This window comes from Eurytemora carolleeae, unplaced genomic scaffold (genome assembly GCF_000591075.1).
Source record: "Eurytemora carolleeae unplaced genomic scaffold, Eaff_2.0 scaffold1558, whole genome shotgun sequence".
In the NCBI taxonomy this organism is placed as follows: domain Eukaryota; kingdom Metazoa; phylum Arthropoda; class Copepoda; order Calanoida; family Temoridae; genus Eurytemora; species Eurytemora carolleeae.
Genome location: NW_019397531.1, coordinates 1 through 67,407, shown reverse-complemented (window position 1 = coordinate 67,407; position 67,407 = coordinate 1). Strand labels below are relative to the sequence as shown.

At 30.7% G+C, this 67,407-nt stretch overlaps 4 protein-coding genes across 4 annotated transcripts; 1 reads left to right on the top strand and 3 right to left on the bottom strand.

Annotated features, from left to right (window-relative positions):
• Positions 1 to 5,755: 5,755 nt before the first annotated feature.
• On the bottom strand, positions 5,756 to 9,663 carry LOC111714755 (low choriolytic enzyme). The gene is made up of 5 exons (XM_023489940.1): positions 9,587 to 9,663; positions 8,158 to 8,217; positions 7,805 to 7,892; positions 6,621 to 6,715; positions 5,756 to 6,367 (listed from the first exon to the last, which is right to left on the bottom strand). The coding sequence occupies exons 1-5, from the start codon at positions 9,661 to 9,663 to the stop codon at positions 5,902 to 5,904; spliced, it is 786 nt and encodes a 261-aa protein (XP_023345708.1). The 3' UTR covers positions 5,756 to 5,901.
• Positions 9,664 to 16,873: 7,210 nt separating this feature from the next.
• On the top strand, positions 16,874 to 19,097 carry LOC111714754 (zinc metalloproteinase nas-14). The gene is made up of 5 exons (XM_023489939.1): positions 16,874 to 16,978; positions 17,240 to 17,308; positions 17,824 to 17,905; positions 17,979 to 18,076; positions 18,447 to 19,097. The coding sequence occupies exons 1-5, from the start codon at positions 16,902 to 16,904 to the stop codon at positions 18,955 to 18,957; spliced, it is 837 nt and encodes a 278-aa protein (XP_023345707.1). The 5' UTR covers positions 16,874 to 16,901; the 3' UTR covers positions 18,958 to 19,097.
• Positions 19,098 to 21,146: 2,049 nt separating this feature from the next.
• LOC111714753 (tryptase gamma) lies at positions 21,147 to 46,865 on the bottom strand. The gene is made up of 16 exons (XM_023489938.1): positions 46,844 to 46,865; positions 36,508 to 36,550; positions 33,056 to 33,136; positions 32,588 to 32,650; positions 32,086 to 32,126; positions 30,428 to 30,563; positions 29,223 to 29,320; positions 28,893 to 28,946; positions 28,760 to 28,802; positions 26,859 to 26,930; positions 26,388 to 26,449; positions 25,784 to 25,894; positions 23,739 to 23,836; positions 22,474 to 22,571; positions 22,026 to 22,102; positions 21,147 to 21,447 (listed from the first exon to the last, which is right to left on the bottom strand). The coding sequence occupies exons 2-16, from the start codon at positions 36,508 to 36,510 to the stop codon at positions 21,354 to 21,356; spliced, it is 1,131 nt and encodes a 376-aa protein (XP_023345706.1). The 5' UTR covers positions 36,511 to 36,550; positions 46,844 to 46,865; the 3' UTR covers positions 21,147 to 21,353.
• Positions 46,866 to 59,267: 12,402 nt separating this feature from the next.
• LOC111714756 (dedicator of cytokinesis protein 7) lies at positions 59,268 to 66,517 on the bottom strand (the record flags this gene model as incomplete). Its single annotated transcript, XM_023489941.1, has 10 exons — positions 59,268 to 59,534; positions 60,269 to 60,340; positions 61,156 to 61,247; positions 61,904 to 61,964; positions 62,648 to 62,742; positions 63,716 to 63,815; positions 64,061 to 64,122; positions 65,090 to 65,147; positions 65,554 to 65,602; positions 66,413 to 66,517. Coding segments are annotated over 10 exons (734 nt in total), but the record flags the coding sequence as incomplete, so codon positions are not given.
• Positions 66,518 to 67,407: the final 890 nt, after the last annotated feature.

Genomic DNA, 67,407 nt, shown 5'->3' with positions numbered 1-67,407 from the left:
CTTTACAGTCTTGAACATTGATGCAAGTATTCTTTCAGTCTTGAACATTGATACAAGTATTCTTTACAGTCTTGAACATTGATGAAAGTATTCTTTACAGTCTTGAACATTAATGCAAGTATTCTTTACAGTCTTGAACATTGATGCAAGTATTCTTTACAGTCTTGAACATTAATGCAAGTATTCTTTACAGTCTTGAACATTGATGCAAGTATTCTTTACAGTCTTGAACATTGATGCAAGTATACTTTACAGTCTGGATCTTTTATTTGCCAAATTTTGAATTTTGTTCACACAGCGTTTGATATATTTTAAAACCTGGATTTAAGATAAAGAATTAAATAAATTATTCTGATAAGGAGAGCAAATGTATAGTATAAACAATTTTTGGAATTTGTTAAACTTTAAATTTTTTGAAACATTTTCCAAAGTCCAGAAATCCCTCAAACCAAACAAGTTATTTTCCCTTCATACTTATACATCAATTATTGTTGTAATGTCGTCTTGCTATCCATTGTTTTCTGGTTATCACTGTATTTTACAGATTTAAAAATACAGAATCCCTTAAAACCAAAACTAGTAATTTTTCCTTCATACTTGCAAGTTGTGCAATTTACACAACAAACGTCAGTTAATGCATATTGGCGCAGTTAACATGTTTTTAGAAATATCTTCCATTACACCTAGTTTGGATGCTTTCAGTTTCTTTTATTTAAATTCAATCACATGTTTATTTATAATTTAACAATCTTTAAACTTTTAGAGTTGTCCTTTTATTCTTTTTTTGTTTAAAACGTATTTTTCGACTAAAAAGAATACAAAAGAAAAGGCGAGAAAAAATATGCTTAAGAGGTCATAACTGTGATCTAAAGTCATAGTTTCCTGGGATAAGGACCGAATTATTAAATTCGTGTGGTTAAAATTGAGATCGTAAAATAACGGTAACTTTTAAAAATCATGGAAAATATCGTTAAAAAATTATGTTTTTATGAACAGTTGTAACAAACTGTTAACTATTAGCTTTAAAGGCGGGACAGGTGAATCCTAAAAAATGAAAGATAGCCTTTAATTAATGGAACTTCTTCTCAAATACTTTATTGAACAGCAAAACAAACAAAAAATTATAAATTTATAAATTTATAAAGAGGCTTGGTCGCCCTGTTTATTTTCAGATAAGATAACGAGCTAGATGATTAAATTTTCAATGATAGAAAAACGAGAGATAAAACTTTTAAGAAATCAGCAAAAATTATGGATAAATGCATGAAGCTAAAATGCACAAGTGCTTATCTCACTATTCTGGATCAAGTATTAATCTCTTAGTTTTCAGCAAAAACAACAGGGTTTGGCTAGCTTGGATTTAGTAAGTTTGAGTATTTGAATGTTTTAATTAACTTCGGTACAGGATTCATTACGGATGATGATCTTGTAGATGTACATGAAGTACTTGATGCATGGGATTTCCCCATGTCTAACCTCTTTTTATTACTGAGATGTAGAATGTTGGAGGCTTTATCTTCTCTGTAATGAGATTATAAATGGAGGGTCACTTGAAATTATCTCTGTAGTTACTTTATGGGTAATATTGTGAATACATGTTTATAAATGCAGGGTCACTTGTAATTATGTCTGTGCCCTGTAATGTGTTCTATATTTCTGTAATAATGAACGGCAAGTTATTTTTTAATAAAGTAAGATTCTGAAACCATTCTTGCTTAAAAAAACAGAAAAGTAAAACTAACGAATGGATGTGTTATAAAATAACGGTGACTTTCATTACTTTTAAAAATTACTTAAAATTGCAAAAGAATTATAAGAAAAAAATTTTATTTTTTTGTAGAATAATATATTTAAAGTTATAAATAGAAACCTCAGGAATTTAAAGGGTCTGTAAGCGTAATTTCAAGTGACCTTTCATGCAAATAAGGACATGCCAGATTCACAATGGTACACTTTATCTAGGATGCACTTTTCTACATAAAAAAAAACAAGAATATGAAATGATCGTTTTTAAAAATTCTTTGAGCTGGCCATGACAAAATTGGGATATGAACAGTGCATTTCAACCCTATATCTATTCTCTAAGGCCTTTTTCAGGGGGGGCGATACATAGATTCAGACCCACCAGCCTTCATAGGGTTAAATATTGCACAAAATATATTCTCAGAGAAAATGTAAAAATAAATGAACCCTAAACAAGAGAAAATATATTGAAAAAATAAACCAATAAAAATTAATTTGGGTTGTATAAAAAACCTTTAAAAAAACTTCCAACATTTCATTTTTTTATAGTTTGCTTTTATTAAACATTGCAATATATTTATTCTAAAAAAATGTAAAGAAAAAATCAATCAAAACACAATAGTTTTTGGTTCATTTTTTGGCTCGTTCAATCCTCTAAACATTGTGAGTTTCATTCATTAATTCTTGGTTTTTTGACTCCCACCCTCGTCGTCTTGAACGCAGTGAACGTTAATGGATAGATAGATACACAAACTGTGTCACAAAAGCTGCGAAATGACTAAATTTCGACATGTTAAAATTATTGAACTGCATTTAATTAGTCATAAGAACAATTGCCTACATTAACTTGCCTTAAAACAATCATTATTTGTTTTCTAAAAGTTCGTTAACTAAAAAAACTAAAAATGGTCTTTTACTACCTCCAAACTTACGCCTTAGCAACTTGGCATTTAAAAATAATTGTTTTACTTTGATAGCGCCCATCCGATTAGTATGAATGTGCATTCTAAATAGATTTTTCATTCAGACTTCTGTCATGATGGCAATCTTAGTGCACTGAATGAACAGCAAACTATTATTTTTTTTATGTTCTTCACTCTTGAGTTTAAGATTTGAAAAGTGTGAAAGCTCTGAGTTCTTTACATGTGGTGGGTGACTTCCCCCTTGTCCCCCCCCCCTGTATACACCTTGTCATCCATTCAATCAATCAAGAATCAACCCTGTTCAATGTTCATACCATGGTTTGTCGACCTTTCAATGTTTGCAAATCTGTATGCAACAAGTATACGCAATTTCAACTCTATTGGATCTTTGTTTTGATATTGTATATACTTATTGATTTTATATTTCCCATCAATACTTTCTTTTATCTGATTATCTCTACATATAAGAAATAAATCATTAATTAATCATGCTGAAGATGACAATTGTTTTATTTTGATGAGACTTGAAAGATGGAAAAAATGAAATAAAATGAACTATAAAAAAGAGGGTCCAAAAATTTATTAGGTTAGAGAGGGCTTTCAAGCCAGAATATAAGCCTGCAACTTTGACTAGATATAGATAAAAGACGACCTTTGTTAACGACCTTAAACCAGGGCTCAATTTATTCAAACTATATTCTTCCTGGCATTAGTATCCAAACACAAACCTTGAGTACAAAAACTTTATAATGTGTCATACCAAAGTAGTGTTAAAGGTAATATTATGAAATATTTGTGTACTTTATTCTAAAAATATAAATTTTAATTTAAGGTAACCAATTAAAACTTTAAAGCATGATGCTATAATATAAAGCTAATTTAACATTATACCATGATGATTTCACTATAGCACGTTCCTACATTTTACAGCTATTTTGATTTTATAGTCTCCAGTGGAATTATAAACCCCTTGGAAGGATAACTGAACCCCCTCCAGTGGAGTTATAAACCCCTAGGATGGATATCTGAATCCCTCCAGTGGAGTTATAAACCCCTAGGAAGGATAACTGAATCCCTCTAGTGGAATTATAACCTCCCAGGAAGGACATCTGAATCTCTCCAGTGGAATGTAGATCACCCTGCGTAAAGTTTTAAATTGTAAAAAGCATTTTTTCAAACCCCTCCAGTGAAAATAAAATCCCTCCAGTGGTCTCCAGTAGAATCGAAATCTTACTACGAACTTCTTTGAGTCTATAGTTGAGTCGCTTTTATTAAACATTGCAATATATTTATTCTAAAGGAAAAAATAAATCAAAAACAATAGTTGTTTGTTCATTTTTTGGCTCGTCCAACCCCCTAAACCTTGTGAGTTTCATTCATTAATTCTTGGCTTTTTGACTCCCACCCTCGTCGTCTTGAACGCAGTGAACGTTAGTAGATGGATAGTCACACAAACTGTGTCAAAATGCTGCGAAATGACTAAATTTCAACATGTTAAAATTATTGAACTGCATTTAATTAGTCATAAGTCATAACAATTTCCTACATTAACTTGCATTAAAACAATCATTATTTGTTTTCTGAAAGTTCAAAACCTGTGGGTCGTTTTTGTTGAGGACATCAACTAAAAAAAATAAAAATGGTCTTTTACTACCTCCAAACTTAAGCCTTAGCAGCTTGGCATTTAAAAATAATTGTTTTACTTTGATAGCGCCCATCCGATTAGTATGAATGTGCATTCTAAATAGATTTTTCATTCAGACTTCTGTCATGATGGCAATCTTTGTGCACTGAATGAACAGTAAACTATTATTTTTTTTATGTTCTTCACTCTTGAGTTTAAGATTTGAAAAGTGTAAAAGCTCTGAGTTCTTTACAGGTGGTGGGGCACTTCCCCCTTGTCCCCCCCCCCTTGTATACACCTTGTCATCCATTCAATCAATCAAGAATCAACCCTGTTCAATGTTCATACCATGGTTTGTCGACCTTTTAATGTTTGCAAATCTGTATGCAACAAGTATACGCAATTTCAACTCTTTTGGATCTTTCAGTTTGTTTTGATATTGTATATACTTATTGATTTTATATTACCCATCAATACTTTCTTTTATCTGATTATCTCTAAATACAAGAAATAAATCATTAATTAATCATGCTGAAGATGACAATTGTTTTATTTTGATATGACTTGCAAGATGGAAAAAATGAAATGAAATGAACTATAAAAAAGAGAGTCCAAAAATTCATTAGGTTAGAGAGGGGTTTCAAGCCAGAATATAAGCTTGCAACTTTGACTAGATATAGATAAAAGACGACCTTTGTTAATGACCTTAAACCAGGGCTCAATTTAATCAAACTAAATTCTTCCTGGCATTAGTATCCAAACACAAACCTTAAGCACAAAAACTTTATAATGTGTCATACCAAAGTAGTGTTAAAGGTAATATTATGAAATATTTGTGTACTTTATTCTAAAAATATAAATAAAAATTTAAGGTAACCAATTAAAACTTTAAAGCATGATGTTATAATGTAGAGCTAATTTAACATTATAACATGATGATTTCACTATAGCACGTTCCTACATTTTACAGCTATTTTGATTTTATAGCATGATGTTATAATATAGAGCTAATTTAACATTATACCATGATGATTTCACTATAGCACGTTCCTACATTTTACAGCTATTTTGATTTTATAGCACGATGTTATAATATAGAGCTAATTTAACATTATACTATAGAGGACGTGAGTCAGACTCTAATAAAACGCATAAATAACTTACAGTATATATATTTCTTATAACTTATTACTAGAGGGTTCAGAACTAGAGTCAATATCGATANATATAGAGCTAATTTAACATTATACCATGATGATTTCACTATAGCACATTCCTACATTTTACAGCTATTTTGATTTTATAGCACGATGATTATTATTTTTTTAAGCATGTAAATAAAAAAATTAACACAAAGTAAGTATGAATGAATGATAAAGTACACAATAGTTTCATAAAATACTAAAGCACATAAAATCATAGCTTCATAAGCTGTATTTACCGCTTGTGTATATGATTTAAATAATTTACTGTCTAATTATTTTATTGAAACAAACTTAATAAGAAAACACATGCAAGATTTTCTCTAAAAATTTATCCAAAAATTTTGAAAATTGAAAATGATTGGAGCTGTGACCAACTGATCAGGTTCTGAACCAACTTTCTTTGTGTTTAGATTTTAGGGCACTTTGCAGCTTTGTTTAGGAGTTTCCAGTCCTCGTTAGTTAAATAATTGGAGGGTTTTATGATGCATGATTTATTTATGGAAGTCATAACTGGTTTTTCGGGGTTGATAGCATAGGTATTAGTCTTATAGTGCATTATTGAATTGCATTCATATGGGGCATCAAGTGTGTCACAGTCTTTGCATATTTCATACTGATATCTTGCTTCTTTAGAGTCCACAAGATTTTTGGTGTTAACATTAACATATTGATTCCTGTCCCATCTAGTTTGTGTATGCATCAGGCCAAAAACATGAAGAAACTCGTGACGTATTACTTTGTAGTAAGAAGTTTTAGTCTGCTGCAGGTTACGGTTACATAGTCTATGGGACATCTCCAGAGTCTGTGTTTGCAATCCAGAATCATATTTAACCCCGCCAGTAACATCGTTAAACATGCAGTCATTTCCGGCACTAAAAATGTTAGTTGTAATTTTGCTCAGGAAAAATTAATATTCTGATTCAAAAATCAATGTTAATTTTTACAAAGTTTTCTTTAAACTCAAAGCAAGAAGTAGGATTTTGAAATTATAAAATGCCTGTGGACTATCTCAAGTACTTGTATTCAGTGATAATAGCAGTACCAAAATTGTAAAATTACAAATCAAAATATCATTAATAGAATGGGTTTTATTGTATTGTACCAATCGAGATTTTATTTACTTACAAAATAAATAAGTATTTCTGGCTTTTGGATTTAGTGGGTACAAACTTCAAACATGATCGAGCTTCAAGTTCTCTCATAACATCCAGAAAAGCCTTCTAAAAAGAAATAACTGTTATCATGAAGCATATTTGAACCAAGCTTGCAGCTTTACAGAAAAAAATTTTAGAATTTGAAACCAATTTGACAATTTTACTGCATGTAATCTAAAAATAAAGGTGTAAATTCATTAGTAAAAATTTCCCAACGAGGAGGTGAGCAAAAGAAAAGTTTTCTACAATTATTTAATAACCCTTATGTTACAAAGACAAAAATTATTCTTCAAACTAATGGTATGTATAAGAAGTTGTGATCAAAATTAATATTGAAAATAAGTTTTTATAATAAGGGTTTCTTCAGTTTAATTAAAAAGACGACATTTAAAGAAATCTGCAAATAAATATATATAAACAGCAAAACTAACAATTCTAAACAAATATCGGTTCCACCATTCATCTTTTCCCGATTTTTTATTTAAATATGTTCCTAAACAGCATATTGGTTTTTAGAAAAAAAATTGTTTGGATTTGTTATCTAGCTGTTGTAAAATAAAAGCATTTCTTCTTAAGACCACCTAGTGAAATTTTGCAAGCACATTCATGCTTTTTTTTAAAGATTATACTCAGTAACAACGTCTTAAAAGTATTAGATAAATTCTAAAATTTTCTGTAAAATTGCACCCTTGGTTCAAATATGTTACTTAACTGGTATGTTACCTCCAGCATTGGAAGTTTATTTATATTATATATTGAAATAATTTGTAGAATCAAAGATTTTTTGTGCACAAAATGAGCAATTTGCTTGCAACAATTTTTCATTGCACTGGAAACCCTATAGTTTGTCAACACATTTTCCAGTCTGTTCTAAAAAATATGGTTGAGTAAACAAACTTTACAATTTCAATAAAAGAGTTGAAACTTGAACTTATTAGAACTTTGAACTGAAATTCAACAGAATTTTCAGATGATTTTCAAAAACATCTGTTCCTCAAACAAACCACATGCATAGGATATTAAGAGGTATTAAGTACTTGTTGAAAGATGCTTTAAAATTTAAATAAACAAAATTAGGACTAAACAAAGAAGAAATTGCTTCATATAAAAATTTTTTTTTAAAAGGTTTGAATATGTATCATATCTATATCTTACTTTTGTTAATTGATCATCTTCGACTGATTTATCAAATATATATCGAACAGTTGTTACACCACGTACATTGCTCCAGCTATAATGAGGACTAAAAAAATATAATATTTTGAATTATTCAATTAATTGAATTTTTTTACTCTTGGGTTGCAATCTAGGGTTGCAAAAAATATCAGGGATTCAACAGTGTCATAGTTTTGTTCAAAAGTTGTAAAAACAATATAACTAATTCTTTTTAAAATGAATAATTAATAATATTCACAACAATTGTTGAATAAACTGAATCAAATATAATTTTTGTTTAAATTAATGAATACATAAATGTATTCATAAGCAAAAAAATTAAGTTTCATTACTCTGGACGTAAATTGTAATCTTCACCACCAACAGGTTTCTTTTTTATTGCATCATCATTTCTGAAATAGAGTAAAATTTGTATTTGTATTAATGTTTAATTATATATTTCTTTCTAAGGAAACTGAAAAGACTGAAGCTGAAATTTCATGTGACCCACTGCAGCAAATTTCTACTCCACTACAATTTACTTAAGACATATCTATCCAGGTCTACATATTACCAGGGTCAACCAGGACTAACTTCTCAGATTCCAAAGGCCACTGAGGCAATATCTCAACCAGGATTAACTCAAAGGCTTTAAATGACACACAGGCCAAATTCCCAACAAGGCTTAGCTCTTCGGTTCTACAGGACACACAGTTCAATTACATTGCTACAAAGGCAATTTCTTAACCTGGCTTCAATCCCCAGTTCAATACGACACATAGGCCAAATCTTAACCAGGCTACACTCCCTGGTTCTAAATGACACTCAGTCCAATAAAATTGCTACAAAGACAATTTCTCAACCAGGCTTCAATCCCTGGTTCTAGATTAAACACAAGACAAATCTTATCCCGGTTTAAAAGGACAGACAGTGCAATGAAAATGCCACTAGGTAATTTCTCAACTCATATAATTCAACGAGAACCAAAAGCTCTATTTTAAGCTCACTATAGATTCAACAAGAACAAAAAGCTCTATTTTCAAGCTCGCTATAGATTCAATTCTAAATCAACTAGCAAAGATCTCTGCTTGTCATGATTCAATTAATATCACATGAATAAAACCATTGTATTAGGTATTTATCACACAGTTAAAGTAAGTATTTAAAGGATTAAACCCAGTTAATCTTCTCTGACCATATTTTATGGCGTAAGTTAATAATGTCGCATAATTTGAGCTAAGCATGTTAAGTAGTTGATTAAAACTCAGTTTCAATGAATAATCTCATTAAGTCTAAATTTAAAACATTAATCATTTATGATGTAGAACATACTGCAAGTATTCAGAATGTCATATTTTTCATGGTACCAAGTATCTGTTATTCAATGAAAAATGTCAATGATATTGTTGTTTTGTTTGTTTATTTCTCACAATTTCCTCTCATTGTTTCTGTGGCAAGAAATCTGTGCAGCCACTTTTTTTTAGAGAAACTTCAATTAAAAATAATTAATTTGTAGAAAGAAGAACAGTTTTTGCTCAATCAAAGTACTGCTGAGCCTCAGACATGTCTCTCTATTAATAGAGGACCACTTAAAATTATGTCTACAGTCCCTGTTTTATCTTCAAATGGACCTGAATAAACCTCTACAGTCCCTATTATATCTTCAAATGGACCTGAATATCTATGTATTTTAAGAAAAACAAATATATACCTGAAACTACATTCGGCTGATACTGATGAACTGTACATTCCAACAGCAAGGATAATGAAACAAATATATACCTGAAACTACATTCAGCTGATACTGATGAACTGTACATTCCAACAGCAAGGATAATGAAACTCTTCAAAACAACCATCTACAAAAAAAAATGTATTTTTTACTCATTTACCCTGCGAGAAAATCAACATTTTTAGAATATTAAATGTTCAACATTCAAATATGAATATCAATTCATATTCATATTTGCATTTAATCTATGTATCTACCCAGCACTTCAATTTTGGAAAATAAATTTTCAGTAAAATCAAACCTAAAATTAACCTTCCCAGATTAATTTAGAGATGGTACTTGATACTTTAGATAACATAATTATGGGAATGTTACATTGTCATTTGCAAACTTAGTTCAAATTACACGCCAGTGCTGCTATACGTGTATTCATCACTGTAACAGCAATATATACACCATGACTAACATTTAAATTATCAAATGATATCATGTTAGTGTGGAGATCCGTAGAAATTGTCTTCCAGTCCAGAAGCTCAACTAACCAAACCAAATATATTTGATTGTACTTGAAACCCATGATGTATCTTAGATTCAATAAATATCTGTCTGTTTAATTTGGTCCTTTATTCGTCGCTACATTAGCATATATATATATATATATATCTGTGAATTTTAAAAATGCATTATCTGGAAATAACTTTATGACATTTCTTCAGCTTAAATAAAGGTTATAAATAAATTAATTATTTTAGTAATGTAAGATAATGTTAACGTAATATTATAAATTAACATTTTTTTTATTAAAATGAGAGAATTCAAAGATGTTAGTTAGTGTTAGATAGTTAGAATTTATGGTGAGTGTTCAGTTGTGCTAAATATTTCATAAAAAGGAATTGAGTATTTGCCACAAACTCTGATTTTCTATTCCCTATATCTTTTAAACACATTATTGTAGACCTTTAATATTTCAAACAATGAATTCTGTGAGATCAAATAATCTAAGTTTGAAATATCAAGGTATGAACCATCAGGTTGTAAAAATTAAGGAAATATAAAATTTGAGTTTATTGCAAAAAGGCAGTTTGTTTGTAAAAATCTTCTAAAATATTCTGAAATGTTTACGCTAGATGAGTTTTGTAAATATTTATTAACAAGTTGAAAATAAGTTATTAAAACTGAAACATATTCTACTTTTCATTATTAAGTATTTAAAAGTATTGCTTACCCTGAAATGCTTGAATTCAATGAAACTATTTTAATTTGACCAGGCTTATATTCCAGTCAAAAATTCCAGAAAATACCAGTTCAAAATTTTACCTTTTGACATCCAAGGTTAAAAATCATAATTCTCTGACTTTTACTCTTGTCATAAAAAATGTGAATAAATCAATAATTTTGAATTAATCTCATCAAATAAAAATCAGTCGTAAATTGTTTTATAGTTTCTTTTAACACATGTTCATATTCACATGTTCTGATTTAGCACAAATTATTAATCCCTGGAAGCATATCTGAATCCCTCCAGTGGAACTATAAACCCCCTTTGAAGCATATCTGATTCCCTCCAGTGGAATTAGGAACCCCCTTTGAAGCATATCTGAATCCCTTCAGTGTAATTTTTAACTTCCTGGAAGGATATCTAAATCCCTCCAGTGGAATTTTAAACTCCTTGGAAGGATATATGAATCCCTCCAGTGGAACTTTAAACTTCCTGGAAGGATATCTGAATCCCTGCAGTGGAATGTTAAACTTTCTGGAAGGATATATGAATCCCTCCATTGGAATTTTAAACTCCCTGGAAGGATATCTGAATCCCTTCAGTGGAACTTTAAACTCCCTGAAAGGATATCTGAATCCCTCCAGTGGAATTTTAAACTCCCTGGAAGGATATATGAATCCCTCCTGTGGAATTATAAACCCCCTTTGAAGCATATCTGAATCCCTTCAGTGGAATTTTTAACTTCCTGGAAGGATATCTGAATCCCTCCAGTGGAATTTTAAACTCCTTGGAAGGATATCTGAATCCCTCCTGTGGAATTATAAACCCCCTTTAAAGTATATCTGAATCCCTTCAGTGGAATTTTTAACTTACTGGAAGGATATCTGAATCCCTCCAGTGGAATTTTAAACTCCTCGGAAGGATATATGAATCCCTCCAGTGGAACTTTAAACTTCCTGGAAGGATATCTGAATCCCTGCAGTGGAATGTTAAACTTTCTGGAAGGATATATGAAGGATATCTGAATCCCTTCAGTGGAACTTTAAACTCCCTGAAAGGATATCTGAATCCCTCCAGTGGAATTTTAAACTCCCTGGAAGGATATATTAATCCTTCCAGTGAAATTATATACCCCCTAGACAGTAAAAAAAAGAACTAGTTTCAAACTGTTGGATGATAATGATTTAACCCCCCTTTATTTACCCCTTTTCCCTAGTAAAGAACCAACTTAGGTAAAATTTCCTTCACCATTTAAGATTATTACTATTTATATAACTGCTGAATATAAATCTGATTGTGTTCCAAATAACAAGAACTTAAAACAATTGAAGTTTGGTGCACATAGCACATTTTCATGACCAGGAATCTTTTGCAGGAATCCACAAAATCCTGGCACCTAATTGTTTTTTACGATAATTCTTTTAATTTAGAATTTCTTTTGAAGACAAATCATGCATGAGTTTATGACTTTATATGTTAATTTCTGTTAAACGAGCAGTATACACTTTTCCCATTCTGTACACATTTACTAGTACCACTAGGTCCTTCTGTTGTACAGTTTACACCTGATAATTGACCCAGCACTAATTCTGTACAAGCATTTACATTTGTTGTACCATCCACACCTGATGTTAGACCTGGCACAAATTCTTTAGTCTTTTCTAGCTTGAATGAAAAAACCTCAGGCGGACTGAACTAGTGTTACCCAGGCAGGATATGTATAGATTTGAACTTGCCTAGAATATTTGCCCCTGAGATTATCCTGTACCATTTGTATAATATTGACAGAAGGACCAAGATGTCCATTGGTTAGTGTCCAGGTTGCCTGAGATTAGAACATCCTAGAACTAGGCTAAGCTCAAATGAGGCAAATTTTGACAAATTGGGATCTGAAATGGAAGTCTCATCCAAGGCTGAAAATGCGCCAAATCAGACTCATTGTCTTCATTACCAAGTTATAACTCACTTGATCAATAGAATCTTTAATTTTGAATTATTTTCAGAGGTTTTTTTAAAAAATTATAGTGTTTCTTTCATATAAGAGAAATTGACAAGTAGAGAGAGATCTGAAAATCCTTTATCCGTCATTCTCTACCCTAGTTTACTTTGATAATATTTAATTTTCAATCATTACCATACAAAAGGCTATCTAAGTTATTTTATTACTTACTCGGGTTCTTACATTTAATATGAAAAAATTATGTAAATACTAGGCTTTTAGGGCTCTTCGCGCCCATCTTCTATTCAAATTGTGAACATGTTCTTTTTGTTTACATTTTAAAACAAAGAAGAAAAAAAATTTGCGGTTTTTTAAAAATTTTTTTCAAGAATTTAAATTTTTTTACAAAATTAAAAACATTGAAAACACATTTTTTAAAAAATTTTTATTATTCATAAACCTTCCCTGTGGTCATGTGATGTCCCACAAAAAATTTGGGCCCGATCGGTTCAGCTGTTGGATACAAACAAACAAACAGACAGACAGACAAGCCAAATTTATATATAGATTCTGTATGAATATTCAATAATGAAGTGTATTGCTTGTAAAAATGTTTTATGAAATATCAATTATTCCTTTTGACTTCTATCATTAAATCTTGTTTCAAGGTTGTTCAAGAATATTTGTTTGCTGACAACCAGTTTTTAAAAAGAGGTGGTAAGTTTCTGGACATGGGTATTTTGTTCCACTTATTACTTTCCTAGGCTGTATTTGTACTTAATCGGCAGGTATAGTGCAGAAATATTTTCAAGGGGAAACTTAACAGAAACTTAACATGTTTTAAATTAGCACACTTTTAATTAAAAATAAGATTTTTAAGGTAAAAAATTGGCATAAATTTGACCACCATTCAACAAAAAACATTGATTGAAATCATTAAAAAAATATTCTTGTTATGAATTAAAGGTCAATAATAAGAATACTTTTTTTTATAAACTGTGCTCCTTACAACCTAGCTGCATAAATCAATAAATCATGTACTACTCCAATCCTAGAAATTCAAGTAAGTATATTGACATGGTTTCATTGCAGTGGATTTTGAATATAATAAAGAGGAAGTTGAGAACTTCTTCTTTAATATTTCATTAATTTTACATATATGTTTATATCGAAAAAGAAATTCTTTATTGCAACAACTTTAAAATACCAGTTTCAGTACAATTGTTTGCACTTTTTATAGTCTCAACGCTTCTTCCTCTTTTCTATGTTTTGGCCGACTAAAGAACAGCAGTACAAAAGTCATAATTTGGAATTATTAATGTTGATTATTTCCTTATCCAATCACACAAATTCTTATTTTTTGAAAATATGAAAGAAATGCATCTTAATTGTAATATCTAGCATTTATTAACTTTGAAAATTCTAAAGTGAAGATCTAAATAAAAAAGATAAAAATACTTATTTGACACCCCTTGCAAATTATATGTAGTTATACCCCAAATATATAGTTTTATTAAATAACTATTACAATAAGTAAATAGGCCAAAGAGCACCACCTCCTTTAGGTATACAAAATTTGACCTCAGGAAAAGTTAATGTATAGCAGTGGTTAAAATCAAACTTTTTAATACATTCAAAAATCAAATATTATCCCCCACTCCAAATAAGGTCTGAAGGCCTATTAAAGAAACAGTTGTCAGAAATTTAGAAATATACTTTTTTGTACTTATTTGATATTTTTGTAAAATCATTGATTTTACCAAATATAGCAAAGGGGTAACTAGTTTTTTTTCCACCAAGAGCAAAATTAAATATTATTTTGAAGTTTACAATTCAAATTCTTTATTTATGAATAGAGTAAAAGTCAAAATTTTTGATTTTATGACCTTGAAATAATGAATTTAATGGCTATAATTCCTTGCATAAAAGATAAGTTGAATTTGTTCTTTCTCAGTACATATTTTATGGTAAGTTATCTGTATTCTATGTAGTTATAGTACTTTCATATATTTTTTTTACATTTCTTTTCTTTTACTTTTAAATTTTAAATTTATTTGGTACATATCTTTCAAAAAAACTTTATTAATTATTCTTGTCATCATAATTTCTACCTCATTCTTTATAATCTTTTTTGTTGTTGTCTGTCTCTTCTCCAATTTGGTTCCCTGCAGAACCCCAGTATTTCTGCAGATCAGCTTTTTTAATAAAATTACTTATATATATAAATAATGATTCTAAGGTGCTTCCATTAAAAATATGCAAAAAAAATAAGGCAAAACATTATTATTTTAGATTAAATTAAATTTAAAATCATTCTTCATGGCGTCTCTGTACATATCAAAAGAATTATAAAAGTTTTGCTCAAAGGAATTGACTCTTTGCCACAAACTCTGATTTTCTAATCCCAATATCTTTGGAACCCAATGTCGTAAACCTTTGATATTTCAAACTTATATTTTTTGATCTAACAAAAGTCATAGTTTGAAATTTCAAAGGTTTAAGACGTTGGAATCCGAAGATATAGGGATTAGAAAATCAGAATTTGTTGCAAAGAGTCAATTCCTTTATGACTATATTAACTTTTCTCTGAGGGCATATATAGCAATAGTTGTGCATTATCTCAAATTTATGACTATATTAACTTTTCTCTGAGGGCATATATAGTAATAGTTGTGCATTATCTCAAATGTATGACTATATTAACTTTTCTCTGAGGGCATATATAGCAATAGTTATGCATTATCTCAAATTTATGACTATATTAACTTTTCTCTGAGGGCATATATAGCAATAGTTGTGCATTATCTCAAAGGCTAGTTTTTAACATTTAAACGCAATTTTTGTCATTTTTGAAAGCCAAGTACTTGTAGAACCCTGTGCGCTGAAGTACTCTATATACCCTATTACAATCACTTTCCATAAAAAGATTTGAGAATTACAAATTGGTGTTTTTGCCATCTCCTTCTAATGAATCATCAGCTGTTTAGTTTTAAACCATTAACAGAATCTCTTTTTTACTCTTTTACACAAATGAAAATAATGCAAAACTAGAGTAAAGTGCAACACAGAAAAGGTTTACATCGGTATGTTTAAGGATATCTACTCAATAAAAAGCACAATTTATTTATACTTATTTTGATTTAAACTCTTAACAAAGTGAATTTAGAAAAAACATGATGGTTTAAGAAAGTTTTCTATGAATTTATTCAATCACACAGAGCAAAAAGTTTTATCAAAATTAAACTTTTTCAGGTTTATGGAACGTTTTCAAAACAATGCAAAAAAAAATATTTCTGACTTCCCTAGGCTTAGTGCGTCAATATAATTCACCAAAACCATAATGTAGTACTTTAATTATCATACAGAGAAATTTTCATCTTTCTAATCATCCCAGGGAAAGATTTTACAGGTTCTTTACATTAAAATATGATTCTAATGAAAAGTTGTACACATAGTGGAATGAACACATCACAAAATAAAAAAGATAACTCATTAGTTTTACTGATTGAGCAATGTCAAACATGGGCAGTTAAATCAAACTTATCATCCAAAGCTGGAAATGCTTGTTTGCATAGTAAATCAAACTCCATGATGAAATAACTAAAATGAAAAGATTAAGCATTAATCCTCAATTTAAAAGTGCCCACATAGGATATAAAAATGAGTGATCAGAGCCTGCAATTTAAAAACTTCGGCTTGAGCTGTAATACCTGAAACCCGACTTTAAGACCCAATCTTTGACCCAACTTTGGCAACAGCTTATGTCCCGAGATTAACAGCTGCAAGATCTTCGGCTTGACTAAAGGAGTTATGCAATTGAAAATAAAACCAACCTTGGTTGGTTTTAGTGGAGAATAAGGCTGAATGTTGAATCTTATTCTCATCAAAACCCAGAATGCGCCAATTTCTACCATGAAAATCCACCAAATAGAATATCAAACCAGTTTTTTGAACTAAACTCTGTTGAAAATGAGATGCACCTTGAATTTGAAAGCGCAAGCCATAAATAAGGCCCAACAGCTTAGACCCAAGGTGTATTTACCCTGATTTTTTAAATTGCGGGATTAGGACTATGAATATCTGACACAAAACACTATCATACTTGTTGCTTGGGCTTTTATGATACTTTTTTAGATGAAGGGCAATTATGGCCAATAAGGCCCTATCAGTTCAAAGGTTAAAATAATAGAAATATGTTGTTTTTCAGATGGTTGTATTGGAGGTTGGGATAATTTTCATTGTTGGAATTTATGGTTCCTTTGCCTCAGAAGGATGCAGTTTTAGGTACATTATTCTCTGAGATATAAATAGTTACATTGCAATGCAAAAGTCAGAAGTAATTACATTCAAAATATTACTTTCTCTCATAGTAAAGTGCAGAATATATCAATTGCAATGAGCATCAGAGATTTTTCTCTGATTAGTTTTCTTTAAACCAGACATATTGTCTAATAAGAATTCTAAAAATGGTTTTCTATAAAAGTTGGATATATATTACTAGTCCTTCATATATATATCTACCTTTCTGAAAATATTCTATTTTAGTTCAGATTATGTGATTAAGAAGGCACCTGAGGAACCTGAGGGGGGTCAAGATTACAATTTTAATCCTGTGTAATGTTTTTTAATACATTATATAAACTATGCAGTTTAAATAATCTTTCTAGCCAAGAAAAGCGATACATTTTTTGCATTCAAAACTTTGACTTATAAATTTGTTTGGACGCTGGGGTTCATTGCAGGATGAGAAAATCTTTGGGCACAGAATGCACACATTTTTCATTCCACTGCAAACCGCGGATTTTATGAGCTACCTGATACCTTATGAAGAATAAAAGCACTGAAATTTCCCACATTTTGTGTGGAATTTCACACAAAATTGATACTGACACAAACAAATATATAGGTTTTCATGAATATAAGAAAACAAAAATAAGCAGCCAGGCTTATCAGTTCATTCAACATTTTATAAATCTTCCAGTTTTTACATTTTACATTCAAAATTCAAATAAGGTTTTTTGGAAAACAGATGATTCTGTTTGCTACTTTTTCAATGGAACCAGTAAAAGTAAATACCAGCCATGCCATATTTACAATTCTTACATCATTATTTTCAACATATTTTCCAGGTTTGATGGCTGGTGGAAGAATGTGCGTGGAGTGATGACTGTTCCATATGTATTTGATAAAGCAATATCCAATACGGGAAAGGTTACAGTATTTCATATATTTCAACTTCTTATTTGCTTCCTAAGAATGATTAAAAGATTAAATGTTTATTCAGAGTGCTTTCGAGTATGTAATGGATGAGTTTCAAGAAGGATCCTGTGTTGAATTTAAACAAGTTGACTCAACCTACAAAGATCACTACTTACTCATCAAGTAAATAAAATACAAGTAAAAGGAAACCATGCAAGTGCAAGTAGGGTTGTTGAAATATAATTTGTCTATAGTTTGAAATTAGGATTAATTTCAGACCAAGCTATTAGAGAAAAAACAAAAGACAATATTCAAAAACATTGAAAATTTAGCAGGAAAATTAAAAAGAGTTGCCAATATTTTTCAAATGCATCTACTGGTATTTTTTATTGTGGATTTCATCAGAAAAGACATTTCAAAAGTAGCAATTTAAGTTCTTGATCCCAAGAAAAAAAATATTCCTGTACAAAAGATTACAGAAAAATCAATATTAGTCTAAAATAAACCCAAAATTTTCTTTTGTTGGTACTTACAACTAATTATGATTATTTAGAACAGGGGGAAGCTGCTTTTATAATCGCAATGGTGTTGCTGGTCATGTTGGAAGGGACCCTGAAATACAGAATGTTTATCTTTACATGAGCAAAGAGTTGTGCTCTCACCGTGGGTTCACACTGAAGGATCTCAGGATATACTTTGGTGTACTACGTCATGAGTTTCTTCATGCATTTGGTCTTCAGCATACACAAAATAGATGGGATAGAGACACTTTTATTAAAGTCAATGAGAACAACATTAAAGAAAATAAAACATCCCAGTTCAATAAATGTAGAGATTGCGATACCTTTGGAGTACCATATGAATGCAATTCAATAATGCACTATCCTCCATACACATTTTCCCGCAATGGATATCCAACGATAGATTCTGTAAGTGAGGGATGTGATTTGTCAAAAAACCCTTTTAAATTAACATCAAATGACTGGTTACTTCTTCATAAAGCTGCTAAATGTCATGGAAGTCCAAAAATATTACCTGGCTGGCTTAAAAATCAGAATTGGTAAACTTGAAGAAATGTAACATTGGTGATGTTTACATTAATTTTTAAAATTATTCTAAAGTTTGGGATATATTTGGGTGAATTGTCATTGAAATAATATCTGTAAACAATTCTAATTAGGTTTAATAAAGATTTGAAGATTAAGCTATTTTAATTATGTTTAAATATTTACCCAAAAAAAAGAACCATGATGATGATGGAATAATCATTTGGTGGTATTCTTACAATTATTTTTGAAATTATTCTAAAGTTTGGTATACATTTTGGTGAAAAATCGTTGAAATAATATCTGTAAGCATTTCTGCTTGAGTCTAAATAAAGATTTATCTGTTAAGCTATTTTAATTATGTAAATATGTATCCCAGAAAAAGATCCAATCTAAAGTATGTGGTTTCTATCTTACTTGTATAATCAACAATTTTATTCATATTTGTAAACCTATTAGATGTGTGTGTCTTTCTGTGAGACTATTGAAGCAAATTCTAAGCTTTGAATTAGATTTCTTTCTAATTTATGCAAAAATGACCTTAATACAGTTCTTGGCAGAAATCTATTTTCTATTGCAAATGATTGTTCTGTAAATTTTTTGGATCTTAATAAATGTTAGTTAAGAAATATTTTGATGTCCCATTGGACTGTGCATGGAAAGTTCTGGTTTTACAAGAACTTTTAAATACAAGAATGAATAATTTATATGTTGAAGGATTTGATGATTACGTAATAACTGAAATGATAAATATGTTATGTAATGAGTAATGATCAATGTCGTCAATTTGTGCATAATTTTGCATATTTTTCTCTTTTCTTTTGGAAACCTGTACTTTCAAAAATTTATTTAAACAAATTTAAATTACACCATTTATATAAGTATTTATATCTTTGTGTGTGAATAAATCTTTATAATAATAATATTTCATGTTGTTACTAGACTGTTTTTATAAATTGCACTGAAATATTTCATATTTATTTGACTACAGATCCTAATATATTAAATTCTGTTTGTTCGTCCAAATTTCACCCGTAAATAGCAGTGTGTACTGTATTATTAGGTCATAATCTCTTAATATTCTTTATCAGAAACTATACAAAGTGTACACTCATGGCTAATGCACACGGAGAGGTAGCTAATATCCAGTCCCCCTCTGGTTGAAACTTTCCTCTTAAAACTTTTTACCTTACAAGAAAAAGTGATTTTTACATTTTTTGTAATAGTTTTAATGCATAGGGCAGCTGTTTGAGAAAAGTATTAACATTTTAAATAATTCTTCTTCTATAGTGGGGGGGGAGAGCGCGGGTATCATCACCAGCCAAACTAAAAATTAATTTGAAAGGGAAAAATAACACTTATTTATATACACATTACATATACACATGAAAGTAAAAAATGAAAATTGTTTTCCTTTAAACTAGAATGTATTTCTTTGTTAAATAGAAAAATACTTTTATTGTATGATAATTTTACTTTAAAACAAAAATAAACTATAGAAAGTCGAGTTTCTACGATCTATTTACCCCTTTTAGCCAGGCATATTTGGAAAAGAGAAATTTTTACAGTATACTTAGTTAGGAATTGGCAGTTTTTACTAATTTTAAAACAACTAATCGTCTTGTTAACAATGAAAAAAAAATTGTACAAGAGATAGTTTTTAAAATTAAAAAATGAAACAATTGCTTTTTGTTTTGTTTTAAGAAAACAATAGTTTTATAAAGACAGACTCTGACACATTTAACTATAAGTTTTTTAAACAAAAGTTCTTTAGTTTTAAAAATCTAAAATGTAACTAAAAACTATAGCTTTTTTATTGTTTTCAAAAAACTTGCCCGGATCCAATAGTAAACCGAATTCTTTTAAAAAGTAAACCGGATCCTTTTTGATAGTAAACTGGATCCTTGTAAATAGTAAACCGGATCCTTTAAAATAGTAAACCGGATCCTTTTGGATATTAAACTGGATCCTTGTAAACAGTAAACCGGATTCTTTTAAATAGTAAACTGAATGAATTAATCCCTCCTTTCAAATTTGATTTATGAGTAATTCTACAAAAATAAAAATCAATTCTTAAATCTACTTTGCAGTTAAAAAAATACTTTAATTTCTCTGCTACGGTTGATTTGTAATTTTGAGTACTCTCCGTCTGTATGCTTTAAACAATAATCTGAACCTACTAGAAAAATTAATGAAACTGTATTGTATTCTATTCCAAAATTTTATTTTTTTTAAATTATTTCACTTTTATTTATAAATTGTTGATGTTTTTCATCTAGTCGAAAAATAACTATAATCACTTTGTTTTTATTATAAAGTCAATCACCCATATTGTTTTTGTTGTACAGTGTCAGTGTTTGTTGAATATATGTTCACATTGATCTCTCTGTACAGTTGTACTGTATAAACAGTTGCTATTGATACAGCTGATCAAGAACTAAAGTCCAGCTGACTATCCAGTTTGTGTACTTTGTGACTTCTGTATATAATCCAGGGTAGCTGCCACATCTTAAAGAAACATTGATTAAACAATAATAATAATAAAAATATCCGGATAAAAATTCTCAAATAGTGAGTGTACAAACAAACAACATTTTTGTGAAGTGAGAATTATTAAAAATGTTTTACTGTAAATTTTAAGTACATTAAGATATATGTAGACAACTCTGAAACTTAGTCATTTAGACAGCCTTGACTTTAAAGTGTCACTACACCTTGGCCTTTAATTTTGCCTTGCCAACTCACTTATACTTTCTTGCTGACCTAGACATATACACTTTTAAAAGTATTACGCGTTTGTTTCTAGTTAAGCTGTTAAAGAATTTTGTTTAGGAGCGTGCTAAACCTTGGTTTAGTGTGAGTGTGAGCCAAAAAAATCAATGCTTAACAAACTAAAAACTCTGGTTCATTTTAGTTACCGGACCGACTTTTAATCAGTATGAGCAAGCTGTGCAGTACACATACGGACAATAGACGGTAAAACGTGACAGCTTAAACCAAATTTACCCTTTCCTTCTAGCAAGAGTAATGTAGATCAAGTATGTACAAGCTTCAGAGAGACCAAAATTAGAAGAAAGTGTACTCACCCCTTCCCACTGCTAACAATACCAACAAGTTGATATCTGCCTTCATATTCACACATTAGGGGTCCCCCACTATCCTCCTAAATAATTCCAAAGGTACAGCGATTTCTATAGAAAACAGTGGAACAGCGACGTTATGAGGAGTTTATTTGTTAACTTTCAAAAAGGAGCTTTAAAATAAACAGTTTGTCCTAAATACAACTTTCCGATAATGGTAAAAGATGTTCATGTTTAGACCTAACTCAATCCTAATAAAATATGTTATCTTTTTCATTTGAGACCAAAATGGTATCAACATCTAATGAAGGTTTTTGTATTTGAGTTTAGGTTGGGTTAAACATAACAAATTTTCTTTTACCATTCACAGGAAGTTGCCCAGGCCTAAATATGGCTCATCCTATGTTGGGAGGAATCCATTATTATAATTTTTCTGGGGATTTAAGTCTTTTACCTGACATGCATCTACTCCCTGTCCAGCGCAGAATTTACCCGTTCTATCAACATCTCGACCATATAGGTAGTTACAGTCACTACCATCCACTTTACCAACTAGATACACACAAGTAGTTAGAATCACTACCATCCACTCTACCAACTGGATATATATAGGTAGTTACAGTCACTACCATCCACTCTACCAACTGGATATATATAGGTAGTTACAATCACTACCATCCACTCTACCAACTGGATATATATAGGTAGTTACAATCACTACCATCCACTCTACCAACTAGGTATACACAGGTAGTTACAAATACAATCACTACCATCCACTCTACCAACTAGGTGTATATTAAATATATGATCTCGTTTAAACATAAAGAAAGATTTAGGCTTCCTTATTTTGACTATGTTCACAACAAGAATGCAGGGAATTCTTTTTAAGCAATTTAAGGAGAAATGAAAGAAATTGGGTGAAATACTTTGAATCGTCAAATTTAAAAAAGTGTTTTAGCTGTTTTTATGTTTATGACCCTATTGGCTGTAAAACAGAGAAATAACCAATCAGAAGAATCTTTTCTGTTTGGCTGAGATTCAAAAAGTGATAGTCATCAGGAGGGACTACAGACTACAGAGTGACCAGTCCAGATTCCACGCAAAGAAGTGGGTGATTCATATTTTCTATCAATTGGTAAGGCAAACTTATTTATTTAAACACTTTTGGACATAAAACTTATCTTTTTTCCCTTAACAAGGACCTTTAATCTATTAGCATGATCCTAATAATTAAAGGACAGTCAACTATTGTTGATGATCAATGATCAACAAATAACCAATGTTAATGAACAGTAATTATCTGAGACATTCAAAAAACTAGTTCTTGGAAAGGAACATATTGAAAATAGCAAACATTAGAACTAATTTTGATGCAGTTAACAAACATGGTTCACTATCAATTTTAAAAATGAAGAACATGTCATTGTCCAGCCCTAATCTTGATATTGTTTTACCTGTGATTTGTCCAGCCCTAATCTTGATATTGTTTTACCTGTGATTTGTCCAGCCCTAATCCTGATATTGTTTACCTGTGATTTGTCCAGCCCTATTCCTGATATTGTTTTACCTGTGATTTGTCCAGCCCTAATCTTGATATTGTTTACCTGTGATTTGTCCAGCCCTAATCCTGATATTGTTTATCTGTGATTTTTCCAGCCCTAACCCTGATATTGTTTACCTGTGATTTGTCCAGCCCTAATCCTGATATTGTTTAACCTGTGATTTGTGCTGCTCTGACTGAGTCTGGGTAACTATCTGTATTATTGTATTCCTGCATTCCCCAACCAACTATTTCACAGTGAGAATTCGCCCATCTAAAAATATGTACAGGGTTACCCACAAAACAAGAGACATTAGACTGTAGATTTAATGTCAAGCGACTCTGACAAGTGAAATGTCACAGGTCTGATTTAAAAACTAAAGAGTAAATTGAAAAACGTACGACTAAACTAAATTCAAATTGTGTTCGGCAGAACTTAACTTGTGTACTCCGTATGTACTCAATGACATTAGAACAGCCAATGTTCACAACTAGCCCACAAAATCTATAATATCTACAGGGTATCCCAATGAACATGGGAATTGAGAGACAACTTGAAAGTCGTCTTTGATTTCTAATATTTAATGCATGTCAACGAAAGTGATAAAACTGCAATAAGTTAAAATACTGCAATAATTGTGTTCATGAAAAATGCCGCAAGGATGGAAGACGATATAAAAGTTGTCAATGAATGTAAATCAGAAACCCTTTTTCAACTAATTGGACAGCTGTCAAATCATAAAAATATTTCCCAATATTTTGAACAGTGGCGTACGCCTGCAAATTATATTTGCACCTTTATAGTTTTTTCTTCTAAACACTAGCTGTTTAACAAATATTTTGCTAAATAATTGGATTTTGCATCAAATATTTAGATTTTCGAAATTTGCATTATTTTTGCAACTATTAATGTAGAGAAAAAATGGCTTTTTTTGGGACAGAAAAGAGTGTACCAGTAATAAGGTTTTAAAATAATGAGAAAAACTCACTGATCACATATAAATAATATTTAATATTTGTGGACTATCAAAATCAAATCAAAGGAACTATAAAATATATTAGTAAAATTCGGAATGAAAGAAAAAGAGGAAAAAGTAAGCATCATTCAAAAACCTTAATAAAGAACCCCAGACATTACTCCATGGCTCTAAATGTACCAATTTTAGTTCTAGTGACATTTTCAATTTTTGTACACCTCTCCACTTATTGTTTTTAAAACAATTCCGTACTGCATAAAGGAATTAATTATTATTATAATTTTATTATGTTTTTTACAATTCTTTTAAATTGTAAACATAAGCAAGTAAATTGTGATAAACCAGTTGATCATGAAATCCCAACTAGGAATAATATTCCTTGCTGTCCTAGATAAAACAAGAGATAAAATTCAACTGTAAGTGTAATTTCAAGTGACCCTCCATGCAAATATGGCAATGCCCAATTTACAACTGTACCCTTGAAACCTTAATGTGGAATATAACGTCATTTTTCTGACTCAAAATGTGTTATTTTCAGATAGTCTTTCTTTTAAGCAAGAAATACGCACGTCAATTAGCTGAGAAACCGAAAATCAAAATAAACAGTTTTTAACAACGAATCATGGAGTTCTAATTCATTCTGGATCAGATTAAGGTTTCAAGGGTACCGTTGTAAATCGGGCATTGACATCTTCGCATGGAGAGTCACTTGATATTACGCTTACAGTCCCTTTAAATATAGAAACCATTCTTACAGTCCCTTTAAATATATAAACCATTCATACAGTCCCTTTAAATATATAAACCATTCTTACAGTCCCTTTAAATATATAAACCATTCTTACAGTCCCTTTAAATATATAAACCATTCTTACAATCCCTTTAAATATAGAAACCATTCTTACGCTTTTTAAATAAGATGAATATCTTTTGTTAGTTAAAAGTTTGAAATAAAACTTAAAACATAAAAAAATCATTGTAAAAGAATTATAATAGTTTTTTTCTGGCCAATTACAGATTTTGCCAAATTTTAAGAACATTTCCACCACGACCACCAACCACAACCACAACCACCAATATATCGCGAACCCAATATTCTAGATGAATTGGTCTTTTCTAGTTCTGAATCTGACACCACTATCTTGCGGATTTTATAATTCCCTTTCTGAGATTCTTATCAAAGTTCAAAGTTCTTTTACGAAAATTTTGGAATTATTTTCGTGGATTTTTTTATTAAATTTTACCTGTCTATAGGTGTGTATGGTGGGGGTATACAGGCAGGAGTCACATATTTGTCAAAATTAATTTTTCTCAACTGTTTCCTCGGTCTGATAACCAGGAGGGCAATATCATTCCTAGAAATAAGGTTTACAATGTCATCTTCCATGAAATATTTTACCGTTCAATTGTGTCCGACAAAACTTCAACGAGATGTTTCCAAGTTGACCAAATAGACAAAGTTTAAATAAATTTTGATATTGAAAAATTCTCGTAAGACGTTTGTTAAGATCCCTGAAACCTTAAAACTTCCCCCTAATTAAAATGAGATCAGAGAATATTTTGAAAATCTTTACTCTGATAAACTACAGTGAGTACCAGAAAACTCTGGAATAGTAAGACGAGTTTTAGACTCAATTTAAGACTTTAAATAATCCAATGAATATGAAACACATCAATTGTGCAGTGTTAACAGACCAATTTCAATTAACAATTGATTTAGTATATTTACCAGTAAAACTATTTTCTTTGAAACTTAACATTTTTAAATCAAAACCTTTCATTGGTTGATAAGAGATAATTAAAATTTGTTAGACTATATGATAATAGAAATCCCCACCGATTTCATACCTGCCATCTCCGCCAGGTTCACTGAGTGGGATAAAACTTTCATGTTTTATAATTCTCTCCACCTGGAATAATAATGATGTTGATGATAATGCTAATAATCATGATGATGGTAATAATCATGATGATGATAATAATCATGATGATGATAATAATCATGATGATGATGATAATCATGATGATGATAGTAATCATGATGATGATAATAATCATGATGATAATAATAATCATGATGATAATAATAATGAGAGGAGGAATTGTGTAATGCGAATTAAACTTCTTCTAAAAAAAATTTAAAAAGTGATAGTAACACTAATAATAATGATACTTGTACCTGGAATGTTTGTTCACTAAGGTCCCCCTCAGCTATATAATAATAACACTAATAATAATGATACTTGTACCTGGAATGTTTGTTCACTAGGGTCCCACCCAGCTATATAATAATAACACTAATAATAATGATACTTGTACCTGGAATGTTTGTTCACTAGGGTCCCCCTCAGCTATATAATTATCTCCAACCCTGACAAACCAGTCCTCGTCCTGGAACCAACTTTTTTCAGAAAATTGTTCAAATATTGCTTAAATGTTTTTGATCGTTTTTAGAAAAAATTCAATAAAAATTCCAAGATATCGAAACTGTATTATGTTAAAGTTTGCTTTGATTAAACTTTGCAATATCTTTATCATAAAAAATAAAAAATGGAAAAACTATTGTTACAACGCGTTCGTTTTTGCGTCGTTTTTTGCATATATTTTCTATTAGGGTCAAAATTTGACAAAATTAAAGAACGGCAAATATTGGCAAAAAATGACCAAAAAACAAACCAACGAAACACTAGTTTTGTCCCATTCTTTAAATGTTTAAATATCCCTTCTTAAAAATTCCAAAACCTATTAAATATTCCCTCGATGCTTAATTGATATCCACTGTCAGCACTTTTAATTTGAGGATCCATAAAAAAGTCTATACATTCCCATATCTTCATTTTAGTTATTCCTCTACTGTTCAAAGCTCCCTTCAAATTCTGTGTAAGTTTACCATGCGGGATATCGAATAAAGATTAAATATGATCTGCAGATTAACAAAAGATCAAGATCAAGCATTGATCTCGATATCCGCTATACAGATTTTTCAGCTCAGTTTATTTTGAGGCTTCATGGCAGAAACAAATCTTAAGGAGGAAAAAAGTGTTCTTTAAAAGTTTTTTTTTATAAAAGACTAATTTAAATTTACTTTGATGTGGTTTAGAGTAATATCAACACACAATTTCAAAGATATATAAATAGGCCAAGCAACTCATTAACCGAGATGGCAATGCCTGATTCACAACAGTACTCTTAAACACTTTGTCTGATCAAGTATGAATTAGAAATCAATGTTTATAATTTAGAAAACTGATTATTTTCAATTATGTTTTTTTTTTTAATAAATGGACTTGGGCTTTTTTACTGCAGGGAAACATATAGGAATTATCAGAATTAAACACTGTTGAACCAAGAAAAACGACAGTAACTCCCACAGTATAAATAAGATAAAGGTTTTAACGCTACTGCTTTGAATCGGGCATTGCCATCACTGCACGGAGGTTCAATTAAAATTAAGCGTACAGCCCCTTTAAAGGGAGTGACCGGCTATGTAAGATAGTTGAACTGAGTATACAGTGTTTTGGAAAACTTCTTTTGGATTCACTTGAGACATATTAAACTTTTTAAAGATCTTTGAATCCTGAGTTTAAGCGCAAATTCGACGTTTAAAACTCCTACTTTGGGGGTGGATACGTTTTCAGAATTAGTTTTTTTAAATTATTAAATAACGACAACGAAAAATAGAGTAAAAATTATACAGTAATCATAATTAGATGGTAGGAACATATTTCTCGAAAGAAATTTGTCAATAAATCAATGCTAAAATCAATTATTTCGTTTTCATTTTTATATTGAATTTCTTATCTTCTATGAATTTATTCGCAGATTTCTTTAAATTCTTAAAATGTCGTCTTTTCAATAATAATTCTAGAAAATCTGCGAAAATCTGTGTGAATAATTAGAAACCAGAATAATAAGAAAATAGAAACTATTAATTGAACAAGATTACTTATTTTCAATGATAAGATTAATTTTTGTTTTCTCAACATGTTCCTATACATGACGTCTGTAGGACTCCAAAGTAGGAGTCTTGAACTTCGAATTTGCGCTCAAACTCCGGAATCAACGATCTTTAAAAAGTTTAATATGTCTCAAGTGAATCCAAAAGAAGTTTTCCAAAACACTGCATACTCAATTCAACTACCTTACATAGCCAGTCACTCCCTTTAAGAAATGCAAATTTCTTTAAAAATTAATTTCAACTTTTAAAAAAAGTTGTTTTCCTTAAATTTATCACTAAAACAGTGTGCAGCTGAGACCAAAACTCTAAAAAATAAAATAATTTAAATTTTTTTATAAAATAATTTCTAATTTTTTTATAAATAATTTTTTATTTTATTCTTTTTAATAGTTTACCTATCAGAAACTATTGCAGCTGCGCACATAAAATAAGCTTCGCCAGTCGATCGTCTGAAAAATCAATTACACTTTTGTAATCAATCAATCACCCTTCAATTGATCCGTTAGTCACAATATGTATTACATTTTTGAAAAAGCAATTAACTTACGGAAAAGTACTAATCTACGGAAAAGAGCTAACCTACGGAAAAGTACTAACCTAAGGAAAAGTACTAACCTACGGAAAAGTACTAATCTAAGAAAAAGTACTAACCTAAGGAAAAGTACTAACCTACGGAAAAGTACTAACCTAAGGAAAAGGGAGGCTAACCAAGGAAAAGTACTAACCTAAGGAAAAGGGAGGCTAACCAAGGAAAAGTACCGTCTGGAGCAGGTTTAGCTCCGGCACTCTCCTCATCCTCCCAGATTATACGTCCGCGTCGAGCCTTAGTAAAAAATGTTACTATAAGTGATGTCCAGAAATCAATGGAATAGAAAGACGACATTGTAGCAATATTTTAAGGGAATTGGATTTTGTTAAAAAGCAAAATGCTTTACTAGACACATATTAAGTCTCTTATTTAGTGACATGGATCTGTTTACACTGCACAATTGCTCTGTCTTTTGTTCCTAAGACTTTTCAAATTGTCTTACTATTCGAGGTTTTCTGGATATCACCGTTGTATTAAATTATTGGTAAACTTCAGTGCTAGGCGATTATATCAACACAGTGAAGACGACTTTTTATTTGAGTTTTGATTGTTAACAAGCTTTTTTCGAACAGTTTATAAGTAATTATAAGAAATCTTTTTTAATTGACAGCTTCTTTTGATTTTTATGTTTATGTGTATCCATACTGTTTGGCGGCTTGATTTAGGTCAAAATTCAAATCAAAAGTCGTCTTCATTATATTTATAAAATTGCATATCACTGTATTCAATATCCATGCATGATTTTGTTTGGAATTTGGCAAATTTGGCTTACTTCAATACTTTTCTTGCTTTAAACTCTATAGATTTCTTGCCGGGGGACTGAATTAGGCGAAAACAAGGAGTATGAAATAGAAGGGAGATACAACTGACGTGGCCCGCCCTCCTATATGGTTATTGGTTATACGTGCTTTGCAGACGGTACTTCATTTGTATAAGAAATATTTGTCTGATGTACAATTACCGCGTGTAGAATAACCTATTCTGAATATTTCTTATACAAATGGAGTACCCGTCTGAAAAGCATCCATAATCATATGGTAGGGCGGGCCGCGTCAGTTGTATCTTTTATTTCATACTCCTTCGGCGAACAGAAATCATGCACGGTCGGTTCACTTAGTCCTCCTATGGGACGGTTTTCCGTCCTATTTCTGCCAACTACAGTTGCAAACTTATTGGCTCCAATTGGTGTATGCCTGGCCCAGATTAAGTAAAACTACTCAATGGTTTTCTTTTATGATCAAAATAATTATGTGTGAAGAAATTACTCTTTGATCCACAATGAGCACTCATTGGTATTTTACGGGAAAAAATCTAAATATAATTTTTGCGGTAGTTGTGCACCTTGTGTTGGGGTTTGTAATTAGAATATCGTCTTCCACATTTTTTACTCCACTTCTCCACTGCAGTGTATTCAGGAGGAGGTGGTGTGGTTGTTGTTGTTGTTGTTGTTGTTGTTGTTTCTACAGAATTTACTGAACTAAAATTAAAATTCTGTGGATATGAATATGGTTTCTTTTGCATCGAAGTTAGTAATTTTGACTGATTATATTAATCAGTCAAATGTAAATAATAACCATTACCACATGGAGTATAGAAATCTACAGGGTGTCCCATGAAGCATGGCATTTGAGAGACGACTTAAATGTCGTAGTTAACCTTTGAAACCTATCAAAGGATGAAGTGTGCTTAAAGGGAGTGACCGGCAATTATGTTACTTGAGCTGAGAATGTGGTATTGTGGAGAAATTTTTTAAGGATTTATTTGAAACATATAAAACATTTTAATGATGTATAATTACTGAGATTGAGCGCAAAGTCGACGTATGGGTGGTTACGTTTTTAGAATCGATTTTTTTGAAATTACTTATTAAATAACGACGACGAAAAATGTTTTAAAAAATCTGCAGTAAACTACTTAGTTATTTAGAAACATATTTCTAAATAGAAATTTGTCAATAAATCAATGTAAGAATCAATTAATTCGTTTTCATCGTTATATTGAATTTCGTATTCTTTACGAATTTGTTCACAGATTTCTACAAATTCTTCAAATGTTGTAAGATTACTTATTTTCGATGATAAGAGCCAATTTTTATTTTCTCAACCTGTTCCTAAACAACTAATTAGTTTATTGTAGAATTATTGTTACATTTTTTGTCGTCGTTATTAAATATTTTTTTAAAAATCGATTCTTAAAACGTAACCACCCAAATGGATGATTTTGAAAGTCGACTTAACGCTCATCATTAAACGTTTTATATGTCTCAAATGAATCCTAAAACATTTCTCCCAATACTACATTCTCAGTTCAACTACCAAACATTGCCGGTCACTCCCTTTAAAAAATGTTCCGCATGACTTAAATCAACTTCTTTTCCGGTAGTTATACGCCACAGATATCAGGCAATTATACCAATACAATGAAGACGACTTTCGGTTTCAATTTTGATTAATATTAAGCGTTTAAACAGCATAAATACACAAATAAATGGAACAAAGAAAAGAGCTGTTAATTTAAAAGACTTCTCTTTAATTACTTGTAAACTTGTAATTCGAAAAAAGCTTGTTAACAATAAAACTTAAATAAAAAGTCGTCTTCATTATATTGATATTAACGCCTACCAACGTACAAATTTTGATATTTGATGTAAGCTCAAAGACGAACTTTAAATCATCACTCAATTGTCATTGCTCGTGAAACAGCCTGTACCTGAAACTGTCCACTGCTTTCTAAAGAAAGCTAAAACAAAAAGCTCATCAAAAAAGTGTAATATTTTAAATCAATGGATTGAAGTCTAACTTCGGGGATAAAGGAGTGGCGTTAGTTAAACAGATATTATCAAACAAATACAACTGTGTCACCAAGCTGCTGATAAATAAATTTTAGTTTTAGAATTCATGAAACAACAACAAATTATATCAAAAATGTTTAATTTAAAATAATGCCTACATTGAGAAAAGTTAAATTATGTTAAGTTTATTTAAAAATTTTAAGCTTACCTAAAAATACTGTTATAAGGAGGAATTCTGATATATGTATCCTAAAATATAATTTTTATTTTTTTTATTTTTTCTATCATTTTTTTCAATGCAATACTTAATTTTTGTTACTTCCTCCGTTGGGACACAGACTTCAGGAAATCTTTTAATTTTTTTTTGTGGCCGGGGGGGGATTAAGTGAATTTATTGCCCTACAACAGGGTGATAAAGTAACTTTATCGACCTGCTTTTAAATAATTTGAGTAAAACTTTATATGTTATTGAAATTGGTATCGCACTTAATAATACCCATTACAATGACATAAATAGATACATTAGGAGAAAATGGTTAAAAACGTCTTATATCCAAGACTCCATATAAATTCACTGTGTTGCATTATTCCACTCAGATTGTAAATAATTAAATTTAGTAATGTAAACCTGATAGTACTGCTGATATCTAGATCTAAATGAATATAAACCTGATAGTACTGCTGATATCTAGATCTAAGTGAATATAAACCTGATAGTACTGCTGATATCTAGATCTTCGTGGACTACTCAGCTGATTATTGTACGAACCAAACTAAACAAATTTAAATATTTAAAAAAGAAAATTTATTTTTATTTCGTTACGTGGATTTTCTTAATAAATATTAAATATATTGATCCAATTATGTTTAAGGTCGATCTTGTTTTTTGTGTGCCTATTGCCTTACAGAGGAATTTGTTAGTGAAACTGAAAGTTCTAGAAAGCTACAAGATACAAAAACCATGAAAAAAATGATTCCATGGTTTTAAAATGCCTAAAACAATGTTGTCACATGCTAACAAAATGCTTTCAGTCATTAGATATTTTTTTAAAGGGAGTGACTGGCTAGCCATGGTAGTTAAGTTGAGAGTGGAATATTGTGGAGACATTTTTCAGGATTTATTTGAGACCTTTAAAATGTTTTTACGGTTTATAACAGTTTAAACAAGTCGTACTTACTCCAAGGAGCTGTGACAGCTGAGACAGCTGACCTACACTCTCCCCAGCTAGCAACATACATACAGCTAGCTCCAGATATACCTACAGATAGATATATATACATACTGATAGCTCCAGATATACATACAGATATATATACATACATATAGCTCCAGATATACCTACAGATAGATATATATATATACTGATAGCTCCAGATATACATACAGATAGATATATATACATAGTGCATACAGATACCTCCAGATATACCTAGAGATATGTAATAAATATCGGGTTATACAATATTCCATAAACATTTGCAATACGGTGTACATTATTAATAAGCAATGTTTGTACATAAAACCCATTATTCATATTCAAATACGACTTTTTTGATTGTGCTGTAGTATATCACATGATTTGCCTTAAAACATGTGATATAATTGAGTAGGTATTGAAATTACACCTATTAACCCATAAATAGATAAAGACGTATGAGTTGTAATGTAATTACGTATATTAACTTTAACTTGTAACACATGGATCTTAACTAGGCTTTGATTACAGTATAGAGTAATTTGGGTTTTGTTGAAACATACGAATTGAGATGGTGCCTTGAGTATTGGTATTGATCTATTTGATAGCCACGGGATTGTTGCCGTGTGATCGTGTCCGGTTTGAGACATTGATCAATTGATTGATAGTGTCTGTATTGACACCGATAGCTAACAAGATCACGCCCAGGTTGTGGCGTTGATAAGTCACGGGATTGTAGCCGTGTGGATCGTGTCCTGTTCAAATTGGATCGCGGACTGGTTGAACCTGGACTAATACAGTTTATGGGACGAACTTTTAAAAGTACGGCATTTACTACAGATAGACATAAAAACATACAGATAGATTGTAACATAAATACAGTTAGCTCCAGATACGCCTAGATATTAGTAATTCATTGGGGGGTGGGGGGGGGGACGATGCCACCCCACTCTCCCATGACTTACGCTCCGGAACACCTCTTAAAGGGACTGTAAGTGTAATATCAACTAACCCTCCATGCAAAGATGGCAATGTCTGATTTACAAAGGTACCCTTGAAACCTTAATCTGATACAAAATGTGGAAGATACCGTCGTTTTTCTGACTCGAAAAGTGTCTATTTCTGTGTGTTTCTCCATTGCTTCTTATAACAAGGAATGCGCTAGGCACTTTCTCAGAGAAACCGCGAATCAAATAAACATTTTAAAGAAACAAAAGTATTGATATCTAACTTGATCTGAAAAAGCTTTCAAGGGTACCATTGTAAAACAGACATTGCCACTTCTGCATGTAGGGTAACTTGAAATTACGCTTACAGTCCCTTTAAATTAAAACCAAACGCGTAGTTCAATTAAGGTGGCTCCTACAAATTATTTTAATATTCAAAAATAAATTTTAATTGGAACATTTTAATTAATCAAAGCCAAGATATTTATCAGATTGAGGACTGATTAGTTATTAAGATCTGGTTTTAGCAAGTTAGGCATATTTTGCAATGCACTGTTTGGCAAAGGAAAAACACATTTGTCAACTCTATAAATTTCTAAAATTGTACTCAATTTTCCAAAAGAATTTTATAGTGATCTAAAATCAATTTCTTCATTTCTTTCGTAAGTGAAGATTGGAGAATGAAAGATTATAATTTCTTATACATCTACCCTCTTTCTCCAAATTTATAGATTCAAATTCAGACGAAGGAATTAAATCTTTGCAAACTATGTGTTTCTAAACCCTATATCTTAGCATCCCCTATAATACCTTAGCTATTTAAACTATGAATTCTGTTAGATCAATAAATCTAAGTTTGTACATTATCCGGTTTGCTAAGATAAAGGGATTAGAGAATTTGAGTTTGTGGAAAAAAACTTAATTCCTTTTATTTTAAGTAATCCTCTTATCGAAAAAGGTAAAGAAAGCGACATGTTTTGTTAAAACTAAACATGGGCAATAAAAAATTTACAAACACGGCTTAAACTTGATGGACATTTAAAAGAAAAAATCTACGAAACCTATTTTATATATATTTTTTCGAGTACAATGAAAATTATCAAATATAGGGATTTGTATTATACGTTTTTGATTAGACAAATGATTAGACAAATGATTAGATTATAGAGTGGAGTTAAGTAAAAAAAAATGTAAAACCGTCAAGTTTGCATGCACTGCAAGTGTACTTCACACATTTGCGCCATATAACCTTTGGGCCCTCGAACATCTTTTTATAAAACAAAAATTTCTTGAAAATTATCATTTCTCTGACAACCTGTACTGCATTCCCGAGTTCAATTTAGCAACAACTTCATAGAAAAAAAGAAATTGTAACATATATGTCCAGGGATAATACTGCAAAGAAGAAAATATTCGATTTACTATAGTGCTTTTTAAACCTTTAAAAGGGGGGCATGCCCCCCCATAACAAAGCTTGCCCCCTCTGTAGGGGGGGCAAGAAGTCCTGAACAGGGGTCCATATATCTAAAAAAATAGCTAATTTTCTCGAAAATTTGAAAAAATATGCACCCACAGTAATTTTGTTTTTTCAATCCTAGACTCTTTAAGCAAAATCAAATTCCACTAATATATACTCAGATTCTTTTTATTTTTCCACTTTCTTTAAAAATGTCTCCTTGGATTTTTTAAATTACACTCAAACATACTTATTCAAATTGCCCCACCAGACTTAAATTTGCCCCTTTATTCAACATTTGTAACTGTTTTTTTTTTTATATGCCACCAAATATTTTTAATTTGCACCTAAATTTAATTTTTTTATCCCAAATGTTTTAATAATACAACCAACTTTAAAATTTACAGTCCTAACTAAAAAATACCCCTTATATTATTTGGATAATGCTCAAAACATAAAGAAGTTTTGCCCCCAACAAAAATATAACCCTTAGTTTAAAAAATGCCTCTTTATATATTTTAAAAATACCCTAAAATAAAAAAATTTGACTCAAAAATAAGGATTAAAGATTTCCCATACACAAAATTCAGCAAACTGAAAAAAGCCCCCCAAAAACAAAGATTTGAGATTTCCCCCAACTAAAAATTTTTCCCCTAAAATATAGTCTAAAATTTTTAAATTTTTTCCCACACAAATTTGTCCACAAAAATATCCTGAAGCTTTTTAATGGATAAGTAAAATACACTTTTTTCTTGTAGAGTGACCTGAATTAACTCCTACTGTCCCTTTGTGCAAAATATGCAACAAAGGAATTGAGTCTTTGCCACAAACTCGGATTTTCCCATCCCTATATCTTTTAACCTGATGGCAAAATCTTTTGATATTTCAAACTTCATAGTTTGAAATGTCTGAGGTCTACGATATTGTGTTGAAAAGATATAGAGATTTGAAAATCAGAGTTTGTGTCAAAGACTAATTTCCTTTCCATTTCAACTCAGAGGAAAAAGAAGAAAACTTGAGACAATACTTACCATGATAAAGCCTACTATACGTTTCTGACATAAATCATTTTACCTGAAAAATAAGAGTATTTAGAAATGTTAAAGAAAACTAAAGCGACCCTTTACTCTGTAAAATTGAAGAAAATACATGAAATTTAAATATAGTGTAAACAATAAATATGTAACTTTCCTTATACTTTCCTTTCCTTTTCCTTTTAGTTCTAGTTTTATATTTTTTTAGAATCGGGGGGGAAATATTCCCACAACCTCTACTTTTAGAGATTTTTAAATATTTTCTCCTGAAACACTTTATTTTGTATGTTTTTGTTATATTTCATAAATAAATAATTTTTTACTTTACTTTTTTTATTTGCAAACTTTTCCAATAAGCGAAGTTTAACATTTACATACTCTTAAAATGCAATATAATATCATCATTGTTGACCATCTTTTATCAAGTTTTGCTAATTAAGAAAAAAATACCAAAATTTTCATTTCAGTTTTAAAAAATACCATTTTTCAGCCATATTTACGATTTTAAAAACCAGAGAATTTCTCTTAACAATCCTTTAAATAAATTTAACAACGGTTCCAATTTATTTTAACACCCACTGTATAATAATCATAACAATATTTTTACCCAATATTGAAAATGATGTAACTTGAAATATTTTCTCTTCATTTTTCTTGCATCGATGCAACTCTGAGTAAGAGAGTGAGAGAGTGAGAGAGAGAGAGAGAGAAAAAGGTGAGAAATCAAAAAATAATTTGCAAACAGATTGCTGCGTCATTTTTGTCATTTCTTGTCCATTTTTAGATTCATCCTCATGTTGGAAACATTAGAGAAAATTCACAGTAAGCCTGCAGGGGGACCACTACAAATTTAGATTAGGAATACCACTGTAATGCTTTTAATGATCCATTAAACATGATAAAACTTTAATTGAGAAGTGAGCACAGACCTTTATGACATAATAAGCTGATTTTTAAGCAACGGGTGAAACGTTATTTTCTGTGTTAAATTATTAAAAGATTGCTTAAATTTTGTTTCCCTATTCCGCATATCTATTAATCGTTTATAGTATACACTATCATTGCTCTTGATATACACTTTACCAGTATATAAAAAAGATGCTAATTAAGGTATTTTGAAGACTTTTTTACCGTAACACATTAACAGATATACGGTAAACTGTGAGTCGTAACTTTAGATCATATTTTCACCCAATTAATGTAGAGTATTTGTTGTTTGTTTAAAATGTTTAAGTATACATATGTAATATCTCTTACGCTGATGTTGACGGAGTATTGAATGAGACATCCAAATAGGACTGAAAATATTTCGATACAAAAAGGATGTTGTACGTTTTACGTGAATAATTTTACAGGTGTCCTTATTGTTTTGATTTGAAGCTTTTTATGTGATAAAATTGACTTAGAAAAGTAATTACTTACATCGTAGCTTGATATGGATGGATACTGTTGTGAATTATTCACCCAGTCATATCAAATATCTTTGGTAAATCTACTGAAGGAAGGTTATTACAGCGATTAGAGAACATGAACAGTAAAAACCAGAAAGCTCTGGAATAGGAAGACGACTTTTATACTCAAGTTATGACTTTAAATAGTCCAATATGCATAAAGTGCAGCAATTGCACAGTGTAAACCGAATCATTTTACTTAATTAGCGATTTGTTAATTGTCTAGTAAAACTATTTGCTTGTAATAACATGAAATACACTTGCTAGAAAGTCGTCTTCCTTTTTAAAAGTTTTCTGGTTATCACTGTAGAAAAATAATCTATGGAAGGATTAGATAAATTCTTTTCGCCCATTGGGCGGAATGATTTGTAATCTAAACTGTAAACTGATCCTTTTAGAAATCAACAGAGATTCAGCTTTTTCAAACTCTTGTTACTATGTTGTTCACGGGCAGTCATAATACATTTGAATTTCCGAGCCGGGTCATCCTTTCCGGTCCCAGTTTGTACTGTATCGCCCGGACATTGAGTAAATAAAGCAGACACTCAATATGACTAGCCGGTGCAACAAGGTTGACGCGGTCAGACTTTAGGTTGAATTTACTTTTACTAAAGGGTAAAAGGTGCGTGTATTTTTATAGGGGGGGGGGAAAGAGTAGAACAAAAGATATTATGGAGTTAAATTTTTGTTTTATTCAGTTCCATTATTGCCTCGCTATAAATCCATATTTCATTCAAATGTGATTTCCGCCGCATCTGCTTAGCTTGTCATGTTTAACAAGAATGTCTGTATTCTATCTCTGTATAGTGTTGATATGATTCAATTTGTACCATTAAAATCCCTATTTAAGAAATGATTAAAACTGCTTAAAAAAAAGCCTAATATTTTGCTCTTTTTATCGAATTAACAAAACCATTTTAAAATCATGAAAAAGATTTTAATTATATTTTAGGTAAATCAAAAACAGCCATATCCCTGTTATTTTGTCGTATTTTTAATTTAAATATTCGAAAACAAATTTATTGGAAAGGAGATAAAATTATAAAAGGGTATCATTGATAAAAGTTCAATCACTTAAAACTGAGTTGATAATTCCTCTTTACTCCGAGATTATCAGATTCTAGCTTAAAAACTTAAAATATGATCTTCTTAAAATATCAAAATAAATCCCATGAAAATTTCTCCGCTTGTCATTGTCATCTAAATAGATAAAGTAGTAATCTCTGTTCGTTAGGATGTCCGATAATAACTAATAAACCCCGTGGCCGATTTGCCTCAAAATTGTCGAAAATGCATGAGCTAACTTTGTTTTGCGAAAGTAAGTTTTTAGGCAAAAAACTATGTTCCCAAGTTAGTATATATAATTTAGTATTCAATGTAAGTCTGATTTAGCAGTCTTTGAATTCTTAATTTTTACAGAAAAAATATGTTGAATATTCTGCAGCCGTTGTAAAATTAGCATAAATTCTGTGAAATTACCTTTTTCGCACATTTTTCTGCATTTAAAGGTTTTGTTTTTTTCTTCTATAAATATACTGTGCTTGTCTGTCTGTTTGTTTGTCCATTTGTATCCGATAAACGTCAAAACGGCTGAACCGATCGGGCCCAAATTTTGTATGGGACATCACATGATTTGCCTCTAACAAAATTAAATTTTTTTCGTTTTTGTTTTACAATGTATTCAAAGAGAAAATGCTTACAAATGAAATAGAAGATGGACGCGAAGCGCCCTGGTAAAATTATAGAATCGCAAAAAGATGTTTTTTACAAAATCTATGTATTTATATTGCTTACCTTTTCGTCTGTCTGTTTTAAAGTTTGTATCAAATAATAGTTAAAACGGTTGAACCGATCGAACCAATCGTTTTTAAGTAACCAACTTATTCTTAGTGGAAATTTTTGAAAATTTACCAATGAAAACAGAAAATCCGCGAATTTTTGTTGTTGTTATTATTTTTGAGTGTACAAAGAAGAAAGGCCCGGAGATACACGAGCAAAAAAGGCTATTTAAACCTAGTTAGATAAAATTGTGAACGTAATAACTTGAAATGGTTATTTTATAAAATATTCTGATATTTTTTGAATAATAAAATTTGTTGTTGAATATAATACACACAATGCACATTATATTTGTTTGTTTTTTAAAAATATTTGCAATGAACATATAAAATATATATATTTTTTTGTACAATCTTTGCTATTTATTAAATACATCTTTTGTTAAAACTTTGCTGTATGTATCTACTATCTATATATATACTTTGCTTGTCTGTTTGTCTGTTTGTGTACAATAAACGTTAAAACGGCTGAACCGATTTCATGACTCCAATGAAGGTTTAAGGAAGATTAAAATTTCAAAAATTAGCCAACATCAAAATTCGATTTTTATCAAATTTTGAAATTATTTTTCATAAAATCCGCGAACCTTTCTTGGTTTTTGTTTTTAATGTATAGAAAGAGAAAATGTTCACAATTGAAAAAGAAGATTGGCGCAAAGCTCCCTGAAAGCCTTGCAGTACAAGACATTTGTTAAAAAATTTCTAGTTTACATTTATGTTTTAATATAATCTTTGCTATCTATCTATATATATAGTTTGTTTGTCTGTTTCTCTCTCCGTTTGTATTCAATAAACCTCAAAACGGCTGAACTGATCGGGCCCAAATTTTGTGTGGGAGATCACATGACCCCAGGGAAGGTTTATAGATACTCAGAATTAAAAAAGATCAAAAAGTTTAGTTTTTTTAAATTTTGAAAAACCATGAAAAGCAATTTGAAAATCCGCAAACTTGTTTTGTTATTGTTTTATAATGTATACAAAGAGAAAATGTTCACAGTTGAAATAGAAGACGGGCGCAAAGCTCCCTAAAAGTCTAGTACAATATAGTTGTTTACAACAACTTTATATTTATATTTGTTGTTTACCTTCTTGTCAAATAATTCCATGAAGGTTGAAAATATTTGCATTAAATGCCTGGGAAATAATTCTTTAAAAATTGTTTATAAAAGAAAATCAACAAGAATTCAACCGTTGCAATTCACAAGTTAACCGTAAATACTATATTGAATATGTATAGTTCAGTTTTATTTCGAAAAGAGAGAATTAGCGAAATTTAAAGGGACTGTCAACTATTTTTCAAGTGCCCCTGTTAAATGGTTTAATGCCCCTTGTTTTTGGGATTGATTTTACATTCCAAATTTACGGCTGCATCTTTTAGTTCAAACCTGTCTCAGACAAAGTCTTTGACCCATCCAACGAATGCTCCCATTCTCCAGCAATTACGAAAACCAATTTGCTAAAAATTATCATTATTAATTTTCACTTTTTAAATAAAACCATCAAACTTTCTATTTAACATTTAACTCGTATCCATGATATATGAATATAGATTATTTCTAATTGCAGTTCTCTGTAAAAATGTCTTGAAACAAGAAAATAAATTCAAAGATTTTATCTTTTTTTAATTGTTAAAGAACTGTATGGTATAGTTTTGAATGAAAAATCAAATGCATCAAAAGGGACTGACTCCATGTCTGTCTATGTTGTTTTTTTGATTTTTTCATCTTTCTTTCTTCAGTACTTTCCAGATAAAATTATTTGTCTAAAACGATATCTTTTTTTCATTTTTTAAGAAAATTATATTTTTCAAAAATGAACCCTGGAACCTTGTAACCCTGGAACCCTGGAACCCTGGAACCCTGGTACTCTGTTACCATGGAACCCTGGAACCCTGGAACCAAGTATTGAACCCAATTCAACTCCTCAACAACAGTTTGTATGAAGAACGTAATTGGTGGGCACACCCCCTTTGTAAAGGGGAAACGAAATAGTTGGTTTTTATGAGAGGGGGTGGGAAAAATTACATCCTTAAGAAAAAAGGAGGACACAGAAAATATACATACACAAATATAATGATGTTTTTTTCATTTCTACAGTTTTTAAAAACTAAAAAAAAATTATTTACTTACAGTGGATTCGTCTAAATTATGAATCAAAATGCGAAAAACTTCGGTTTATAATTTGTTAAAATTTAATTCCTTAAAATTTTACCCTCTTATAGTGTGCAAAAAAAGTCTGCCAATTACTCCCAAGTTTTACTTCTTGTAAGTGCGAAATATACATTTTTGATTGTGCTAATTTTTTATTTTTACTGCTTAAAATGTCTCAATTGTTGCCAATTTAGAATATTTTATTACATCAAAAAATTTGCAATAATTGTAATTGTATATCTGCTAAACGTTTTCTTTTATCAGTAAAAGAAAATGTTCGAAAAGTGTAAAAAAAACTTTTTTTAAATCGAATGGAAACGAAGTTTATCTACATAATTAAAAATAAATACACTAACATTATATGAGCTTTAAATCCAAACATAAAAAATTAAGATTTGTATCGTCAATCATAAGCTTTAAAATAGAAAATATATAAAAAATATTAAGCAGAATTAGGGTTTTGGGTTAAAATGCTTTTTTCATTTATATCANTTCATTGAGCTTTGCAAGTTTTTTCAAACAGTACTGCACGTGCTTAACCAATACATTTCCCTCTGGGTTGTTTTAAACTTTATTGAGTCCGAATTTAATGAATTTGAGCCGTGGCTTAAATTTAAGCTGCGGCTCAAATATGATGGTAGATTCCACTTAAAATCCCATTCAATGTTTCAATATTTAAGCCGGCGCTCAATTGAAACAGCTTTTTAGGGGATTTGAGACGCGGCTCAAATTCATTAAATTCCGACTCAAGATGTTTTTATTTTAGAAAAATTAATAGATTAATAGTTTTTAGTGAAGGCAACCATTTTTTACTATATGCATGTTTTTTTTTGACAAAATGTAATTTCACTTTTTTGACAATGTCAAAATTCTAAAAGTAAAAACTGTTAAGTTTGAAGGCTTGTTCTAGAGGAAATCAAGAATTAAATGTACTCAACGAGGTTATAGTTACGCGTCTGGTAAACAATTTGAACAACTTTATTTTTTTATTTATTATAAACTATATGCTTATACACATACAGCTATATGTATCATGTTAGACTAAGCTTACATACATACTGCAATAATCTGTAGAACTCTGCCCAGAGGCAATTGAGGGTTTTAGTGAAGAATGATATGTATGAATTATTTATTAATGTCTACAAATATAAAGTAGTAATCACTGTTTGTCTGTCCGATTGTTTGAATGTTTGATCATAACTCAGTAACCCCCTGGACCGATCTGTGTCAATTTTGCTGGTTGAACCATGGGAATGTTCTTGGCTTGATTTAAAAATTCTAACTTGAGTAAATTGACTTTTATATGGATAACTTGGTTTCTAGGCAAATCCTGGTTCCCCTGCTAATATATATATATTTGCCTAGAAACCAAGTTATCCATATAAAAGTCAATCTAGAATTTTATATATAATACATAATATAATAATATAATATATATACATTACGACAAGTGACAAATGTAACTGTGTCTCTTCCTGTACTTTCTTCGTGAGCTTGATTGTAAGATAGATAAATAAATAGATAGATATATACATAGATAGATAGATATATGTAAGATAAATAAATTCGTAGATAGGTAAACAGAAAGATAGATACATAGATAGTTAGTTGAATAGATACATAGATATGTAAATAGACAGATAGAAAGATACACATATAGATAAATAAAATAAATACAAATAAATTCAATTGTACCACATGTGTAATTTATACACAGAATAGGAACTGAAAGGAACTGGAAGGAACTGAAAGGAACCGAAAGGAACCGAAAGGAACTGAAAGAAACTGAAAGGAACTGAAAGAAACTGAAAGGAACTGAAAGGAACTAAAAGGAACTGAAAGGAACTAAAAGGAACTGAAAGGAACTGAAAGGAACTGAAAGAAACTGAAAGGAACTGAAAGGAACTGAAAGGAACTGAAATATACTTCTAAACAGAAGAAAAAGGATAAAATTTAGAAAATGTAAAATAATTTATGAATTTGTGATCAATTATGCTTTTTAGTTGTCTTTCATAATTGTGAACAGACCCTATATTTCTTCTCCCTAGTTGGTAATTACTAGTTTTTATCATGCTTTGAATTGGCACTTTGCAATACAATAGATCATTATTAGTGCGATAATGTAGCACTGACTTTTTGCTCATATGCAAATCATGCTTTTGCAATCTATTTTTGATTAACATCTATTTTCAGAAATTTGATTAGTATTTAGAATTTTCATCTATATCAACTTTGATATTTCAATTTTCATGCTAAAACTGAGTAAACCCAAGGTTATAATGCAAGGAAAATTAATTGCGGTTGTGTATACTCTGTGTACATATTGAAACCAGTTCTCTCTGGGCGGATTTTGTGAACAAAAATAGAAGCATCAGTTTTCTTCTAGTATACGAGGAGGAACAAAGCATTTAATTTTGATAATTCACTTAATAGTTCCCTTTGACCAAAATATTTCATAGATTATTTTTGTGAAAATGGGTTCCATGTCAGGCTGTGACATCCGTCTTGTGTTTACTTTTCCGCCCAAAGACAGTACACTGCAGTACACAAAATGAGTACACTTCTGAAATAACTTTCCTTGCATTAGTACCTTGAGTAAACCAATCTATATAAAGAAATAAGAAAGAGACGCAATTTTAGTGATTCTCCATTTGAAGAGGGGTTTGTCCAGATCCCAATGGTTTCCTTGAAAGCTGATCAATATTATGGAAGATATTGCCGTTTTCTACAGATTAAAACTGTTAAATTATGATTATTAATCAATATTTTGTGATGCAATAAACTTTTGTAAAGAAACCACAACTGAAAATGATCAGTTTTCAAAGAAGAAAATCATGACTTTCTAATTTGTTGTGTTCAATTTTTATTTATTAATCAGTTGAAAAATTTATAAATATCAATATATTGCACGATAGATTTTTAAAAAATTGATTAAATGATAAGCATTATAATTTGTGGGAAAAAAACAGTATTTTTAAACAGTAAAATTTAGATTTATTGCAGAATTTCAACGTAAAAGATTGCAAAGACATAAAATCATTTTAAAAGAGAGGGCTTGCCCGATGTTTTCTCTGTTTAACGCTTTCTCTATATATCTAATAAACTTCAGTATGATAGAAAATAAAATCCACTGGTCGCACATTGTAAACAAATTAAATATAAGTTTAAAAATGTTAAAGTATGAACTCGATATCCACATTACAAGAGTTCCCAACTCTGGTGTCAGTGATTTAAAGAAGAGGTATAGCTTCTCACCCAGCGTTCAGTAAAATTGTCACACAACGCGAAAATTTAAATTTGAAGACTCGCATTAAACATGTTAACGCTTAAATAATCGATGACTATTGTTTGTAATATTTAATGATTTGTTTGGAATTAAATTGATTTGTTTACGATCCGAGTTGAATGTTGCATCTTTCTGAATTTGTATGGACACTACGTTCTTCGGTATTAGTCGTTTTTAATAATTTTCTCCTTATAGACGCAACAGATAGAAGTAAGATTAGTAGCGATAAAATGCGCTTTTTTATCGCATTAAGCCTATACCCCTTTTCATTTTTAGCGAACACTCCCTTTAAGAGATTAATTTTGGTTAAATAAGTTTCTCTTCAGCTTTTCACCTTAACTCCTTCAAAGCTAGTCTAAAGAGACTGTGGGCGTAGTTTAAAATAACTTAAAATATTTATAGAACTTTATAAAACTAAATATTTTTATTTTCCGTATAGTTATACAAACTCATATTAGATTTCATATTATATGTTGAATATATCACAATGGTAGTCAACGGAAATTATATTTGTGTATTTGATGTGTGTTACTAAGTTGTAACCAAATAATATTTTTTCTATAAAAATTGATAGTGTCCTATGATTTGGACATAATGCATAACAATGACGACATTCTTCAATAAACTCGTGGCATACTTTTAATGCATTTATATATTTATAGAATGGTGCACTGTATTTCCACCAGCCAAACCCGCTCTTGTCCATAGGTATTTCTGATTTAAAAATGCAGTTTTTTCTGATTTGTTTCTCTGTATAGAAGTTGAGCCTATGTTTACATACAGTAGACTATATACTGCATAATGCATAAAAGAGACTCCAAATGATAAATAGGAAACAAAAACATTAATATCTACGTCTATACTTGATCATACAAAACTTTTAAGGGTACTGATGTAAATCGGGCATTGCTATCTTTGTATGGAAGGTCACTTGAAATTACGCTTACAGTCGCTTTAAATTTGACAAGATTGCCCATTTTTGGAACTCATGGAGAATAATATACATGGATCTACGGGTTGATAAGAACATTAAGCGAGGAATTTATATGAATACGTATTTTAGATAAGTATCCGGAATTTTAATTAAAAACTACATATATATATATGTATATATATATAAATATATATATATATATAAATAATAAATAATACAGGGTGTCCCAGAAAACATGAAAATGAGTAAACTTTTATGAGAAAAATGTTGTGAATGAGGATATAGAAACTAATAAAAACACTCTTATTTTTTATTTCAAAAAATAATGTTTACACAGAGGCAGTTAAAATTTAGAAATGTCAAAATTCCAACTAAAGTATCTACTTTATTTATCCATAATAATGTTTTAGATGGTTCCACTAAAAATTCGTTGAGTATACATAATAGCTTAAAGACCCTTTTAAAACACTTTTCATTTTTCATAAATTCAGCAAACTCTCAGCATTATTTCAAGCATGACCTATCAATGATTTACAACGGTACATGAACGGTACATGAACGGTACATGAACGGTACATGAACGGTACATGAACGGTACATGAACGGTACATGAACGGTACATGATTGGTACATGAAGGGTACCATTGAATTTTTATCTTATCAAAAATGAATATCTCTTTTAGAAGTGAATCAAAGGTAATAATGCTTGGTCGTTTTTGTTTAAATGGTAAAATTGCTGCTGGAACAAGTACCAATATTTTTTTGAAACTTACAGAGCTTTTATTTGGATAAATCCTTAATCAACCTTCTCACTAGTCCTTTATAAACTTTTCACTAGTCCTTTATAAACTTCTCACTAGTCCTTTATAAACTTCTCACTAGTCCTTTATAAATTATAAACTTCTCACTAGTCCTTTATAAACTTCTCACTAGTCCTTTATAAACTTCTCACTAGTCCTTTATAAACTTCTCACTAGTCCTTTATAAAGTATATCTTTTTTTTGAAGGAACTGTATAAAGGTAAATAATTTCAAATGACTCACCATGCAATGAGGGCAAAGTCCGATTCACAATAGTATCCTTAAAAGCTTTGTCTGATCAAGTATGAACTAGATATCTATATTTTTTTTCTTTTAAACTGTTTATTTTTCATTTGTGGGTTCTCTGCGAAAGTGACTTGCACAGTTCTTGCCATAAAGAACCAATGGAGAAATAAGTTGAATTAAACACTTATCGAAAAAGAAAAAAAATCTTCCACATTAGCCATCTGAAAATGTTGTGGGTTACACGAAATATATTATGGCGAAAATGACAGATGTTAAAGGGACCGTTCACTTGTTTGGGTAATTTCAGGGTAAACTAAACAGCCTATCAGCTATTCTTTAGTATTAGTCTTACTTTTCAAAGACAACTGTGGCCGGAGAAAAAGCCGATTTTTCGTTCAGAATTTGAGCGGAAAGGGATACATATAGTATGTTGTGGATCAAAATAAATTTCGAATATAAAATTAAACTGTATCTAATGGTTAATTGTAACTGTTATAACTTTTTTAATTTTTGTTTTTTAACTTTTTATTTCTAAAATAACACTATTTTATCGCATTAAAGATTTTGAATTGCCTGTGTAAAAAGATTAATTGAACGCGCCATGAAAATGAAAAGTTGTGCACATACGGAAAAAAATCTACAAAATCTACGAATCAAAATACGAGTAATGATTAATTGATTGTCGTAGAGACGTCGTCTTTGTACACACTTTTTACATGTTTTAATACGAAAAACGTAAATTTCTTGTTAACTCAAATGTCAAAAGTTTTCATATTTTAGTATATAACAACGAACACATGATGACATTAAAATATGATAAATTTAAATTCATTGGGCTGCTGTTACTGAAAAAACCTCAAAAAGTGTCTATAGAGAGGGACCGTTTCTTTCCGCTCAAATTCTGAACGAAAAATCGGCTTTTTCTCCGGCCACAGATGTCTTTGAAAAGTAAGAGTAATACCAATCAAGAGCGAATAGGCTGTTTATTTTACCATGAAATTAAGTCAACGGTCCCTTTAAATACCTTGAGTGATAAATTGGACTGGAGAGAGTATAATCATGAAATCATTGATCTACAGAGATAACCAGAAAACTCTGGAATAGAAAGACGACTTTTAAGCTCAAGTTAGGACTTAAAATAGTCCAATAAGTATGTGACACAGGAATTGTGCAGTGTAAACAGACCCGTTTCACTTAATTATAGATTCCATAAGTTTCAAGTAAAACTATTTGTTTTGGAACACCATCAAGTACATTTAAGTATTGCTATAAAGTCGTCTTCTATTTCAGAGTTTTCTGGTTATCACTGTAGTTTTAACTTTTTGTTTATTTTTTTTTGTCTGCAGATGCGTTTTAGATAAAAAAGGATAAGGAGACAACTCTATAAATTCTAAGATTGAAAAACGCGATATATTCAAATTGAAAAAAACGATCGCATCATATCACGTTCAGACTTCTTTCAATTCGTTCATTAGCGGTTAGTTTAAATCGTAAATACATCTCATATAATCAATTTTAGAGGAACACTCCATGTGTATATCTATCTTTGGTCCTAACATGTTTTTTTCTAAAAGATATATATTTCTATATATACGCATAAATATAATCTATAGATATATTATAATATATTTCTATATATACGCATAAATATAATCTATAGATATATTATAAGTTATCTAAAAGCATATCAAGAAGGATATGGATTAAATTATTTTTAATGCCTTTGACAAAAATGATCGAATATACAGGAATAACCAGAAAACTCTGAAGTAGGAAGACGACTTTTAGAATTAAGTCTAAACTTTAAAAAGTCTAATGAGCAATGTAACACAACAACAGAGAAGTGTAAACAGATCCATTTTACTAAATTGGTGATTTAATAAGTATCTATAGTAAAGCTATGTACTTTGTAACAACATTAAATACACTTTATTATTGCTGCAATGTCGTATTCCTTTTTTCACTGTACAGTACACAAAAAAATAGCTCGCGGTCTTTATTATAGACACCTTAAAAATTGTACATTTTTCACTGATGCTAAAATTTTTGTTATGAAAGTTTATTATAATAAATAACTTAAATTATATTCGTATCGTGAGCATATTTGAGCATGGCTATCATTAAAACCATATTATAACATCTGAAAATGTTGTGGGTTACACGAAATATATTATNGAGGTTTACTACGTAGTTATCTAAAAGGGTATCTAAACTACAATGTGTGTTCCAGGAGTGTTCAGGTTTATAAATATGAGGTTTACTACGTAGTTATCTAAAAGGGTATCTAAACTACAATGTGTGTTCCAGGAGTGTTCAGGTTTATAAATATGAGGTTTACTACGTAGTTATCTAAAAGGGTATCTAAACTACAATGTGTGTTCCAGGAGTGTTCAGGTTTATAAATATGAGGTTTACTACGTAGTTATCTAAAAGGGTATCTAAACTACAATGTGTGTTCCAGGAGTGTTCAGGTTTATAAATATGAGGTTTACTACGTAGTTATCTAAAAGGGTATCTAAACTACAATGTGTGTTCCAGGAGTGTTCAGGTTTATAAATATGAGGTTTACTACGTAGTTATCTAAAAGGGTATCTAAACTACAATGTGTGTTCCAGGAGTGTTCAGGTTTATAAATATGAGGTTTACTACGTAGTTATCTAAAAGGGTATCTAAACTACAATGTGTGTTCCAGGAGTGTTCAGGTTTATAAATATGAGGTTTACTACGTAGTTATCTAAAAGGGTATCTAAACTACAATGTGTGTTCCAGGAGTGTTCAGGTTTATAAATATGAGGTTTACTACGTAGTTATCTAAAAGGGTATCTAAACTACAATGTGTGTTCCAGGAGTGTTCAGGTTTATAAATATGAGGTTTACTACGTAGTTATCTAAAAGGGTATCTAAACTACAATGTGTGTTCCAGGAGTGTTCAGGTTTATAAATATGAGGTTTACTACGTAGTTATCTAAAAGGGTATCTAAACTACAATGTGTGTTCCAGGAGTGTTCAGGTTTATAAATATGAGGTTTACTACGTAGTTATCTAAAAGGGTATCTAAACTACAATGTGTGTTCCAGGAGTGTTCAGGTTTATAAATATGAGGTTTACTACGTAGTTATCTAAAAGGGTATCTAAACTACAATGTGTGTTCCAGGAGTGTTCAGGTTTATAAATATGAGGTTTACTACGTAGTTATCTAAAAGGGTATCTAAACTACAATGTGTGTTCCAGGAGTGTTCAGGTTTATAAATATGAGGTTTACTACGTAGTTATCTAAAAGGGTATCTAAACTACAATGTGTGTTCCAGGAGTGTTCAGGTTTATAAATATGAGGTTTACTACGTAGTTATGTTAAAGGGTATCTAAACTACAATGTGTGTTCCAGGAGTGTTCAGTTTTATAAATATGAGGTTTACTACGTAGTTATCTAAAAGGGTATCTAAACTACAATGTGTGTGCCAGGAGTGTTCAGGTTAATAATTATGAGGTTTACTACGATATTAATTACAAGCCAATGTCATGATATAGCTTCAATATTAAAATTTGCGTAAAGTCAGGGGATTTTAAAATAAAAAAATCAATAGAACTTCTATTGTTTGAGTAACATGTGCAATTTACAAATGGTACTTTGACTGAAAAAGAATGAATGAATGAATGAATGAATGAATGAATGAAAGAATGAAAGGATGAATGAATGAATGAATGAATGAATGAATGAATGAATGAATGAATGAATGAAGGAAAATATGACAAACAGATAAAATTCGAAAGCTAAAGTTATTGACCCCCCCCCCACCCCCCACCCAACTTTGTCTTCTCTCATCCTACCACTGAAGGGTTAAAAAGATCGACTGCACGAGTAATTTCAAATGACCCTCCATGAACAGATGACAATGCCCTATATATAACGGCACCCTTGAAAGCTGTGTCTAATCAAGTATGAAGTAGAAATCAATGTTTTTGTTTCTTAAAACTGTTTATTTTCATTCGTGGTTTCACTGTGAAAATGACCAGGGTATTTCTGCTGATAAGAAGCAATATAAAACTCTACAGAAATAGACCATTTTCGGGACAAAAAGAACGACGATTCCTTCCTCTTTTTGGATCAGATTAAGGTTCCAAGGGTAACGTTGTAAATCAGTCATTGCCATTGTTGCAATGTTGCATGGAGCAATATAGTTTCAGTAGAAGTAAATATTTCCATTTACTGTTATAGCGCCGATATAAGAATTTATCTCTAATTGGATAATGAGATAGATAGAAAGATAGATGTTACCACCATGCAATTTCTATTGGTTCAGAATAGACAACAAACACATGGCTGAACCTTGATTGGATCAGGCGCTAATGGACTCGGCATACAGAAGATGGAAGGATCAATTGAAATTACGCTTACAGTCCCTTTATTAACAAAGTCATAGCGTGTGCCAGGTGTGGGAGGATTTTTAATAAATTCAGAATAATATTTGTTTAAATTATTTTGGTATTTTTTGTTCCCATTATTAAAATAATCAGGCAATACTGAGTCAACATTCATCAAATTTTAAATAATGACGAAAGAATAAATGTTTTTTAAGTCAAAGTGACTTTTTCTGATTTAAAAAGAGGATAGTTATGATACTCGAAATTAAGATTTCTTAATTAAAATTAGGTCGTGGTCACGCGAATTTATGTCGTATAATAATCACGCGTCATTTCACGAAATTTACATAATAACCCATATTTATGCGTCAGTGAAAATGCGCTTACACTGTAAACCCTTTTTGTACTTTCTAAATAACAATGAAAATCATGTTTCACGAATTTTTTTAGGCGAAATTTTTACAAAAAGTTTAGGCCTGATGGTTTAAGCTGAAACCAAATTTAGATTTTATAAATAACATTTTTTTACTGAACGAAAACTTTATGAGGTTATTTTAGTTTTTTTCATGCATTAGAATAAAAACGAAAAAAATGTCAAAAAATATTTTAAGTTATGTAAAAATGTTATATCTTTTATTAAAGATAAATAATACGATAGTAACAATTTTCAATGATGCAATCTTATATATTTTAAACACAAAAATATATTTACGACTATTGAAAATCTGCAAATTTTGCAGCATGATGTTATTAATTGATCATGAATAGAACAAGTACGAGGGGTTTTAGCTCACCCTCTCTCGAGGAGAGTTTAAAAAAATAAGCCCTCCTGAGCTGAAAACTTTAGAATGTGATATCCTTAATCCCGATCTGTTAATTAATCTGGAGATCTAGTTCATGAGGATTATAAGCAATATTTAATCTGGAGATTAAGAAAAAGAGTGGATTAACATTAATCCTGATATCCACCATTCTAAAGTTTTCAGCTCTGGACAAATTATTGAATGCGCCTCTGATCTCTCAAATATTATTTTTTTCTTCTCACTTTAAAAATGCAGTTTTTCAGCCTTCTTAATGAATGGTTTTATGTTCATTATTACTACAAGCAATGTGTCTCACTAAAAGACGACCTGTCAGTTTTGATCTTGAGTACAATCCAAAATTAGAATGCTGTTAAGTTTGACCACTGGCAAATTTTTAGAACCAAAAGGATATTTTACGACCAGTATCAAAAACACGCACCCCTGACCCTCTAGTAAAAGTAAATTCAACCTAAAGTCTAACCTTTTTGCACCGTCTAGTCCTATTGCGTGTCTGCTTTATTTACCCAATGTCTCCGGGCGATACAGTACAAACTGTGACCGGAAAGGTTGACCCAGCTCGGAAATTCAAATGTACTCGGCTGCCCGTGAAAATAAAACTTCATTGTTTGTTACTAAGATTCATACCTAGAATGACTTAAGTCAAAATTGTGAGTTAAAACGCTTGAATTTCTAAAATTTTTCATCTTTGCAACCTGTTAGTGTAAACCTTTCACATTTCAACTTAGATTATTTGATACAACAGAATTCATAGTTTAAAATATCTGCAATATTAGGTGGCAAGATATAGATATAGGAAAATCACAGTTTGTACATCACTGTGATTTAAATGTGTCAAGCTCTAAAGTTAAAATCATACAGTGAAACCCTTAATAACGAATACATCGGAAGAATTTATCAAATGTCGTCTTGACAATTTTTCAATGAGTTTTATACTAATTACGTAAATTTCAGTATTTGCGAAAATTAATAAAAAGCCATGAATATGCGGGAACAGTTTTAAAGAGTTCCATATAACCATTTAATTAAAAAACTAAATATCTGCAACATTCCATTATCAGAAAGTGAAGAATACGACATTTAATGAATTCTTGCGATTTATTCGTTATTAAGGGTTTCACCGTAAGTGAGTTAGAACGGTAAAATCAACGCCCATTGGCGTTGCAATGCTACAAAAATTGATGAGACTTTTATAAGCAGGCTGAATTCCTCTAACTGTGTCAATTTGGATTAACTGTGCTCTAAATCAATGAGAATTTTTTTGCCAATTTCTTCTTTTTAAATAAAAGGCAAAAACAAGTGCTCAAAAATATAGTGAAATCAAATCAAAGGCTAAGGCGCTGCATCACTTTAAAGTCGACCCATGCAAATTGATGCATATTCTTATAACAGTCTGGATCTATGTGGTCCACTAGACCAGCACGGTTCGAATAATGCAAATTTTGTGCTAATTTGTCAATTATAAACTATTACGATTTATTTTTAGAAGTTTTAGGAAGACTGCATTGCAATGGCCTTTCAAAATATTTTATTTCTTTATATGTATCAATATAGATACATATAATTTATAATATATATCTATATATGTATATATAGTTGTTTCTCTGTTTGTTTGTATGCACCAATCATAACTTAGGAGCCCCTGGACCAATTTGCCTCAAATTTTGATTGGGGAGCAAAGGTAAACCAAGGGAATGTTCTTAGCTTTAGATTTAAGTTGAGTGGGTCCACTTTTAACGGGAGAAATAACTAAAATCGTAATTTAATGTAAGAAACAGGAAAACAGTGTTGGAACTAGCTAGGACTCCTCTGGACCACGCTGGGTTACCAAGCTAGTATGATATATATTGATATATTGATATATTGATGTATTGATATATTGATAAATTGATATATTGATATATATTGATATATTGATATATTAATATATTGATAAATACATATATTGATATATTGATATATTGATATATTGATATATTGATATATACATATTTTGAACACTCTCTCATCAAATTCTCTGATCCCAAGCTAGTATAATATATATTGATATATTGATATATTGATATATTGAAATATACATATTTTGAACACTCTCTCATCAAATTCTCTGATCCCAAGCTAGTATAATATATATTGATATATTGATTTATTAATTTATATTGATAAATTGATATATTGATATATTGATATATTGATATATACATATTTTGAACACTCTCTCGTCAAATTCTCTGATGAATGATAACTGTGGTATTTTTGGCAACATTCATTAGATTGATAAGACAACCATCTAGAGTATAATAGAAGCCGACCATTCAATCAATCCCCCCCCCCCTCCCCATAACCTCTTATAAAATATCACGTGACCACTGACCCCCCCCCCCCCGTCTCGTATTAGATCCACTCAATCATTTTGAATTAATTACTTTATTTCTCATTAAAACTCATTTTGTCAAAAATAATTATTTTATTTTATGAATTTTGAATTACAGAGTCAGCCAAAAGTTTGATTTATGTAAAACAGTCAAAAATTTTATTTAAAAAAAAAATATTGTATATAGCTCTTAATTCCGTCCTTCGGCTGTTATTTTTAATATTTACTTTTTTATATACTTAAAAACTGTAGAGAAAATATTATATCTTTGCATAGGAGTAAGATTTGTAAATGATTTTTTCATTTACAAATAAAATTGTATTCTGATTTTGTTTTAATTGTTATTAAAATAAACTCTTTACATAACCAGACCTCAAAAAAATTAGAAAAATCGATTTCATTATAGAATTTTTAGTTTTAATAATCGATTAACTTTTTAAAAAATTGTTTAAAGATTTAAGTTTTATTTTGATGGTATACCCCAAAAGCAAATAGATTATCAAGTACAATTGGTGGCAACAGAGAAATGGATCTATTATACACGACGTCACAAGTGTCAAATATAACAAGGAAAACGAAATTGTCTCACATTAGTTGACATGTTTTCCAAAAAGTGTAGAAACAGAAACTAAAGACCACGTAAAATTGCACTTATTTTACTGTAAAGAAAGCACTTCTATATATAAATTTGGCTTGTCTGTTTGTCTGTCTGTTTGTATCCAATAAACGTCAAAACGGCTGAACCGATCGAGCCCAATTTTTTTGTGGGACATCTAGGGACTCCAGGGAAGGTTTATGAATCATCAAAATTTCAAATATTTGTCTCCTTCAAAATTCGATCGTCATTAAATTTTTTTAAATTTTGAAAATCCGCGAAATTTTTTGTGAAAATCCGCGAATTATTTTTGTTTTGTTTTACGATGTACACAAAGAGAACATGTTCACAATTAATTTAGGAGATGGGCGCGAAGCGCCCTCTAAGGCTAGAAAGAAGGGCGCGAAGCGCCTTGAATTTATAGTTATTCTAAAATTATCACTATCATTGATAATTTTATCGGACACAAAAACTGAATTGACACTTGTGACGTCAGAATACAACTGTACTGAGAGTGTACAAATCTATTGTTCTAGAATCTATTTGCCCCAAAAGTGTTAGTGCTGCGGCAAGAGTAAAAGAAATTATTTATAAATTGCGAATTCAGTGAACCGATGCCTTAGCAATAAACCACAAACCGAAAATAAACACAGTGGTGGGTGTTTAAGAATACATTTTACGCGGTATTATGATTCTTGTTGCGCACCACTGCACCTATACTGTAGAGGTGCTATCAAAAATATTACAAACAATAAATAATCAATATCTGAATAATTGTTTTTAAACAAATGTTCCTTTTCTGTTTATCTTAATTTAACCAATCCTTGAATGTACCGGGTGTCCAACGAAACATATCACAGATGGTGAATAGTTTTGAATGTCTTCTTCCAAATAATGTTCAGTAATACAATTCAAGTCAACAAAGGTGTCTACTGATGACCAATTTTTTAAAACTTTCCCCATTGCTATGTGTACTGTGAAATTTTTTTAGCCCAATATCTGTAAAACTCTAAAATCAATTTAAGACTTCAGTCATCTCATCTTTACTGGGTAACCCTGTACGTACAGTGGTAGGCAATTATATCAATACAATGAAGACTACTTTTGATTTTAATTTTGTATTTATATCAAGCTTTTAAACAGCATGGATACAAATAAACATAGAAACTTTTAAACTTGTAATATGAAAAAAGTTTCGTTAACAATCAAAACTTAAATAAAAAGTCGTCTTAATTGTATTGATATTATCGCCTTCCACTGAATATCTGTGTAAAGCTGTTGAAGAAGAGTAAATGAAAACTTGATAAATTAGGTTCAAATTTAAACTTTGAAGGTTACCCGCAAAGAAAAATACTTTAATAACCCGAATAACACTCTTATGGTTTATTTTGGTCTTTTTAATGGTGTTTTTTGATGAGTTGGAATAGAGAGCAAAAAATCAATGCAAGAAAAAGACCGATAAAATTCCGTACTGTCGTCACTGGTCTAATCTTTACTGGGTAGCCCTGTATTTCTATGTAAAGCGGTTGAATAGCAGAGTAAATTAAAACTTGATGAATTAGGTTCAAAATTATAAAATGAATGGATAGTGGATACCGAGTATAATGGAGGGAGATGTATGAGAATAGACACTACACACCAGGGGGTGTACAGGCCATACAGATAGAGATGGGAATTATTTTTATTTTTTTACTTTCTGAGATTATTCTCATAATTCAAAACCTTTTTTCCGCAATGTGCAATCCATTATAAATGCTGGTCCATGTTAAAATAATGTCTTTACCCCCTATGGGGTTAATCATTGAATCCCTTGGGGGTTTAAATTTTCATTGGGTTTCTAATTTTTCTGGAAGTAAATGATCCTTTGTTTAACAAAAGAAATGCACCATCGTGATTAAGCCAATAGTTGCATTACTTTGACAGAGAAACAATTTTCTTCATCAAAACCATTGATCATTTAATAATTTAAACATCTGTTTGAGTCTCTTTATATACTTATAAATTAAAACAAAGGTTAAAAAACGTACGATCGTCACAAAGCTATATATCCCAAACAAAGTTGTAAGTTCATGAATGTTTAAACTATAACCTCATAACGATGACCATCTCTGGGAAAAGGTTGATCATTATTACAAGAGCAGTGCTTCCCAAAAATATTTACTAGATTATACAGAGTGTCCCAATAAACATAGGAATTAAGAGACTTTGATAAGAATTTGTGTTATAGTACTGCCTAAATTCATTGGTCAAAAATGTTATGTCTTCTAGAGAATATTCTATACTAAATAAAGCTTCATTTACAATAAGATACAAATAAATATAAAATATAAAGATTGTGACACTGAATAATTTTTTTATTTTTGGTTAAAAAAATATTAAAACAAATGTGAAGATCTGAAACGCGTTTTGTTCTGCGCGATGTTTAGTATTTCAAGTTTTTTTTCGAGCATTTTCTTAATACCCATCCAAATTCTAATGGTCTGCATTATTTTACTTCTAGTTATGGCACTAGTTCTACACATTTTTATGCTCTCAACTGGCCTCGCCTAGACTTGTATATTTATTTTCACATCTTTTATTGAGAAATTAACATGTTATTACACAATTTTCACTATTTCATCAGATTAATACTTAATCACAGATTTCAAAGATAGGATGGAAAGGTCGTCATTAACTCTTATACTTCTGTGTATGGTAATTACTAATTGTTAATCAGAATTTAAATAATTTCGACGTTTTTGTCCTATCTGTGTAGTCTGTGTCATCAGCAAACAGTTGTAACCAGAAAACAGTGAATTTTAGTTGTCAACTCTCTAGTTTATTGAAAATTGTTGTAATTTTTAATTTTCAATTAGTATAACTGACATGTTTATATAATGTTCAGGAACAAGATTTTATGAACAGAAGTAGTTGAACTACGTGGATTAGTTTGAACCACCATTAACTAGTTGAACCGGCGCGGCGTTCGGTTCGGCGTTATATGGTTTAAATACATCTCCTAAGAAACATTTCATTATAAAAATTAAGAAGACAAATAGAATTCCACTGTTTGCTGGTTACCTCTGTACTCAATAGTTTAACTTAAAGACTAAACTCACTCTTAACAAAATTAAACATATACAAGAATTGTTTTCTTTGATTAAAGCGAAAATGTCGCAAAATTTTTCCACATTTTTATGTTAAATGTCTGATTTAATCGTTTTCCTTAGCATATAAATAAATATCATACAAACTTTGGTTTGAAGCAGATTGTTTTTTTTTAATTCAAGGAAAATTATTGATATTAGGTTGAAATTAAAAATATCAAGAGGTAAAGCCAATATTAGGCTGTATACTGCTCACTGCTCATATTCCTAATACTGGATTAGGACTATTAAAACTTGAACTGAGTATTTTGCTTGCAGGTTGGCATGAAAGCCATAAAAATCCAATTTGATTGGAATTACTGGAAAATAAGGTTTCTGTTTCCTCCTTATTGAACTGAAGAATTCATTTACTGAGTTTGGTATCGACGAAAGTACAGTCGTATATATCAATACAATGAATATATCAATACAATGAATATATCAATAAAATGAATATATCAATACAATGAATATATCAATACAATGAATATATCAATATAATGAATATATCAATACAATGAAGACAACTTTCGATTCAAATTTTATTTCTACCAAACTTTTAAACAGCGTGGATATTTTAACAGCATAAACATGGAAACAGTTAGTTAACAGTTAACAGTTAACAATTAGTTAAAAGTTAACAGTTAACAGTCAGTTAACAGCTCATCTTTGTTTTAAAGTTGTAATTAAAAAAACTTTAAAAACAGAAAAGTCGTCTTTATTGTATTGATATAAATGTCAACCACTGTATGATAAGAGGTATAGAAAATAAGAGCAAATATGAGCGGGGTTTAATAGTTAAAAATAAATGATAATAAAGGTCTACAAGTTCAGAACCAGTTATTTCCAGTTCAGATCCAGTTTGAAACTAGTTCAGAACCAGTTTAGAATTGGAACTTTTTGGTAAATAGTTTAAATATCTTCCCGACCAAGATTAAAACTTGAATTTTAATATTATGCAGAAGAAAAAAATTAGAATGATAACAAAATGATAATTTCTGATTACACAACAGGACTGGTGATTGCTGCTTCTGGAATACTTCTAAAAAATAATCAGTTGTTTAATTATTTCTAGAATTTTTAGACTTTAACTTCTTGTAAGGATTAAGATTTCTAAGCATGGAGCTTTTGCGTTTTCATTTCTTCTCCTTCAGCTAGTCATGTTTTAAGAGATTAGGGCTATCATTAAAGTATCATCATATATAGATAGCCATAGAGAATAGAATATATATTATATATTAGAGGGGAATTTAAAGAATCTCTCGGTATGAATTTTTTCAGTTCCTTTCAGCCTGATAGGGAGTTCGAAGTGTACAAATCATGTAAATGTTTACAAATTATATGCAGTAGAGTACATTAATACAGTATGTTCCCTCAGGCGCGCAACTAGGGGGGGGGCCAGGCCCCCCTAGCCTGATTAAGGGGGGGCATGCCCCTCCCTTAAGAAGTCTTGCCCCCCCCTGTAGGGGGGGGTGGAGTAGAGGTTTCAAATATATTATTATAGAAACACAATAGAATATTGACCTGAAGTGTTGATTAGCAGGACAGGGTGGAGGGTGGAGTAGAGGTTTCAAATATATTATTATAGAAACATAATAGAATATTGACCTGAAGTGTTGATTAGCAGGATAGGGTGGAGGATGGAGTAGAGGTTTCAAATATATTATTATAGAAACAAAATAGAATATTGACCTGAAGTGTTGATTAGCAGGATAGGGTGGAGGATGGAGCAGAGGTTTCAAATATATTATTATAGAAACACAATAGAATATTGACCTGAAATGTTGATTAGCAGGACAGGGTGGAGGATGGAGTAGAGGTTTCAAATATTCCATACAACGGTGATAACTAAACAGAAATATTCTAGTAAAAGTTCTAGAAAAATTAATAACGTTTAATAATGATTCAATAACTTTAGAAAATATAGTTTCGTGAAATTCCTGTTATTTCATACAGGGTGTGACTGTGAAAGTGATAACATCTTCATTGATTTGTGCGACCATATTTCTTACATCTGCTCTGTGCAATCAATAATTTCTTAAATTTGATCATTAAACAATACAAAAAAACACACTCAGAACAATAAATACACTATTTCTTTCCTCTTAGCGGGATTTCCAAAATGTGGTCTGTCTCAAAAATGTTTTATTTTATTAAAAATAAGATATATTTTTTAGAACTTTTTGGAAAGCTTAGACTTTCTCCTGAATTATAAAGTCATTTTTTAAAATCAAACACGAGTTCGATGTCATCACTGACTGTAAGCGTAAATTACATAAATTGTGTAAATTACGTAAATTGCGTAAATTACGTAAATTGTATAAATTACATGACCCTCCATGACAAGATTTCAATGTCTGATTCCCAACAGTTCCCTTGAACCCTTGTCAGATCAATAAGTTGAAAGATATTGTCGTTTTTTAGGTTTAAATCTGATAATTATCCCATGGTTAGCAATTCAGTAGAAGTGCAGCAGTCGGGAAACCCAAATTGTAAATAACCGGTTATTGACATTGATATCTAATTAAACCTTGATCAGACAAAGCTTTTAAGAGTACCGTTGTGAATCAGGTATTGGCATTTATACATGGAGGGTCACATGAAATTACGCTTATAGTCCCTTTAAATTTTAATGTATAATGTTACACAATTTACGAATTTACCTATTTTCTAGTTCGTTCTGGTAGAGTTCTTGATCTTTCTTAATAAACTGACGATTTCGTTTCAAAGCATCGCCGGATTTCTTCAATAGGTCCTAAATAATATACAAATACAATATACGACATGACTTGATGATTGTTGACAGAAGCAACTAGCAAGACGACTTGAAGGTCGTCTTTGATCTTTGAAATGATTTGCGGCATTTATTCATAAACCTAATTTTAACATTAAAATTATTTCAAAGATAAAGACGACCTTTAAGTAGTCTTGCTACTGTCATGTTTCATGGGAAACCAAGTACGTTCAGTGTATAAACCAATTCTAGAAGTTAGGCAACATAGGACCAAATTTAATGATTATTTGAACCACCTAAACTAAGTTAAACCACTTCTTCTGTGAGCCAGGTAAAGTCTAAGAGAAGTCGTTCAACAACATCTGTACGGTTCAATTACTATCATCGGCGTAAATATCAAAACATTGAAGACGACTTTAGATTTGAATTTTTTATTTCTACCAAGCTTTAAAAGTAGCATAGATACTAAAAATAAAAACGAAAAAATATGTCAATTAACAATTTTTAATTTGAAAACTTCTTAGAAATCAAAACTAGCAAAGTTCATAATATTGATATAAACGCCTCCATGTCTAGCTAATTTTAAATCTGACCCTTGCTCTGGGTTGGTTTAGACTTAATTCAAATATTTAAAAAAAATATTGAATTACTGAAAGATACATAATTTACTGTGATACCTTAAAGCAGAGACGAAGCTTGTTCTCGTATTTGGTCGGAGTCTTTCCTTCCAGAATATCCCTAGAGATAAATTACAATATTTAGAATTATAGATTAATTACAATATTTAGAATTAGAGATTAATTACAATATTTAGAATTAGAGATTAAATACAATATTTAGAATTTTAGATTAATTACAATATTTAGAATTAGACATTAAATACAATAATTAGAATTTTAGATTAATTACAATATTTAGAATTATACATAGATTAATTACAATATCTAGAATTAGAGATTAATTACAATATTTAGAATTAGAGATAAAATTACAATATTTAGAATTACAGATTAATTACAATATTTAGAATTATAGATTAATTACAATATTTAGACTTATAGATTAATTACAATATTTAGAATTAGAGATTAATTACAATATTTAGACTTATAGATTAATTACAATATTTAGAACATTTAGAATACATGTACAATATTGTAAGCCTTCCCCCCCCCCCCCCCCCATCCCTACTGATTTTTAAACCTTTGCAGATCAAGATTTCAGAGTAGGACTTCAACTTCAACCCCAAATAAAATATTTATTTGATTAGTCAATAATTTAGATTATATGATTGAAACCTTCAAACAATATTTTTGCGCTTCGCAACATGAGTCCTTGATTCACTGTAGTTTCTAATATTACCTGAGGAAAACTCTAGCGACCTCCATGGGTCCCTGGTTCACTGTAGTTCCTAATATTACCTGAGGAAAACTCTAGCGACCTCCATAGGTCCCTGGTTGACTGTAGTTCCTATACTACCCTGGAGTTCCATCTGTAGTATTTTAGGATCGTTGGACTACAAAACATTCATTAACACTCCTCACAAGGGTTGAACCATTAATCCTCAATTTAAAAGTGCCTACATTGAATATCGAGATAAAGCGTTCAAGATCAACAATACCAACACTAGAGTTCAGAGATGGAATTTAAAGAATTTGAGCCGCGGTTTAAATCCGCCAAAATCCGCCAAACCCCGGTTTAAATTTAGCGCCGGCTTAAATCTTGAAACATTTGATACAATTTTAAGTCGAACCAACCATATTTAAGCCGTGACTTAAATTTAAACCGCCGCTCAAATTCTTTAAATTCGGCCACCGATCTATGAATATTATTGTATAGATAAGTTGCAACTGTTTCAAATAGAAAATAGCGATCAGTTTTCTAGTACTAACAATAAATTAGTAAGCGAGGGAAATTTCTATAAAATCTTATTTTAAAGGGACTGTAAGCGTTTTTTCTAGTGACCCTCCTTGCAAAAAGGATAATGCATGACAACAACCGTACCGTTTAAACCTTTTTGTGTTTGTCTAGTAAAGAGATTATCTGAATAATAGTTATAAAAGGGGTTGGAGAACATACAGCACTAGCAGTCCCGCATACCATCTCGTGGGGTTCACTTACAATATTCGGCAATTTTTTTATCATTCAAAATAAAACATACAATAGTAATAGTATCTTTAGATGTGCTAATTGTGCATTATGAGATAGATAGAAAGATAGAGGTTACCGCCATACTATTTCTATTGGTTTAGAATAGACAACAAACACATGACTGAACCCTGATTGGATCATGCGCTAATGGACTCGGCACGCAAGAGTGGTGCGCTACCCACACCACGAACTCAACACAGCACACTTAAGTAAGTTTACACACACATATCTCAGTCCTAGACGAACACACAAAGGTTTAGCGGGTACTGTTGACAATTATTGCCCTCTGTACATTACACTTACAGTCTCTTTAAACATAAGTAGAGTTATGAATGTTCCTTAATAGCAGCAGCAAGTTTAGCTACTTTCAGCTGTATATCCTCTATAGCAACCTCTATAGGGGTCAACACTATCTGCTTCCGGTCAATCACTTGGATCCTTAACAGATAAACCTTGTGGATATTTTTTAGACTTCCAAACTTTTTATTAGAAAAAACTTTTTTGGCTGGAATTTAAATGATTAATTTGGCGTAAATTCCCAAGTTTAATTTAGTTTGGCGTGAATTATCTAGTTTAATTAGTTTGGCGTGAATTGTCTAGTTTAAATTAATTTGGCGTGAATTACCTAGTTTTAATTAGTTTGGCGTGAATTACCTAGATTAAATTAGTTTGGCGTGAATTACCTAGTTTTAATGTATGGGAAGTGATTAACTGTGGTTAGAATAGTTTTCCTCTTGTACTGGTCCTAGAACATTTAGCATTTTAAAGGAACTGTTCCCAGAACATTAAGCAGTTTAAAGAGACTGTTGTCGTAATTCAAGATAACACTATTAAAAAAAATGGCATGTCCGATTTACAACGGTTCTCTTTTAACCTTTTTCTGATTCATTCTGGGGTAGATATCGGTATTTTTGTTAACTTGAAAAATGTTTAATTCCGGTGATCCTCTTCCTTCCCACAGCGGAAATGCGCCGATCACTTATGTAGATTATCACTATTGAAAATAATCTATTTTTTAAGAAATGAATCTGGAAATGCCATTCATATTAATCAGACAATTCTTTTAAGGTGACCGTGGACCGTGGTGAATAGGACATGTCACACAATAAATGTAGAGAAATTAACGACAACAAGAATACAGTAAACTAGTTGGTATAAGAGTGAACCATTTCAATATAAGATAATTCCATGCAAAGCTCATTTCCTCCCTCAACAATATTCATTTTAAATACGGTGGTCGGCGATTTTATCAATACAATGAAGACGACTTTTCTGTATGAGTTCTAATTTCTAACAAACATTTTTCAAGAAAACAAAAAGAAGCTGTTAATTCCATGTTTCCATGTTTATGTGAATCCATGCAGGTTAAAAGTGTCGTATATTGATATACACGACGACAACTGAACTATTTCAAATTTAAAGATAAAAACCCTTAAACATGTTAGATTGGGGTTTTTTTTTCTTGAAGGGGGAGAGGAAGAACTTCATTTCCCCGAGCTGGGAAATTCTGTGTTGGATAATAATAATCCCGATCGCATAGTACTTTTATTATGATTTAATTTGTTATCCCTTCAGGGTACAATTACACTACGGATATCGAATAAATATTAAATTAATCTGCAGATTAATAAAATATCGAGATCAAACAGTCATCTCGATATCCACAATATTAAAGTTCCCAGCTCTGAATGTTGTTTTCTGTTTAAACCTACCTGGAGTTCCCCATGGGCTGACCCCTCCACTGTTGTGAACGGGGTGGAGAATATAAATCTAAAAATAAATATTTGGGTAGTAAAATATTTTGTTTTAGTAATAAATATAATAGTTATAATAATATAATATATAGGGTCAACCTAGACCGAAATATATTTTCAATAAAATGTGGAACTAACATCTACTTTTTTTCTCTACAGAGGTTTTGAGTCCATCACCTTCACCGAATTAAAATAATTATTTTAGTAATTGTATGTGTACTTCTATTAACCAATGACACATCTTTTTGTGAAAAGACAGTAATTGTTCAACCTGCTAAATACATTCTCTGGGGACTTTCTTAAAACATTCTATGGCAGAAGTTTGGTTGAGTCCTTTTAAAAAAAATATGTTCTCTAGAAAACATTAGCTTTAAGCATTTTGTTTAAGTGGGGTGGGGGGGGGGGAGGGGGTACTATTTTACCTTGATATATTATGGTTTCTCTCATACTCTGTTACACGGTCACGCAGTTCTAAATAACATTAATATATGTTATTACTTTTTACAACATTGTGATTTGAGATCAAAGGAACCGTAAACGTAATTTCACGTCACTCCCAATTCAATTTAAATCGTCACACTTTAAACCTTTATCCGAGTACCCATGAGAAAGATATTGTCGTGTTTTAACCTCGAAATCGGAGTACTCATGAGAAAGATATTGTCGTGTTTTAACCTCGAAATCCGAGTACCAATGAGAAAGATATTGTCGTGTTTTAACCTCGAAATCGTTAAAATTCTCTTTTTTGAATCCACTGCATAAATCTTCAAGTGATTTATTTAGAGAAACCAGAAAAGAAAATTTTAAGTTGTCAGATAGAGAAACAAAGATATCTTCTTAGTTTATGCGTAGACAAAGGTTTGTAGGGAGGCGTTGTGAGGCCCTTCAAAATAGGGAGTCATTAAAATATCCTCGACAGTCCCCCAAAATTGACTACAGTGAGAACCAGAAAACTCGGGAATAGAAAGACGACTTTTGGACTCAAGTTATGACTTTAAATAGTCCAATGTACATGATTCCTAGCAATTGTGCAGTTTAAACAAACCCATTTCACGTAATAAGCGATTTAATAACTTACTTGTTAAGCTATTTGCTTTGTAACAACATCAAATAAACTTCAGTATTTAATTGCTTCAATGTCGTCTTCCTATTCTACAGTTTTCTGATAATCGCTTTATAATAGTTTTAAAGCTTATTTTAAGCCTGGTCACTGATTCAACTTAAGCTTAACTTAATCTAAACTTGTTTGCTAAGCTGGACTTAAGCCTGATCTGCATGCACCTATTTTAAACTTATTTTGAATTAGTTTCTTTCTGGTAGAAGTTATAAATCTAGGTTCCAGCCCATTTGGAGGAGTTTCAGGGGGTTCTTCAGGGTCCGGGAGCTCTTAAAATATTTTGTCTTTTTTTCTATAATTTGTGAAGCTTTTACCCTAAAAGAGAAAAATTGGCGAAAATGAGCGAAAATAGTTTTGGACCTATCGAACACTTCATATCAATAAATGTGAATTAGCTAACACTGATTTCTCCTCTTTGACTGTATGCTGTTCGCTTCTGATTGATTAAATCAAACAACTATTCATAACAACCTATTTTTTTTGACGTACACCAATCAAAATGTTTGCTTTAATTTATTTAATTTAAAGAGACTGTGAGGGACTGTAAGCGTAAGTTGGCAATATCTGTTTTACAACGGTTCCCTTGAAAGCTTTGTCTGATCAACTATGAATTAGATATCCATGTTTTTTTAAACTTTTAATTTTTATTTTGGGGGTTTTCTGCAAAAGTAACTTGTGCATTTATTGCTTATTAGAAAAAAAGAGAAATTCACAGAAATAACAACTTGTTGACTCAGAAAAACGAAGTTATCTTCCATTTTTCTTAACAGAATAGGTTTCTCATGCACTAATGTAAATCGAGCATTGCTATCTTTGCATATAATTGGAGGGTCACTGAAAATCAAGCTTACAGTCCCTTTATATTAAATCGGTGGGGTTGTTCCTGGTAATCCCATCCATCAGCACCGACCCTTAAGATACGCAAATCAATGACGCCCATGGAGAAGTCAGTAGTGAATTCTGCAGAGTTTGATGACACGAGCAGCGACCAATCAGAATGCTCCTATTAGATGATATTTTGTGATCACGTGACCTGAATGGAGCGTTCTGATTGGTTGGAATTGTTGGACCCAATGAAGACGACATTCAGAATCGTTTTTGATTGATTGATTGATGAAGACGACATTTAAGAAATGTATTAGATGATATTTTGTGATCA

Bases quoted from the DNA above. Each gene is read 5' to 3' on its own strand.
- LOC111714755 (XM_023489940.1), bottom strand. From the start codon at position 9,663: ATGGTTGTTTTGAAGAGTTTCATTATCCTTGCTGTTGGAATGTACAGT. The intron at 8,218-9,586 runs GTATATATTTGT...ACTCTATTTCAG, and splicing joins TCAGCTGAATGTAGTTTCAG to AAATGATGATGCAATAAAAA. The intron at 7,893-8,157 runs GTAATGAAACTT...ATATTTTTTTAG, and splicing joins GATTACAATTTACGTCCAGA to TCCTCATTATAGCTGGAGCA.
- LOC111714754 (XM_023489939.1), top strand. From the start codon at position 16,902: ATGGTTGTATTGGAGGTTGGGATAATTTTCATTGTTGGAATTTATGGT. The intron at 17,309-17,823 runs GTAATGTTTTTT...CATATTTTCCAG, and splicing joins GATTACAATTTTAATCCTGT to GTTTGATGGCTGGTGGAAGA. The intron at 18,077-18,446 runs GTAAATAAAATA...ATGATTATTTAG, and splicing joins GATCACTACTTACTCATCAA to AACAGGGGGAAGCTGCTTTT.
- LOC111714753 (XM_023489938.1), bottom strand. The intron at 26,450-26,858 runs GTACAAGTATCA...TTATTATTCCAG, and splicing joins CTAGTGAACAAACATTCCAG to GTGGAGAGAATTATAAAACA. The intron at 23,837-25,783 runs GTAAAATTTAAT...ACATATTTTTAG, and splicing joins CCATACACACCTATAGACAG to ATGGGCGAATTCTCACTGTG.